Source organism: Vipera berus, assembly GCF_964194415.1.
Source record: "Vipera berus genome assembly, chromosome: 3".
Taxonomy (NCBI): domain Eukaryota; kingdom Metazoa; phylum Chordata; class Lepidosauria; order Squamata; family Viperidae; genus Vipera; species Vipera berus.
In genome coordinates this window covers 204,662,195-204,734,283 of record NC_138204.1, presented here as the reverse complement: position 1 = coordinate 204,734,283, position 72,089 = coordinate 204,662,195, and the positions used below count along the sequence as shown (strand labels likewise).

Here is a 72,089-nt window from a genome sequence, read left to right as displayed (position 1 = left end):
CGTTTCCAACTCTAGGGGCCAGTGCTCATCTCCTTTTCAAAGCTGAAGAGCCAGCGCTTGTCCGAGGATGACTCTGTGGTCATGTAGCCGGCATGACTAGACGCCAAAGGCGCATGGAAGGCTGTTACCTTCCCACCGTAGTGGTCCCTATTTTTCTACTTGCATTTTTACGTGCTTTCGAACTGCTAGGTTGGCAGAAGCTGGGACAAGTAACAGGCACTCACTCTGTTTATGCGGCACCCAGGATTCGACTTGCCAAACTGCCGACCATATGATCAACAAGCTCAGCGTCCTAACCCACTGAGCCACCGCGTCCCTATCAGATTAGAACATGTTAAACTTGAGTGTAGGTTTTTGCTTCAAATAGTCCCTCAATCATGGTTGCTCAGAGGTGAAGGAGAATCTGTTAATAATAATTTAATAATCACTAATTATCAATGGGAGCCAGCTTGGTGTAGTGGTTAAGTTGCTGGCCTAGAAACCAGGAGACTGTGAGTTCTAATCTTGCCATAGGGATGAAAGCCAACTGACCTGGGCCAGTTACTAGGAGAAGGTGAGTTCTAGTTCCCCTTAGGGGAGTTAGTTGGCTGGGTGACTTTAAGCCAATAATCAGGAGACTGTGAGTTCTAGCCCCACCTTAGGCATGAAAGCTGGTTGGATGACTTTGGGCCAATCACTCTGTCTCAGTCCAATTCACCTCACAGAGTCTAAAAATAACTCAAGGTGATGATATCTTTCCACCTCCTATTTTCCCCACAACAGCCTTGTAAGTTAAGTTGGGCTCAAAAAAAGTGACCAGTCCAAAGTCATCCAGCTGGCTTTCATGCCTAAGGCAGGATTGTAACTCACAGTCACCTGGTAATTGGCCCAAAGTCACTCAGCCAGCTTTCATATCTAAGGTAGAACTAGAACTCGCTGTCTCTTGATTCCTAGGCCAGCAATTGGTGATTTTACCACCACTGAACCACACTTAAAATTCACTGTTAGCAATAAATCTTCACCTTCAGCCCTTAAATGATTTTTGAATAGGTCTACAAATACTGACTGTCAATACTAGCAAAAGTAGAGAGCTGAGTATACGAATTCATCAGAAAGTTACATTAAGATATGAATAAAAATGAGTAGGTCTCCAGATGTTGGTGCAGAGCTTCCATCGATTGTTGCCAAAGTAGCCTGCAAAGAGGGATGGTGAGAGTTGAAATTCTCAGCTATTTGAAAGACTCCTTTTGTTGAGCTGTTAAAAATTCTGTTTGCAACCAGAGACTGCGCTTAAATGATACACAAAGCCTCGGGCCTCCAAATACCAGCAGTTCCTCTGACACATTTGAATTGGGTCAATATTTGGAAGTCAGTCTTTGCTGTACATAACTTACCATGGCCAGATGGATTGAAATTATTAGCAGCCAAACTGGAGAAATGTATGCCAGATCAAACTTTATACTTGCATATAAACAAGCTCTTTGTTTTGCTGGTAGCAGGAGGAAAACTAAGGTTAGATCTGTATACTGATCTTCACTGAATTCAGTGTGATTCAAAAAAAAAGAAAGAAATTCAGCCAGGAGTAAAAATTACACGTACTATTATTTTGCTTGGGTTTAAATCCTACTGAACTCAGCAGGATTCACTTGTAGATGAAATATAGAGGCCAAGCTTCAAGAGTGAGTTCATGTTTGTTTTTATTTCACAGGGATATTCACTGTGGGATTTGAGAGTATAAAATGAAATCCCAGAGCTATATGTGTCCCCTCCAACCTGTGTTTTGTAGCTTCCAAGCTTTCTAAATATCAACAGCACAGATTCCCCCATCACTGGAAAATGTTCACAAACTGTAATGCACACTCTAAAATACATTTATTGTCCATAAATGTTCAAAACCCTGGTCCCACATAGCCGTGGCATGTTCCACTCAGTCTGTTCCTTCTCCCTATCCACTTAAGATATCTTTTAATATGACCACTGGCCAGCAACAGTTAAGTATGAATGCCTAAAGGCTTCCATAACTGATGCAGTAGAATATATCAACACAATAACAATTGCATTTATTTATTTTATTTTTATTTTTATAAATAACTCAAGGCAGTGAACATACCTAATATTTCTTCCTCCTCTTGTTTTCCAAAGAACACAATTCTGTGAGGTGAGTCGGGCTTAGAGAGAGTGATTGGCCCAAAGTCATGCAGCTGGCTCTCATGCTGAAAGCAGAACTAGAACTCGCAGTCTCCTGGTCATCAGCCCAAAGTCACCCAGCCAGCTTTCATGCTGAAGGCAAGACTCTCCATTTCCTGGTGATTGGCTCAAAGTCAACCAGCCAGCTTTCGTGCCTAAGGTCGGACTAGAACTCACCATCTCCTGGTGACTGGCTTAATGTCACCTAGCCAACTTTCATGCTAAAGGCGGCACTAGAATTCACAGTCTCTTGGTTTCAAAGCCAGCATCTTTACCACTAGAAGAACCTCTGTTTTTATGTCAGAAACAGGTGTTAGAGAGAGACTGGGATCATTTGGAGATGAATACTGAGATTTTATGTTATAAATACATCAGGAGGTGTATTTAGAAGAACATGAATTATGGAAGCATGGCAAATTGCTCAGATTTCCTGATGAGATCTTCTGGCCTCACTTGAAAGCCAATTTTAGACTGGGCTTATTTGGGCTTTGTGATGTTTCCACCCTCTGAAGATAGATGTAGGTCTACTAAGATAAGTGTCCTTCTGATGCCTTACCATTGAAACTCCTTCTCCCAATTAATTTAACAAGCCCCTTGGATAACACCAAGTTAGAAGATTTTTAAAGCAGTTTCTTTAACTCATAAATGAATTCTCTGCCTATTATGCTTTTAGTGCTTCTTAGGTTTATGAAGTGCTGTTTATACACAGAGAGAGAGAGAGAGAGAGAGAGAGAGAGAGAGAGAGAGAGAGAGAGAGAGAGAGAGAGAGAGAGATATTTTACATTGCTTTAGTGTTTACAGGCTTGCTGATTCATTTATTATTGTCTCTTGCTTTGGATATTTTTGTCAAATGGATGTTCAGAAAGCAATTTAAAATAAATACACAATAATTCTGCTGAAACTTCCCCATTTCCTATCAAACATTTTTCTCCACACTTTTCTATGTGTAAGTTATTCTGTTTTTCTACTGCGATAACAATGGAATGACCTAGCATCTATCAGCTGGGGACGTGGTACAAAATTGTACATGGAATGAAATAAAATGGAATGTGAGTTCTCCCAGAACATTAATTTTGCTGACGCTCCTGGCAAACAGGGAGCAGAAAAGATGAGGATATCCTTTCGATCATCAAAGAATGTTGTATTTTATTTTATTTTTAGAAAGGATGGGGGGAAAAATCTAACATCTGCTCAGCTCGTCAGTCGACATCAATCTGTACTGGAAACACCAGAGGAAGGACATACCTACTTTATCATTCTTACTCTGGATCTAATGGGAAGAGTTTGCTTTACACGTGATAATAAACTCCCCAGCAGATGGCTTGTCTGGAAGTGATATTATGGCTCAATCCAAAATGCAAATCAGCCCTGAGAGGAAGCTGGTCTGACGTTTCTCACTAGGACTTTTAGACTGTCCTTTAAAAAGGAAGTTAGAAGCGTGCTCTGAAGATGGTTCAAGGGGACTTTCCTTTTTGTCCAGGGATAAATTGTTTCATTGGGAAAAGATGAAGCCTGGGAGATGACTCTTCATACTATCTGGCTTATTCAAATTAGTTTTATAAGTATCTTGCTAATTCAACCTGCATTTAAACTGAACATGTCATAATGGGTCTTCTATTTGAGGCTTTCACAAATACAGGATGTGATCCCCACCCATTTGAAGTCTTCCCATCTCTAGAAGTAATAGTGAAATGGAGCTAGCACCAATAAATGGGTTTCCTCTGGCATTAGTATATATTCTTTTCTGCAGATTTCAGATGCTCATCAAGTTACAATGAGCACATAATTACAGTAGTAGGAATAAGAGATGGAAGGGTCCTTTGAGGTCTTCTAATCCAACCTCTACAGGGACGCAGTGGCTCAGTGGGTTAGGACGCTGAGCTTGTCGATCAGAAAGTCGGCAGTTTGGCGGGTTGAATCCCGAGTGCCGCGTAACAGAGTGAGTGCCTGTTACTCGTCCCAGCTTCTGCCCACCTAGCAGTTCGAAAGCACGTAAAAATGCAAGTAGAAAAATAGGGACCACTACGGTGGGAAGGTAACAGCGTTCCGTGCGCCTTTGGTGTCTAGTCATGCTGGCCACATGACCATGGAGACGTCCTCGGACAAGCGCTGGCTCTTCGGCTATGAAGCGGAGATGAGCACCGGCCCCTAGAGTCGGAAACGACTAGTACGCATGTGCGGGGGAACCTTTACCTTTACCTTTAATCCAACCTCTTGCTCAACAGGAGACCCCGTACTATTTCAGACAAATGGTTGTCCAATCTTTTCTTAAAAACCTCCAGTGATGAAGCACCCACGACCTCTGGAGTCAAGTTGTTCCTCTGATCAATTGTTCTAACTGTCAAGAAATTTCTCCTTATTTTTAGGTTGGTTCTCTCCTGGATTAGTTTCAACCCAGAAAGATTCATCACCTCAGGAGAAATCCAGATTCAAAATCACTCAATGTGAACCTCCTTAAGCATCTTCTCAGTAAGGCACCATTCCTCAGCTACATCCAAATTCCAGGCTTATTGTAAGAGTAATTAGGGATACAGGTAGTCCTTGACTTACAACCATAATGAAGCCTAGAATTACATTATAAGTTCTGCCGGTCATTAACCAGGTCATCATGTGACCATGGCCAATTTTATGATCTTTTTGCAGTGGTTGTTTTAGCAGAGTCATAAAAAAACACCACAGTTGTAAAATGAAACTGCAGTTATTAAGAAAACATTGTAGTTGCTAAACTAATAAATTTTCTGCAACGGGCGTTCTTTGCTGGAAACCAAAAGTAAGGAACAGTTTCTGGCCAAAAAATAAATAAATCATTAATTGAAGTCACATGACCACAAGCTGCAAATGGCTGAGCACCCAAAATGCAATCACATGATCATGGGGAGGTTGGCTGCCAGAACTTTGAATCCAGGTCATAAATAGCCCTAAGGAAGTCTGTCATAATGGTCACTAAGCAAACAGTCATAAATGCTTTTGATACCATCGACCATGGTATCTTGCTGCGACGTCTTGGGGGGTTGGGAGTGGGAGGCACCGTTTTACGGTGGTTCTCCTCCTACCTCTCAGGCTGTTCGCAGACGGTGTTGGCAGGAGGGCAGAGGTGGCAGGAGGGCAGAGGCCCCTTAGTTGTGGGGTGCCCCAGGGGTTGGTCCTCTCTCCCCTCCTGTTCAACATCTATATGAAGCCACTGGGCGAGATCATCCATGGGTTCAGGGTGAGGTATCATCAATATGCTGATGATACCCAGCTTTTTATCTCCACCCCAAACCAACCCAGTGATGCCCTCGACGTGATGTCCCGCTGCCTGGAAGTGGTACGAATCTGGATGGGGAAGAACAGGCTCCAGCTCAACCCGGCCAAGACTGAGTGGCTTTACGTACCGGCATCTTGTTTAGTCCAACAGGTTCCATCTTTGGTTATGGGAGGAGAGGTGTTACCTCCCGTTGATAGGGCGCGCAACTTAGGCGTCCTCCTGGATACACGACAAAGTTTTGAAAAGCATATAGGAGTTGTGGCCAGGGGGGCATTTGCCCAGGTTTGCCTGGTGCACCTGGTGCACTCATGCACTCGTTACCTCCTGTATAGATTACTGCAATGCTCTCTACATGGGGCTGCCCTTGAAGACCACCCAGAGGCTCCAGCTGGGGCAGAATGTGGCCGCGCGGGTTGTGATGGGAGCAACCCAATACTCCCATATTACACCCCTCCTGCGTGAGCTGCATTGGCTACCGGTTGCCCTCCGGGTGAGATTTAAGGTGCTGGTACTTACCTTTAAAGCCCTACATGGCTTAGGCCCGGGATATTTGCAGGACCATTTGCTGCCAGGAACGACTTCCCATCACCCGGTGCGCTCACACAGGGAGGGCCTCCTCAGGGTGCCATCGGCTAGACAATGTCGGCTGGTGACCCCCAGGGGGAGGGCCTTCTCTGTGGGAGCGCCGGCCCTGTGGAATCAACTTCCCCTTGAGCTCCGGATGGCCCCGGACCTCTGGTCCTTTCGTCATGGCCTTAAAACATTTCTTTTCCATCAGGCTGACCTGGACTGACAATAGGGATTTTTAAAAATGTTTTTAATATTTTATCAATATTTTATTATTAATTTAATTTTTTTTTAACATTTGTATTATTGTCTTTTATTGTTGTTAGCCGCCCTGAGTCCTTTGGGAGATAGGGCGGCATATAAGTCCCAAAAATAAATAAATAAATAAATAAATAAATAAATAAATAAATAAATAAATAAATAAATAAATAAATAAATAAATAAATAAATAATAAAAAAGAAAAAATAAAAAATAAAAAAATAAAAAAATCAGGGTCTATCTGTAATCATGTAATCCCTTGAGTCCTGAAAGACAGTGGATAGAAATATAATCGATTTTATTTAAAATGGGAGCTTCTGCTTTCTCACATTTTAGAATATTCCTCAGTGACTTTATGACTCAGGCATATCTGAAAAACAAGACAACAAATCAGGAAAATATAGTTTTATAAAAAATAAAATTGGGAAGAAACATTTTATGATTAAAAACAAAACTGATTTCTATCACCCAGTGATTTGGCCCAATTTACTTTCTTCTTCTGTTGAATAACTCTTCATATTTGCAACAAAGGTAACAAAACCAAAACAATTATCATTCAATTTGCCTTCATTCATGAATTATCATTCATTTTATCTCTTTGATGTCCCAATCAAGCTTTATTCTAGTTTACTATTCAAAAAGCTGGAGAATTGAATGGAAACAAAGTTCACAACAAAGAGGCTTCAGGAAGGAACATAGCATATTTGTCACTATTTAATTCTGTCTATCCTGCTCTAGAAATATAACTCACCCAGTTATTTTTCATTCCAAATGACCACATAGATGTTGTCCATAGAGGCTTATCATCACTGCAACTGAATCTATCTGCTTTGTTCTTGGTTGTCCTCTTCTCTTTCTTTCCACCTTTCCCATCATTAGACCTGTCAGGCCTAAACCCAAAGATGACACTCTGAAAACCAATGAAGTCCAATTCTTTATTTGCTTACGCCTAATAGACTACCAGGCGCAAAGACGCAGGAGCACATATTAAGCTCCAGTTAAGCTAACTTATTGTTCACTCCTGTACACAAGAATCTAGTCAACTAACAGAGAGCACCAAACTGACACTAGATAAGAGTCAACAGAATTCAAGAGAGATTGGATTTAGACCATTTATGGGAACCTAATGACTCTAGGCTAATTACTCTCTTGACTCCACCCCCAGGCTCTGCTAATCCTTTCCTACATAGAGAGAATCTTGCCAGACTAAAGCTATAATCTTCTAATATAATAGATATATCTTGAGAGACACTAGGTGGGCTACCCTGAACTTTTTTGCTCCCTTCCCCATCCACTTCAGATTGTACATTTCTTGTCTTGGACCCCTCCCTGGAATGTCTGCCTCCTCCCTGGGAAACCACAGTCTCTTGCCAAGATTCCCCCAGCCATTCCTTCTCCAGTGCACCTTCCACCACAAGAGCTTGCTCTAGGTCTTCACTAATGAGTCCAAAGTAGAATAATTTGAGTGCACAGTTTATCCTCGACTTACCACCACAATTGACCCCAACATTCATGTTGCCAAGTGAAACAGTTGTTGTTAAGTGAGTTTTGCCCCATTATATGAGCTTTCTTGCCACAGTTATTAAGTGAATCGCTGCAGCTGTTAAGTTAGTAACTACGGCTGTCAAGTGAATCTGGCTTCCCCCATTGACTTTGCTTGTCAGAAGGTTGCAAAAGGGGATCACATGACCCCGGGACACTGCAACTGCCATAAATAGGAGCCAGCCGCCAAGCACCTGAATTTTGATCGCACGACCATGGGGATGCTGCAGTGGTTGTAAGTGTGAAAAATGGTCATAAGTCACTTTTTTCAAAGTTGTTCGAGTGGTAACTAAACGAATGATTGTGAGGACTACCTATAGTCATTTGTGCCTCACCTAGAATCTGCTTTTGACTCACCAGTTCATAGTACAATCATTTTAGAGGGTGTAATGTATTGGACCTTTTACTTGAACTGTTTTCATGTGTCTTTGAATGCTGCTTAAGATTGCTTAATTAGGGTGCTTGTGTAACGGTCGCTGGGTGCCCAGACTTGCAGTCTCCAGGACGATCATTGGTTGGCTCTGGGGCAGGAATAGGTTCCTTCAAACCTATTGGCTGCCGCCTAGTGGACAACTGTATATGTAGCTGCGTAGAAACCTCTGTTCTCAGTTCTGTTCCTGTTACTACAATAAAGCAATGTTCCTGTTTGAACCCTCTCGTCTCACTTCCTGCTTCCAAGAAACCCACTACACAACAGAGGGGCCTATTGGTTTCAACAGACTACTCAATGCAGGAATCTAAATTCAATCCACGCCTGACAGTTCCAGGACCAGCCTTTGCTTCGACTCATCCAGGGAATGGATAGCCAGCACATCTTTGAGTCAATGGTTCCACCATGAGCTCTCCTTTCCCTCAGGAAGATGTTGCTAACATTCAAATAAAATCTGCTTGCTTGCTAGTTTAAATCCGTTATTTCATACCCTGAATAGATAAATGACAGACTTCGGCCTTCCTCCGTGTGAAATCTTCCATCAGTATTTGAAAAATCTTCCTCTTTGAAGATTAAACATTCCCAGACCTTCCATTTTTCTTAACAGACTAGCTCCCTGGCCAAACCTGTTTCTGAATTAGAGGGAAATTGTGGGTCACATTAGTGGCAATTAAGATAAATAAGCTTCTTTTGATCCATTTTTTTTAAAAAAAAAACTTATCAATTCAGCAGAAAAACAAAATAAAACCCAAAATAAAACATCTGGCACTGACCTTCATATTTTATAATTCTCAGGACCAATATGCAGTTTGGACAGATCCTTTTTTCTGGACTTGCTCAGTTAGCTTTAGCAGCACAGCTGTCTTGTGGTAAGAAATGTAGTTAGTGAGGCTTTTCTGCACCTTAACTCTGTGTCACAAAACCTCCGTCTGCTTTATTTCTGCATGCCAAATAACTGCTAAGGGCATAAGAGTAATGGCACGTTTTTTCAGGCACAGTCCACTATTTAGGACGAGAAAGGGGCTTGTAACTCAGAAAGTGAGCATTTGCCTTGCATGGACAAACACAAAGACTAATGTTTAAGAATTTGCACATAGCAGGTGATGGGAAAAATACAGCTTGGAGATCACAGAGGGTGACTTCTGTTCTCTGTTACCAGTGCTAGTGATTAACTGAGCAGATTCTTATTTTATGTCAGGTAGCTAGCTATCTTGGAGCCTTTTTTTCGAATTAAAAGTTTTAAGCAGACCAACAGAAAAAGATGAAATGTTATTAGCAGCCTCTTGAGCTGGCCTGTAAATGAAAGAGAGAAGAGATTACCATCACCTACACACTAATGCACACACACACACACACACACACACACATCTGCAGACCTACATATATAAGAAGCTCTGTTGTTTATTGTTCTCTGTGAACACCTCAACACCTTTGATGATAATGATGATGTTATCCATTCAGTCGTGCCCGACTCTTGGTGATTCTATGGGCCAGGTCTCTCCACATCTTCCGATCTTGCACAACTTCTTTGAGTTGTTCTATGCTCTGGCTTTGATGGTGTCCAGCTTTGATGGTGTCCAGCCATCATGTTCTTTGGTGGCCTGGTTTCCTTCCACCTTCCAAATATAATTGCTTTCTCCAGTGAATTCCCCCACGTGACATGGCCAAAGAAAGTGACATGCAGTTTCCTGATTTTGCCTTCTTGTGACATGTTAAATTAATACTGACTGTGGTGTGTCCAAAGATTCCTGATCAGAGCAATCTGAGCATGAGATGTCTTGGCATGGGTTGGGCAAACATGTGTAGATATTGTAGTTGTTTCACTGATGGCTTTAAAGTCACACAGATTGTGCTTATGTTATGTTTCTGCAGTGCCCCTTATTTTATAAGCTTCAGGGCCCTTTTGGATGAGGCCACACCGGTTAGAGTGGTTTTGTGCCAGAGTTTCTTTTAGGGAAAGTACGACAGTGTTCATATTTCCTTTCTCAATATGGCAGGAAATCAGGTTACAACTTTTCATTAATTGTGTTACTGATAAACAAAATATCAATGTTGGAAGGGACTTTGGAAGTCTTTCAGTCCAACCCCCTGCTCAACAGGAGACTCGATACCATTTCAAATAAATGGCTGTCCAATTTCTTCTTTAAAACTTGCAGTGAAAAAGCACCCACAACTTCTGGAGGAAAGCTGTTCCACTGAGTAATTGTTCCCATTGTCAAAAAAAATCTCCTTAGTTCTAGGTTGGATCTCTCTGTAATGTATTGGGCTTTGTCTTGCTAAAGGAATATCACATGGGTTAATTGCTGGAAGGTTGCTCAAGCAGGGAAGCTGGCTAACGGCTCCCAGCTCCTCAGACAACTCGTCTCCAGTGCCGCCATTGGCTGCCTCTAGGACGGCAATAGTTTGCTTTAAACCTATTGGCCGCCGCCTAGAGGCCAGGGTATAAATTGCTGCAACCGCAGCCCTGTTTCTCAGTTCAGTTCCTGCAAGCAATAAACAATGATCTTTGCTGAACTCACTCGTCTCGTCTCGTCATTGAAGTAACGAACCCAGTATCTAACACTCTAATTGATAAGTTTCCATCCATTGCTTCTTGTCCTGCTTTCAGGTGCTTTGGAGAATAGGTTGATTCCATCTTCTTTGTAGCCACCCCCTTAGATATTGAAACACTGCTATCATGTCACCCTTAGTCCTTCTTTTCATTAGACCAGACATACCCAAATCCTGCAACCGTTCTTCATATGTTTTAGCCTCCAGTTCTTTAATCCTCTTTGTTTCTTTTCTCTTAACTCTTTCTAGAGTCTGAACATTTTTTTCTATTGTGATGCCCAAAACTGGGTACTGTATTCTATGTTTGGTCTTACCAAGGCAGTAAAGCAATATTAATACTTAATGTGAACTTGATTCTATCCCTAGTATGAAACCTAGGACTGTGTTGGCTTTGCATTTACGGGGATTTTGAAAAGCCAATAAAATAGGGATTGGGGATTGTTGTGAACGCATAGGCCATTTTGGTATGAAAAGAACAATCAAAGAACCAAAGTATGAAGTCAAGAGTAAATAAAACACACTTTTGCAGCCTAGCAAAAGAGGCACTTCATTTTAGAACCTTGCATTAGAAACCAGTGCTCATTTTGTCTTCATGGAAACCTGGCTTGGGTAAAGAATAAAATGAATCGTATTTAGATTAATCCATAGCAGCATTTAGCTGCCCTTAACTCATCTCAAAAATGCTAACCAGGTTTCAACCAGGTTAATATTGAATGGGAAAATACCAGCAAATCCTAAGGCTGCAAGCTAAATGGGGAGGTTGAAAAACCACCTTGAATAAAACGGTGACCCTGTTGCTGGGCAAAACTGATGGGTTTATGTAGTCACTGGGGGTCAAGCTGGCTTGTTCATGTGTTCACTGTTTAGGAAGGCTGTTTTAACAGCTGATTCACAAATTAATTGGCAAATGTATTACAACAGCTTCTTGGTGCCCATTATCCAAACAGTTCTATGCCCCTGTGGGGCTACCAGAAAAATTATGCTACTTTCCAAGTTTGGGTTTCTGCATAGGGCAGGCTTGGTTGCTCCCTGAGGTTGCTACCTTATTGGAGCAATGTACAAAAGAGGGGAAAAGAAGTGGTTCATATCTGCAAGGAGCTGTGAATTTAGTCCTAATTAGACTAAATCATAAACTGTGATCTCCAGCTCCACTAACTTGTTTTGTGTATTTGAAGTCACACCTCTCCAAATTGTATGCTACATCCAAATGCATAGAGGTAGCCCTCACTTAATGACTGGTTGCTTAGCAACCATTCAAAGTTACGATGGAGCTCCTCACCACCACCAAAAGCTACTTACAGCCTATTTCTGGAGTACCAATGGCTGCACACACATCCCCATGGTCATATGACATTTTGCCCCTTGGCAACCAAGTCATGTTTATGGCTGGTTGCAGCACACCATGGCTGCATGACCACAATATACGGGGGGGGGAGGTGGGGAGGGTGCCAGTTTCCTGTCTTTGGAGGCCAATTTCTAGCAAAAAAAATCCATAGGAATACATGTATTTGTATAATGACTGTCACAAAATTGTTCTAAAATCTGATCCAGTCATATGGGTGTCTTGACTTATGACCATCATCAATTACAGCAGAAATACCAGGCTATATTGCGATCACAAGTTGAGGACTACCTGAATAATAATATTAAAATGCATATTTTTTCCAGACAAAATTTGTTTTAATTTGCCTCCGTTGAAAGAAATGGACTTTTGAAACACTTGTCTTGCAAGGGACTGTGCTCAAAATATAAATGAAAAAATATACCTAAATATGGATTTGTGAGTTCTTTGAAATATGGACATTAACAGAGAAAAGCAATATAAAACATTTATGAATGGGCACATGAAAAACTAAGGACCAGAATTAGCACTATCCATTTATCCCACTTTAGGATAAGAAGAAGGAAAATGAATTAAGTATCAAGCTCAAATATTTATTAACAGTTTCTAAGATTTAGATATATTCCATCTATTTCTAATGCAGGTCTAATAAGAATGACTTATCAGGCACAAGAGTCAGATTTAATCTTTTCATGAGAGTGCTAGCTGTATAAATATCATTATTACTTATTGATTTATTCATCATTCATCTTGTGACACAGCAAGATTTGAAACTCTAAAATTTTGCAGAAGAAAAGGAAGATCCCTCTGAAATTATAATCATAATAGTAAAGTTGGAAGGGACCTTGGAGGTCATCTAGTCCAACCCCCTGCTCAGGCAGGAAACCCTATACCATTTCAGACAAATGGCTGTCCAGTCTCTTCTTAAAAACTTCCAGTGTTGGAGGATTCACAGCTTCTGGAGGCAGGTTGTTCCACTGGTTAATTGTTCTCATTGTCAGGAAATTTCTTCTTAATTCTAGGTTGCTTCTCTCCTTGATTAGTTTCCATCCGTTGCTTCTTCTCCTGCCTTCAGGTGCTTTGGAGAATAGCTTGACTCCCTCTTCTTTGTGGCAGCCCCTGAGATATTGGAACACTGCTATCATGTCCCCCCTTGTCCTTCTCTTCATTAAACGAGACATACCCAATTCCAGCAACCATTCCTTATATGTTTTAGCCTCCAGTCCTCTAATCATCTTTGTTGCTCTTCTCTGTAAGCTGCTTTCTGTTAGAAACAGAAGCTAAGAAATCTAGAAATAGGTAGTTTATGTGCATGCCAGAATAAAGAGAAGAATATTGTATAGACTAATGTAGATTACTGTAGCTTAGATTATAACAGAATGCATTTTCCACCTCCTAAAGTCTGTCAACAGGAAGAGGAAAACCCTCATCTCTAAAATGCTTTGTTTTAACAGAATAACAGAATTGGAAGGGATCTTAGAGGTCTTCTAATCCAACCCCCTGCTCAAGCAGGAGACCTTACAACCTCTCAGACAAATGGCTCTCCAATGTATTCTTAAAAGCCTCCAGTGATGGAGCACCCAGAACTTCTGGAGGCAAGTTGTTGCACCAATTAATTGTCCTAACTGTCAGGGAATTTCTCCTTAGTTCTAGATTGCTTCTCTCCTTGATTAGTTTCCATCCGTTGCTTCTGGTCCTGACTTCTGGTGCTTTGGAGAACAGCTTGATTCTCCTTTGTGGCAGCCCCTGAGATATTGAAACACTGCTATCATATCACCCCTAGTCCTTCTCTTCATTAAATTAGACATACCCAATTCCTACAACCGTTCTTCGTATGTTTTCGCCTCCAGTTCCCTAATTATCTTCTCTAAGCTTTACCCTCAAGGATTCTAGCACTTGCTGTCAGAATCCATTTATATCACATTTCATAATTGTATAGGTAGAACAACGTGCTATTTCTGGGGATTCTGCCATCTCTCCGAGGGGGGGGGAGAAGATGGTTACTAAAGCGATTTTCAAACAACAGGGAATGTTTTAACTGGGGAAGGGAGGGGGACAGACAGGTCTGGATTGTATCTTCATTTACAACTGAAAAGGAAAGCAATAACCATAAAACCAAGGAGAGTTCCCTTTCCCATGGAAGGACCTGACACCTAGCAACTGACGACAGCCTGACCAAATGGATGAGGGGGGGGGGGCTGAAATGGGAATGGTTTATATAGGATTGAAATGTAACTTTTGTCAGATTCCATCTTGTATTCCCACAATCGATTCCATCCTAGTAAACATTTTCCTTTTGGACTAAACTTGCATCCAAGACTTCTTATTTCCTAAGATGTGGATTGAGGTGGGTCCTGACAGTAGACGGAATCTGCTTTAAGAGTCAACCTGGAAGGGAAAACCTTACCGGGGGATTTTGCAACAAATACAATGTCTGGCGATGAAGCAAGAGAGGAGGGAAGCCCCATGGAGGGGGAGTCTTCCCCCCAAATGGAATCCCAGAGACAATGGGAAGCTGAAGCAGCATATTCCCCCGGGGAAGAAGCGGTGGAGCAGTACGACCGAAAACCCCGGTGGTCGATGGGCGTTGGAAGGAAAAGTGAGTGGGAAAAGGCTTTGGGAGAAACGACCTTGAGGCGTAGTAACCACCAACCGGAATGGAGGCAAGAGATGGAGAGTTCCCTGCACACCAGCGAGGAGGAGCGGATCCTGGAAAAGGCCATTGATCTGATGAAAGCAACCCTGAGTTCACTGAGGGAGGAGAGAGCTGAAAATCGCAACCGAGGCAGCGCCTGGGGACGCAACTGGAAAGGTAACGGAGGGGATCCAACACCTGAAACCCCGGGGCCATCCAATGGAACAGGAATTGCTGCCTCAGCAGTACCCACCCCCCCAGAACCACAGATGGGGACCAGGATGAGGAGCGATACTGGCCACGGCGCAGACAACGCTCCAGCCAAAGACTCCCGCCCCTGGAAGTCAAATTCAAGGGGGAGCCATCACGACTGGGATTTTTCCTAACCCAAGTCCTCAGCTACATGGAAGAGTACGGACGGGACATCCCCAGTGACAAAACACGCATCCGAATTGTGCAATCTGCCCTGGACGGGACGGCTGCAGACTGGGTGGTGAACTTGCATGACTCCAACGCCCCAGAACTCAACGACTTCAACCGATTCATGTCATCTTTGAGGCGACGGTTCGAGGATCCTTTGGCTGACCGTAAGGCCCGGGAGAGAATCAAAACGGTGAGGCAGGGCAGGCGAGCAGTGGCTGATTATACCCAGGAATTCCGAGCCATTGCCAGCAAGCTGAACTGGCCAGAAGACATCCTCCTTAGCCACTTCAAAGACGGTCTGAACTACGACCTGTATGATGCTTGCCTGCCTCGAGGAGACCCACCCCACCTCGACGACTGGTACATCCTGGCGGAGGAAGTGGAAATAGACCTACTGAAGAGATACCGCAGAGGAAAACCATGGGGCCGCCTGCCACCTGAGCAAACACGTGAGGGGGAAAAACCACCAGCCACAGCCAAAAAATCAACAAGTTGCTTCAACTGCGGAAGAGAGGGCCACCGTGCTGCAGAATGTCGTTCAAAAGCCCCCCCACAAAAACCAGAGGCATCATCCTCCAAGAAGCCGGGGAATCCCCAAGGCAACACAAAAGAATCTTCCATGAAGGGGACAGAGGCTGTAGAGTCCACAATTCCTGCCAGGAACTGGGACTGGACTCCGGCCTGCACCGCAGGGACGGTGGACAACTTGGAAGACAGCTCAGAGGGAGAACCATTGGTAAGTGGACCCCTTCCACCCATACTTAAGACAGTGACTATATTAGCTTCCCCTATGCCTGAAGCAGCCAAAATAAAAGCTCTGATAGACTCTGGGTGCATCCGCTGCCTTATCAGCCCAACGCTGGTGGAGAGATTGAGCATCCCAGTGAGGAGGCTAAAACAACCAATCTCTTTTAGTCAATTAGATGGGACAATAGCAGGGGGAGGACCAGCCACCCTAGCCACTTTACCAATCCACCTATCACTGGGGCCCCATGAGGAGGACATAACGTTTATAGTGGCCCCAGGCATGGAATGCCCAATGATCCTAGGACTGGAATGGCTGAAGAAATGGAACCCCGGGATAAACTGGAGGACAGCAGAACTCAATTTCCCAAAGGGGGGGCAGAAGAACTTAGACTCCAAAAGCACCCCCCAACCCAGAGGGAGGAGACAGCAGCAGTGGGGAAAGAGAAGGGATTACCAGAGATACCGGAGGAATACAGGGACCTGGCTGAGGTTTTCAGTGAGGAAAGAGCAGATGAGCTTCCCCCCCACCGCCCCACAGACTGCACCATAGAATTCAAACCTGGGGCAAAACTCCCAAGACCCAGGATGTATGCCATGAGCCCAAGGGAAATGGCAGAAATGGAGAGATTCATAAAGAAAAACTTAGAAAGAGGATTTATTGAGCCTGCCAAACCCAAAGTGGCCGCCCCGGTTCTGTTCAGAGAGAAGAAGGATGGGTCCTTTCGTTTGGTTGTGGACTATAGAAATTTGAACACAATTAGTGAATGTAATCTGTACCCCCTTCCCCTAATGAAGGATATGTTATCCCACCTATCGAAAGGAAAGATTTTTACCAAACTAGACCTGAGGGAAGCATACTACCGTATTAGGATTAAGGAAGGAGACAAATGGAAGACTGCATTCAACTGCCCAATGGGGTGCTATCAATTCAAAGTATTGCCATTCGGACTGCAAGGGGCCCCCGCAGTCTTTATGCAATTAATTAATGACGTGCTGAGAGAGCACCTATATAAGGGGGTCCTGGTTTACCTCGATGACATCCTTATCTTCACAGAAACCAAAGAGGAACATATCAAACTAGTCAGAGCAGTCCTGAAGAAGTTGCGAGCTGCCCACTTATATGCTAAATTATCGAAGTGTGAATTCCATCAGGAAAAAATCGACTACCTGGGATATCGCATATCTCCAGAGGGCATCGAAATGGACCCTGAGAAGGTCAGGGCAGTACTAGAGTGGGCACCCACCCGCACATGGAAGCAATTGCAAAGTTTCCTGGGGTTTGCAAACTTCTACCGCCAATTCATCCCCGCATTTGGCCAAATAGCCATGCCCCTCACAAATTTGTTGAAAACGAAGGGGGGGTCACCCGTGAAACCCAGCCAGCCTCTGAAATGGTCAATGGAATGTCAAGCAGCATTTGAGAGGCTAAAGAGACTTTTTTCTGCTGAACCTGTCCTAAAACACCCAGATCCCGACAAACCTTTTGTAATACAGGCAGATGCGAGTGATGTAGCGGTAGGAGCCGTACTATTACAAGAAAATGATGGGGGGACATTGCAACCATGTGCATACACATCCAGAAAACTCACAGAAACAGAACAACGCTGGCCAATATGGGAAAAAGAGGCATTCTCGTTGAGGTGGGCATTACTAACATGGCGCCAATTTTTAGAAGGAAATAAAATACCTTTCCAGGTCTGGACAGACCACAAAAATTTGGAAGCACTAAAAACGCCCAGGAAGCTCACTCCTAAGCAAGCCCGCTGGTCCCAACATTTTCACCGATTCAATTTCACTCTCAAACACTTACCGGGGGGAAAGAACTTCCTGGCAGATGCATTATCCCGCATGCCCCAATATAACAGCACAAGAGTTACTGACTTTAAACCACTTGTACCGGAACAACAACTGGCAGCACCAGTCACCACCAGGGCACAAGAAAAAATGAAGCCGAAGGTAGATAGCCAAACTGGAATAGAATTCAGGAAATCTTTGGAAAGTGATGAATGGTTCCAGAAAAATAAACATGTGTGCACAATTAAAGATGGACTGCCGTGGGTGGGGGAGAAGCTATATATACCTGCCACACAGAGAATCAATTTCATGCAACTGTGCCATGATACAAAATCAGCAGGACACTTTGGCTTTGTAAAAACCTTACACTTAACTAAAAGGCAATTTTGGTGGCCATCTATGAAAAAGGACATAGAAAGCTATGTGGGTAGCTGTCAAATTTGCGCGATGGCCAAAAGACTGCAAGGGAAACCGCCAGGTCTGTTACAACCGGTGGCAAACCCCTCAGCCCCATGGAAAGAAATAGCCATGGATTTTATCGTAGAACTGCCAGAAAGTAATGGAAACACCGTAGTCTGGACTGTCACAGATCTGTTCTCTAAGCAAGTACATTTCATACCTTGCCAAAAAATCCCGACTGCAAAAGCATTAGCAAAACTTTTTGTACAGCATATTTACAGATTGCACGGGGTACCACAACGCATCATATCTGACAGAGGGGTGCAATTTACGTCGGCATTTTGGAAAGAATTTTTATCCCTCTTAGGAACCACCCAAGGACTGTCATCCAGTCACCATCCTCAGACAGACGGAGCTTCGGAAAGACTTAATAATATACTTGAACAATATCTGAGATGCTATATTAATTTTCAGCAGTCCGACTGGACGGACCTACTGCCTTTTGCAGAAGTAGCATATAATAATGCAGTCCACTCAAGCACAAGTTACACTCCTTTTCAAGTAGCTACAGGCCAGAGTTTCAACCCAATACCAGAACTAACCCCAAAAGAACCGGTTATCCCTGATCTGAAGGAATGGATTGCTCAATTACAAAATACATGGCCAATCGTTAGGAAAGCGTTGGAAGATGCCAGAAAAGCATACAAGACACAGGCAGACAAAAAAAGAACCGATCCCACACCATTTAGGGTAGGAGAGATGGTATATTTATCCACAAAATACCTGAAATCACTCCAACCCTGTAAAAAACTAGGACCAAAATATATTGGACCCTTTCCAATTAAAAGAATCATAAACCCAGTAACAGTTGAATTAGAACTACCCAAAAATCTTAGACGAATACACCCAACCTTCCACTGCAGTCTATTAAAGAGAGAACAACAATCACCACTACGAGAAAAAATCCCACCACCACCACCCCCCATCATGGTGGAAGGAGAACAACATTTTGAAGTGAAAGAAATCTTAGATTCCAGAAAACACCATGGAACGATACAATATTTAGTGGCATGGAAACACCTCCCCTCCTCAGAAAATGAGTGGGTTAACAAACTCCATGTTAAAGCACCTAAGTTGCTTAAGAAGTTTCATACAGAATATCCAAACAAACCAGGCTAACATTTATATGTTTTCTTTCCCCACAGATGGACTCATCTTTTTTCTGAAAGGAGAGCCGAATGTCAGAATCCATTTATATCACATTTCATAATTGTATAGGTAGAACAACGTGCTATTTCTGGGGATTCTGCCATCTCTCCGAGGGGGGGGGGAGAAGATGGTTACTAAAGCGATTTTCAAACAACAGGGAATGTTTTAACTGGGGAAGGGAGGGGGACAGACAGGTCTGGATTGTATCTTCATTTACAACTGAAAAGGAAAGCAATAACCATAAAACCAAGGAGAGTTCCCTTTCCCATGGAAGGACCTGACACCTAGCAACTGACGACAGCCTGACCAAATGGATGGGGGGGGGCTGAAATGGGAATGGTTTATATAGGATTGAAATGTAACTTTTGTCAGATTCCGTCTTGTATTCCCACAATCGATTCCATCCTAGTAAACATTTTCCTTTTGGACTAAACTTGCATCCAAGACTTCTTATTTCCTAAGATGTGGATTGAGGTGGGTCCTGACACTTGCTTTCTAACAACCTGGGTACATTCTGACTTCATGATCATAGGTAATCCTCAATTTATTACCATAACTGAGCCCAGAATTAGAGTTGTAAATCATGCACACTAATGGGATTAAGCTTCAAAAGTGTAGATATAGATTAGATCAGTGTTTCTCAACTTGGGCCACTCTAAGATGTGTTGACTTCAGCTCCCAGAATTTATGCTGACTGGGGAGAATTTATGTGGACTTGAAGTCCACATGTCTTAGAGTTGTCAAGCTTGAGAAACACTGGATTAGACTTTAGGAAGAACTTTTTTTAAAAAAAATGTATTAGTTTGTTAAAATATAAAGTACAAAGAAAAATGTACTTAAGAAGAGACTGGACAGCCATTTGTCTGAAATGGTATAGGGTTTCCTGCTTTAGCAGGGGGTTGGACTAGATGACCTCCAAGGTCCCTTCCAACTTATTATTATTATTATTAAATGAAAGTAAAGGGAAAGTAGGGGAGGAAAGGGGGAAGAGGAAAAGGTGTAGGGAAAGAAAGGAAAAAGAAAGATAAGCATTGATTTCCAGCTCTTTTTAGCACCGTAGAATAAGGAAATAACATACAGCCTCATCTTTTTGCTTTTACATAATAATATATACTATAATAATATATACCAACCTATCTAATCAGCAAAACCCAAAGTCAAAGTCTCTTTCTTTAGCATCTTGCAGTAATTTATATCTAATTCTTGGGGTTGTTTTTTTCCTCTTGCCTTATGAACTTAAAAATTTCCATTTGTCATTGTTTAAATGGAGTGATAGTTATAAGTGCTGATAAAATCTGAAATACAAATAAAATCTTTGGTAAAATTCATTAGGAAAAAGTTCTTGACAGTAGGAGTAGTCAGTCAGTGAACTAAGTTACCTCATGGAGTGTTTTTTCCCCTTCCTTGGATGTTTTCAATGGATAATCATCAGTTGTAGTTGTTATTATCATTATTATTATCATTATTATCATCATCATCATCATCTGTGGTAATAGAGTGACTCCTACAGTGTGCAATGGATGGATTTGTTAACCTATTCCAGGGCTAGGCAACCTTGGCTCTTTTATGACTCATGGACTTCAACTCCCAGAATTTCTCAGCCAGCAGAGCTGGCTCAGGAATTCTGGGAGTTGAAGTCCACGAATCATAAAAGAGCCAAGATTGCCTACCTCTGACCTATTCTGTACCTTCCAACTCTATGATCTTATAATTCTTTTTTGATCCCTATTTTATTATTACTTGGCTTTAATCAAGCCATGGATATTTGACTTGAATTATATTCTGTGTAAACTGACACAGTTACCTGGAATTTTAGGCTTTGTTATTTGCATTTGAAAAGGGGATATCAGTGCTTTGAATGTGGCAGTCTGAGCCTCTGTCTTTAATTTCAGGAAAATATGTCCTTTTCGTCTTAGCCAAGACTGTTTCTTTTTAGCACTAAACAATAGAGAGAGGATTATTCTGAAAGTCTTTGAATACAGCTTGCTCATTTTAAGAATGATACAAAGGAATAATTTTAAGTCATAAATTTGCCACTTGTGGGAAGTTGTCTAGAATCAATGTTTTCCATTGTTCAGGTTTTGCATGTAATCAATGTCTTTTATTGTTTAATTGCTTGTCAGTATACCAAATGTATCTATCATTTGTCTCCATACCCTAAAAACAAGACTTGACACACACACCCCTACACACTCACTTAATAAATCCTTTTTGCTTTGCCTGAATTACTTGTTAATTTGTATTTTCTGATGGACAGAAGCCTCTTTGTAAAGACAGAACATAGAATCATAGAGCTGGAAGGGACCTTAGAGGTCTTCTAGTCCAGCCCCCTGAAAGCAGGAGACCTTATACCAGGGGTGTCAAACTGCTGGCCCACGGGCCGGAGCGTCACGGAGAAACCGCGCCCATCCCATTTTCGGCAATGGGAAAAAGTTCCGATACGTCGCGCAACGTCACGTGACGTCGCGAGTTTGACATGCCTGCCTTATACCATCCCAGTCAAATGGTTGTCCTGTCTACTCTTGAAAACCTCCACTGATGGAGCACACAAAAGTCCAGGAGGCAAGCTATTCCATTGATTAATTCTTCTCACTTTAATTAATTATTAATTGTTCTCAAAGTGACTTTCTCAAATGGAAGGAGCAGGTTCTCATCAGCAACACACCAGACTTGGGGTTTTGAGGCAACAACACTGATGCCCATCAAAATCAAGCATCCAAGTTGTCATGGAGATGGAAAGAACCTAGTCTCTAAGTTTGAGAAAGAAACATCCAATAAATGTGCAGCTGCACCCCTCCTGCGTGAGCTGCATTGGCTACCGGTTGCCCTCCGGGTGAGATTTAAGGTGCTGGTACTTACCTTTAAAGCCCTACATGGCTTAGGCCCGGGATACTTGCAGGACCATCTGCTGCCAGGAACGAATTCCCATCGCCCAGTACGCTCACACAGAGAAGGCCTCCTCAGGGTACCGTCGGCCAATGTCGGCTTGCGACCCCCAGGGGGAGGGCCTTCTCTGTGGGAGCACCAGCCCTATGGAACCAGCTCCCCCCTGAGCTTCGGATGGCCCAAGATCTCGAGTCCTTTCGCCGCGGCCTCAAAACACTCCTTTTCCACCTGGCTGACCTGGACTGACAGGGATTTTAATTATGTTTACAATTTTAACTCTATTCTTTAATTTATTTTAATTTATTTCAATTTTTATTTTTTATTTACTGTACAAAGACCTTTAAGTTTTGTTGTTGTTAGCCGCCCTGAGTCCCCCGGGAGATAGGGCGGGATATAAGTCCCATAAATAAATAAATAAATAAATAAATAAATAAATAAATAAATAAATAAATAAATAAATAAATAAATAAATAAATAAATAAATCCTTCCCCCCATATGAACCAGGCAAAGCAAAAGGCACTTTACTAAAGAAAGATAAAGTCTTCTGAAATGGGTACAGAAACAAATGATACATATATTCGATATATGTGATGTGTCAGAAAGCAACCAATCAAACAATAAATGACATTGATTGGACCTGAGAAAAAACAGACAGCCTTAAAATAAGTTGCCTCTCTTTTTTCCCATTCGGGCTTGTTTCTTTAACGTTTGAAATCCTCAAAGACTTCATAATACAGCCAGATTGCTTGATGGATGGTCCATGAAAGGGCTAGTTTTGGCACATCAAAGGAAATGGCTTTGGCTCAAAGGAAAAACATGGCTTCCTAAACTTCAAACTGAGGCACAGATACCATGCTAAAATGCTAATGTCACCTTTATTAAAATGTTAATAATATAGCCTAAAACTCCAGATAACAAAATCACTTTCATTGTGGCAGAATATAAGATGGGTGGATGGATGGATGGGTGAATGGGTGGGTGGGTGGGTGGATAGGCTCTCTAGATACGTAGATAGGTGGCAGGATACAAGATAGATGGAGGGATTTAATTTAATTTAATAATTTAATTTGTATACCGCCCTTCTCCCGAAGGACTCAGGGCGGTGAACAAGGCAATACATAATAAAAAACAGGATACAAAAATTAAAAAGTGATTAAACAACTATGCCCATAGTAATTAATACATATTAAAAGTTAAAATAAATAAATAAATAAATAAATAAATAAATAAATAAATAAATAAATAAATAAATAAATAAATAAATCCTTCCCCCCATATGAACCAGGCAAAGCAAAAGGCACTTTACTAAAGAAAGATAAAGTCTTCTGAAATGGGTACAGAAACAAATGATACATATATTCGATATATGTGATGTGTCAGAAAGCAACCAATCAAACAATAAATGACATTGATTGGACCTGAGAAAAAACAGACAGCCTTAAAATAAGTTGCCTCTCTTTTTTCCCATTCGGGCTTGTTTCTTTAACGTTTGAAATCCTCAAAGACTTCATAATACAGCCAGATTGCTTGATGGATGGTCCATGAAAGGGCTAGTTTTGGCACATCAAAGGAAATGGCTTTGGCTCAAAGGAAAAACATGGCTTCCTAAACTTCAAACTGAGGCACAGATACCATGCTAAAATGCTAATGTCACCTTTATTAAAATGTTAATAATATAGCCTAAAACTCCAGATAACAAAATCACTTTCATTGTGGCAGAATATAAGATGGGTGGATGGATGGATGGGTGAATGGGTGGGTGGGTGGGTGGATAGGCTCTCTAGATACGTAGATAGGTGGCAGGATACAAGATAGATGGAGGGATTTAATTTAATTTAATAATTTAATTTGTATACCGCCCTTCTCCCGAAGGACTCAGGGCGGTGAACAAGGCAATACATAATAAAAAACAGGATACAAAAATTAAAAAGTGATTAAACAACTATGCCCATAGTAATTAATACATATTAAAAGTTAAAACTAATTTATAAAAAACCCAACCCCATCCCATCAGACCAGGCCAGCTTGTTCAAAAAAGAAGGTTTTGAGATCGCGCCGGAAGGAGCGAAAGTCGGGGGCCATCCGGAGCTCGACCGGCAAGCGGTTCCATAGGTCTGGCGCGCCCACAGAGAACGCTCTCCCCCTGGGGGCCACCAGGCGACATTCTCTGACCGGTGGCACCCTGAGGAGGCCCTCTCTGTGGGAGCGCACTGGACGGAGGGAAGTTGACGCCGGCCGCAGGTGTTGCCGTAGGTAATCCGGACCTGGATTACCGGATGAGTATGTAGATAGGTTATCTAGATAAGAAGATAAAATAAGTGGACCACCTCATTCTTATTAGGATTAGGGTTAGCCTTCCACCAGGACTGGAAGGCAGGGCATGTTACAAGTCCCATCAGTTAGGGACTGTCATCTGGTAGGACCATGAAAAAGGACCTTTTCAATGGTGGCCTCTTATGGAACATCATTCTTCCTGAGATACGGTTGACCCCCAATCTGTGGTTTTCTGAAAGGCTCTACAAACACCTTTTTTGTCAGGAAACCAGGAATGGAAGGAAATGAAGCTGATGAAGTGGATGATTAGATTGTATTGTTGCTGCCATGGGGGATGAGGTAGAGGGTTTTTAAAATGGTTTTATTATATGGTGGATCTTTTAAAGTTTTTAAATGTTGTAAGCCTATCGGAGTCACCTGTGTGTGAATTGCATAGCTGTATAAATTTGTTTAATAAATAAATCAGGTGTCTCTCTGTCTGTCTCTGCGTGTGCGCGCACCTGCGTATCTTTGCCATAACTGAATTAGTGCAGTCATGAGTCTTTCCCCCCAAATTCTCTCCAATCAAACTGAATGACAAGCAGCACAAGATATAAGCAAGATGATGTTTTCCACACAATACTACAGGCAGATTCCACCTTGATCCTGCACAGGTATTGCTAATGAATTATGTATCCCCTGAATAAGCTAGTCAGATAAGCTGAGGAGGATCAACCAGAGAGAACAGCCTCCAGGCCAGACTTGACCATTTCTAAACTTGTTCAATTGCCTACAAAATCTGCCTGCCCCCTTAAGAACATCCACTGGCAGTTGGGACAGTTGGAACTAAGAGTGAAAGAAACCATTCTCAATCTTCTCTTCCCTTTGATCTCCCTACTATGCAAGTCTAGAGAAAGGATTGAGGCCCTGTCTCTGAGACAGAGGTTAGCAGTTCAGGCAGGCATGAAACCTGTGGGATCTGGGCCTTGTTTTTTAACTATAAATCACATCCACAGCCCAGATGCAGAAGAGTGTTGCAAAGGGGTAACTACATGGTTAGGATTAGGAAGCAAGAACGGCTGTGAATGTAAACTCAAAGAAGAGAATATTTGAAGCTCGGGGTTAATGTCTGGGCTTGATGTCTGGAGATTCTCAATCACCCAGCTCATGGTTATCCCAAAGATACTTTTTCAAAAGGCAGGCTGACTTTCTTGGTTCCCCCCCCCCCAAAAAAAAACAACGTTTCACTTCTCATCCAGGAAAAACTGGATGAAGCTTCTTGGATGAGAACCAAAATGTTTTCAAGAAAAGAAAAAAAAACCCAAGAAAGTCCAACTGTCTTTTGGAAAAACACCTTTGGGATTGTCTGAGCTTGGTTGTTTTCTTGCAAGCCTTTGATTGCCCAACTTGTTAACATCACTCTAGCACTGATAATGTTACCTAGTTGGGTAATCAAATGTCTGCAAGAAAATAAACAACCTCAGAGAGCACCAAGGACCACACAATGTAAGCTCAGTCAGAGAAGCCACTGTTGTATCGCACAATAGAAAAGCCACATATTTGTGGCATCCCCTCGTCCCCTATTTTCTTCATTTCAGCAGCTTCAGAAGAAAGGGGGAAAACTTTTCTGTCTTGCTGGTGTTAAGTAACTGTGAGTCAAAATCAATCTTTATTGATCTGCTGCAGTTCAGCTAGCAGTGTATTAGCTGGTCCTGGTTTATTTTCCTCCCATTACAGGAGGAACAGCATTTGGGGGCTTTGGAATTGAATAAAGAGATTAGGCTTGAAGACATGGAAAGGGCAGGAAGAAATGTGTTTTGAGTGTTTTGGATTCTGAAGTCCGTGAATTATAAATATTCAAATCTATAATTTTCTCATTGGTATTTTCACTCAAATGTGTTTCGGTTGTTTTGGATTCTGAAGTCCGTAAATTATAAATATTCAAATCTATAATTTTCTCGTTGGTATTTTCACTCAAATGTGTTTTGAGTGTTTTGGATTCTGAAGTCCGTAAATTATAAATATTCAAATCTATAATTTTCTCTTTGGTCTCAGAATTATAGTTTAAGTCTAAAGTAGAAATTCCAAACATTGATTGAATGCCTGAAAAACTCCAGATTTGCCATAGATTTCAGGCTTCCATCGTAGGACGTGAGTCTGAATTTTCCATTTTTAGCAAAATTGTTTGATCAGCTAAAGATGACATTTCAGAAGATAGGTTAGTGCAAAACTAGGAGAAATAGGTGACTAGTTCTTGCAAGGATTTATTCCTGGCTTGAGGTAAAGAGTTGTTTAAATCCCCATTCTCATCAATTCCCAGACAGAGGAACGTGATGAATTCTTTGGCTGGTTCCTAAGCCTTCTTGGGAGGCTGACAGAATGGATTCCCTGAGAGACAGCGATGAAGAAGATGGGTTAGAAAAACCACTTCAGTCTCATGAAACCTATTTATGTCAAGGTAAGTTTGAGGATCATCAAGAACAGCCTTCTCTGACAGCATACTAGCCAAAGATTATGGCAGGTGGTCCCGCATATCTGGAGCCCTCTACTTTGGGTGAGGCTGTTCCTTATCCTGAATAACTTCAAATCCCACGAGGAATGGTTTAAAAAAAACAAAAAAAAAACCTTAGGCCGATTGAATGTGCATGAGTGAAAATTAAGGGAAGACACAATTATTATTTTCCAATATTAGAAAGGCATGCAAGAGACCAACTTGAACAAATGACTTGGGATGATGAGGAAGAACATTAATAAAACAGAGAGAAATGTAAGTACTTCTCAACAAAGGAATGGACTTTGTTGAGACATGATGCTCTAGAAAAATTGAGTACAAGTGATCCTGGGTATTACAGTGGGCCCCTTTCTTGATGATTTAATCTGGAGCAAGACAGGACCAAACTGCAGGAGCTATGAGAGATTTGGGGCTTTCTACTTTTGTGTGTGTGTGTGTGTGCATCCACACACATGTGCTTATTTGTTTTGCTAGGTTTGAAACAGCTATACCAGTCCCAACAACTTTGTGATGTCACTTTGGGGGTTGAAGGAAGGAGATTTCCTTGCCACAGGTAAGTCCTACAGACTGAGGCATCTCTAGCTATGCAGACATTGCTGAACTACAACCCATTAAAAAAAGGTGGTCCTTCCAATCTACAGTACTTTTAATTGAGTAAAATTATTAATCTATCATGGCTAAAAGGACGGAAGGAAGGAAGGAAGGAAGGAAGGAAGGAAGGAAGGAAGGAAGGAAGGAAGGAAGGAAGGAAGGAAGGAAGGAAGGAAGGAAGGAAGGAAGGAATAGTTTATCTGGCCAAGTGTGATTAAACACACAAGGAATTTGTCTCTGGTGCAAAAGTTCTCAGTGTACATACAAAACAACAGAATCATCATCATCATCACATCATCACCATCACCTCAATAAGATGGATGAGTAAAGAAGATAATAAGAAAGATAAATAATAATACTCCAGCCATACTACATGGATAAATGCGCAAACAGCACTGTGAGAATTAGATGTTCAGCAGAGTGACAGCATGAGGGGGGAAAACATCCTTGTGTCTAGTTGTTTTGGCATGCAATGCTCTGTAGTGCCATCCTAAGGGGAGCAGTTGAAACAGTTGATGTCCAGGATATGAGGGGTCTGCAAATATCTCATCTTATTAATGTGGAATTATCTCAGAGCAATGTTTCTTAACCATGGCATTTTGAAAAGGTATGTACTTCATCTCCCAGATTTCCCTTTCCTCAAATGAATATAAATGCCCAAAGACAGGGGTCTTCAAACTTGACCCTTTTATGACTTGTGGACTTCAACTCCCAGAATTCCTCAGCCAGCATGTCTGGCTGAGGAATTCTGGGAGTTGAAGTCCACAAGTCATAAAAGGGCCATGTTTGAAAACCCCTGCCCAAAGTCATCCTATGTTTAATCATTTTGGGTTGTTTTTTTCCCGTGCAGGATGCTGCTGGCATCTGTTAGCCCTTATTTTCGAGATCTCTTCACCAGTGGCAGCTGCGAGTCTCAGAATGGAGAGATCTTACTTGAGGACATGACGGCCTCCACACTCCACTGCTTGCTGGATTATCTCTACACAGAAGAATTGTCCCTCTCAGCTGAGACTGCTCAGGATCTTTTCATCGCAGCTAGCAAGCTTCAAATCCTCCCATTGAAAGAAACAGTTGGAAGGTAACATTTACAAAATAACAGAGATGGAAGGGACCTTGGAGGTCTTCTAGTCAAATCCCCTGCTCAAGCAGAACATCCTACACCACTTCAGACAAGTGGCTGTCCAGTCTCTTCTTAAAAGCCTCCAATGAAGGACCACCAAAAATTCTGAAGTTCCACCGGTTAACTCAGGGGTTTTCAAACTTGGCAACTTTAAGACTTGTGGACTTCAACTCCCAGAATTCCTCAGCCAGGCCTGGCTGAGGAATTCTGGGAGTTGAAGTCCACAAGTCTTAAAGTTGCCAAGTTTGAAGACCCCTGGGTTAATTGTTCTCACTGTTAGGAAGTTTCTCCTTAGTTCTTTAGTCAAGATCCACCTAAAATTGGAAGTCATTCTTTTTCCAAGCATAATTCTCATGGTCTCTTTAGCAAGACATCCTAAGAAGAAAGGAATGGGGTTCATTCTGACAACTGAGCTAATTCCTACCTATCACACTATATCCTCTGCTTTTCACTGATCACAAAGGACTTTGCAACATCTTTAGAAAACTATCCAGCTTGTTAGTCTAGCAGCCCAAAACCCACTCTGAATTAGCAGGTCCTCGATACACAGTGGCTCAGTGGGTTAGGATGCTAAGCTTGTCAATCAGATGATCGGCAGTTTGGCGGGTCAAATCCCAAGTGCTGCGTAACAGAGTGAGCGCCTGTTACTTGTCCCAGCTTCTGCCAACCTAGCAGTTCTAAAGCACATAAAAATGCAAGTAGAAAAATAGGGACCACTACAATGGGAAGGTAACAGCGTTCCATGCACCTTTGGCATCTAGTCATGCCGGGCACATGACCACGGAGACATCCTCGGACAAGCGCTGACTCTTTGGCTTTGAAACGGAGATGAGCACCGGCCCCTAGAGTTGGAAACGACTAGCACGCATATGTGGGGGAACCTTTACCTTTACCATACTGTCAGATTCCCAATACAGTTAGTTCTTGGTTTACAGTCATTTGTTTAGTGACTGAAGTTACAACAACACTGGAAAAAGTGATATAACCATTTTTCACACTTATGACTGTTGCAGCATCCCCAGGGTCACATGATCAAAATTCGTATGCATGACAACTGACTCATATTTATGATGCTTGCAATGTCCTGGGGTCATGTGATCATCTTTTTGAGTCCTTCTGACAAACCAAGTCAACAGGGAAGCCAGGTTCATTTAACAACCGTGTTACTAAACTTAACAACTTAATAACTGTGGCAAGAAAGGTCGTAGAGTGGGGCAAAAGTCACTTAGCTGTCTTGGTTAGCAACAGAAATTTTGTGGTCATAACACAAGGACTACCTTGTATAGCAAAAACTGAACTTCCAAAGTTTCACCTACTATAAGCACCGTATTGCCAACTACATCAAAGTCAAATCACTAAGGATGAAGGTGTCTTGCCTCCCTAAAGTCAGGGCTGCAAAACCTTTTAGGAGTTATATTTGCACAATATGGTTATTGTTGTTGTTATTTGCAAAGTCGTGTCCAACCCATCACGACCCCATGGACAATGTTCCTCCAGGCCTTCCTGTCCTCCACCATCTTCTGAAGTTTATTTAAGCTCACGCCTACCACTTCAGTGACTCCATCCAGCCACCTCATTCTCTCTCGTCCCCTTCTTCTCTTGCCCTCAATCTTTCCCAGCATTAGGCTCTTCTCCACTGAGTCCTTCCTTCTCATTGGGTGAGCAAAGTATTTGAGTTTCAACTTCAGGATCTGGCCTTCTAAAGAGCAGTCAGGGTTGATCTCCTCTAGGACTGACCGGTTTGATCGCCTTGCAGTCCAAGCACAATATGGTAGTCTAAGCTAAAATGGGGGTCTTTTGTATTTCAGTATGTTGTGGGGAAACAACCATTGCCTTAGCATGTGAGCCAGTCCATAATACAGAGCCATCATAAAGTTGGCTTATTCAGGCATAGCAAGTCGTGTGGAGCCCAGTGTGTTTAGATTAACCTGAGGTGAGAAAATTAGTGTGTTGTCTGAAACCAACGACTTTTTCTTCAAGGCATACTGTGTTCCCAAAAGGGCACAGTGCCAAGATACTGACATGAGAGAACTGGGACAAAAACTAAACTTGATTTATACTTAACATTTACATCTAAATGTAAATGAAACACAATGCAATTTACTTTTTATTCAAATTAAAACCATTAAATGGCATTAATAGGAGTATCCCCCATGCCTTTTATAATTTTCGCTTTCTGCCTCATTAAAACATATAATTGGATGGCAACTTTGCAAAGAGTTCTGGGGGTCAAACCGTAACCTTTCTAGGATTTCATGCAGCTCTGGAGAAGTCATTGGCTGAACTTTGCAATATTCTTGGAAACACATCATTATAGACAGCCCAAAAGCATAACGCTCCTTGTGACTGTTTCATACATGAATCTCCCACTGTGCCAAGGAAAGTGCCATTGCTTAATCAAAGTTGCTTTCTTTTCAAAGGAGGGAGTCTGGTTATTTACAAGTTTGCAAACTGAATGTTGAGGAAGATGCTTAGCAACCCTTGGCTTCCTCAAACGTCTGGAGAGAAAAATCCAGCATATGACTTATCCTGTATCTTCTACCCTTCAGCAACTTTTGCTCTCTCAATCCAAAACTATCAGCAAGGTCTCAGCCCAAGGCAAGGACAACAAACCCTATCAAGTTAGAAAGTGGCATGAATTCCATGGGGGAGAAGATTGGTATAAAAGATATCTAAGGATGAAAAAAGGGATTTCAGAGCTGCATTGTCACTTCATCCCAAGCTAACAATGATTCATAGAAGAGAATATTGGTAGCTCAGGGTTGAACTGTGAAGTCCTTTGGTGTTCTTCAAACATGTTTGTTTTCTTGCAGACACTTCATTACCCAACTAGATAACATCATCAGTGCTTGAACGAAGAGAGGTTTTTCTCTCTATTTATATGCAAGTGGCTTGCCCTGTCAGCGTTGGTGGGAATGTTCTTGGTGGCTCCTTAATTGGCCTGTTATTTGCTGAATTGGATAATAAAGCATCTGTAAGAAAAAAAGGGACGCGGTGGCTCAGTGGGTTAAGACACTGAGCTTGTCGATCAGAAGGTCGGCAGTTTGGTGGGTCGAATCCTGAGTGCCGCATAGCAGAGTAAGCACCTGTTACTCGTCCCAGCTTCTGCCCACCTAGCAGTTCGAAAGCACGTAAAAATGCAAGTAGAAAAATAGGGACCACTGCGGTGGGAAGGTAACAGCGTTCCGTGCTCCTTTGGCGTCTAGTCATGCTGGCCACATGACCACGGAGACGTCCTCGGACAAGCGCTGGCTCTTCGGCTTTGAAACGGAGATGAGCACCGGCCCCTAGAGTTGGAAACGACTAGCACGCATGTGCGGGGGAACCTTTACCTTTACCTAAGAAAACAAGCAAGCTCAGAGATGACCTAACAATCAAGGATCCCACAACACATGACTGGATTTAATAATCTCTTCAAATCAAATCACCATCCTGAATCATAGAATCATTTTAGGGTATGCAATGAAGTTTGGTGCTTCTGAGTGGATCTAACAATTCTGATAAAATGTATTTGACTCAAGAATTTCTGTACAATTCCTGAAACTTTATATCAGTCCCTAATATAAACCGTTGAGTTGCATTCCATTAACAGCCAGGATTTGTACAGACCTTTTGGATCGAAAATTTGAATCGGATCTTGGGTAATTTGTACACTCCCAATAATATCTGGATCCCAAAAATAGAAAGCAATTAGTTTTCACCTAAAGATAAAACAGATGAATGCATTAGTAAAAATGTTTGACTCTACGTTTATCTTCGCTTTTCTCTCAGGTTTCTTGAGATGAATATTTCCATGGGTAATTGCCTCAACCTGTACGGCTTGGCCTTTGAGTTCAATCACCCACCCTTACTTCAAGCAGCTCTAAGCTACATTGAACAACATTTTGGAACCCTCACAAAGCAAGATGCTTTCCTGAATCTGGATTCTGCTGCTTTGATCAATCTCATCTGCTCAGACCACTTGGAAATAACCTCTGAACTGGTCATCTATCAGGCTGTGCGCAGCTGGGTGGAAGCTGCAACCTCCCTACGTCTCCCACTGTTTAAGAAGCTTCTTGGACATGTCCGCTTTCCACTGCTCACTCATGATGAGCTGGTTGACGTCCAGGCAGATATGGCAGAATATTATCGCCATGTGCGCCTCAGGTGGAAGGAGCTGGATGGGGCAGGGAGATTGCAAGAGAGTGGTGGGCTCAGAAAAGGCATGTATGACAACTATTTTGTCTGTGTAGAGGTCAATGAAAACAGGTTCCAGGATGGAGACAACCCAGAATCTTATTTGCATTGTTTTGATCCTCATGCAGAGAAGTGGGAGAAGTTACCACCAGTAAAATATCTGAGCTACTCTGGATGTGCTTCCGTGGGATGCAAACTTTATCTGTCTGGTGGCCAGAAAGACAATTGTACTTTTGTTGATACTCTCTATGAATACAGTTCCTTGACTAGTCAATGGATGCAGCTTCCATCTATGAGCACAACCCGGGCTGTGCATCCCTTCCTAACCTGCAACAAGAAACTCTATGCTCTTGGAGGCTGCAGTGATCTGGGTCCTCTTTCTTCTGCTGAAGCCTTTTGCGTGGAGGAGAATATTTGGACTTCCATTGCTAACCTTCCCCTTGCTTTGATGTACCCTGCTTCGGCAGTGCTCAAGAATAAGCTCTACCTAATAGGAGGGAAAGCTTCCTGGAGCTACCGGGGTCTTCTTATCTATGACACAAATGCCAATTGGTGGACCGAGGTTCCCATGGAGTTTGCCTGTTATGGTGCAGCTGCTGTCTCAGTTGGAAATGGGATATATGTTTTGGGTGGATACTCAGAGGAGAGGGGCAATGTTCTAGGCCACACTGGGATGGCCAGCGAAGAGGTTCCTTCCTGTACCAAAGGTAGCTTTTACCTGTGTGAGAATGGCAGAGTCAACTGGGAAGTCAACATACCAGAATTGCCCATTGCCTTGGCATTTGCTTGCGCATTGGAATTCCAAGGTAAGATTTACCTGTTAGCGGGCAAAGATGAGAACAATTCCTATAACACAAGCTACAGCTGGGTACCCGAGGACACAAGTTGGACCCAGTGCCCAGAAGAAATCCCTGTCACCAATGAAGTGAGAATATTCAACTGCGCAACCTTGAAGATGCCCAAAAAGCCAATCCGAATTCTTCTGCTTGCAACAACAGCCAGATCTACTGTAACCGGGGTGGACGATGCCAAGAAAGGACACCTTGGTTCTTACAGCAGTGACAGCTGTGGGCTGAATTGCTGTTGGGGTTGAAATTAATGCAAAATGCCTCTCCCTATCTCCTCTATTTCTCTGGCTTTTAGCAACAGGCTCACACAAAAGAAGACAGCCTCTTCCACATGTAGGACTTCTCTGCTCTCAGGGCTGATGGATATTACCCTTGAAACAATGAGTCTGCTTGGGATGGATATTTCATAAAATCAATACCATTAGCACTCCATTTGTCCTTTCCAACATGAAATGGTTACATCTTTGTTAGGCTTGTATTAAAAAAGCCCTGGCTCTCTTTTAGTTCTTTTGCTATTTTCTCCATCCTCAGAGATCAGTTGGAAAATTATTTCATTCATTCATTCATCCATCCATCCATTTATTTATTACTTTTTACTTTGACCATTCTCTGAATAATTCCATTTTCCTTATGTGTGGCTCTCAGCCAGACAGTTCAGAAGGCAGAAGTTGCCCTTTGACCTTCAGATGATATATCAGGCTGAAAATATCTAATCCTGGTTTTCTAATTACAACCATGAAAGTTATTGGTTGGGTTCAAACATTCTGTTAACGCAGAGTTTGTTTTAATTGGAGTCTGTTGAATAAGCCACAATGGCTGGGTCCGCATGTCTTCCAACTCATTAACTGTGATTTATAGCCACTATGGGTGAGTGCTAAGCCATAATCATGTTAAGCCACACAGGCAAGGAAGCTTATAGCTGAATTCAAGACATAGAAACAATGTTCCTTTCTTTCTTAATCTTGGTTAAGAGACACTATGGTGTCCAGGTTAATTGTTGGCAATCTTAGCCAGTCCCTGTCACTTAAATGTCAAGATGAGAGTATACCACATAGAGAAGTTAATTTATTCCTTATTCACTTTGATAAAAGGGAACTTACTTCCAAAAATTCTTTCAGAGAAGAACAGACTCTCAGTGGAAATCTTATGGGTGAATTGTGGTGGTCTTGAAATTACAATAGCCAACAAATGTCTGTGAATATCCTGTCTTCCATATTGCCAAGAACAAAGCCACCATATCTGGATTGCAAATCCCAAAATCGCAAAAATTCTGTTCCTAAGTGAGGCATTTGTTAGATGAATTTTGCCTCATTTCACAATCTCTTTTGCCTCAGTTGTTAAGTGAATCACTGCAGTTATTAAGTTAGTAACACAGTTATTAACTGAATCTGGCTTCCCCACTGACTTTCCTTGTGAGGAAGTCACAAAAGGTGATCTTCTGGTGCTTTGGAGCAGGGGTCCCCAACCCCCGGTCCATGGACTGGTACCAGGCTGTGGCATGCCAGCAACCAGTGTGTACAAACAAGCAAAGCCCCCTCTGTGGGATGCAGGCAGCACACAAAACCACGCCCTCTCCGGTCCATGGAAAAACCTTTCTTCATGGAACTGGTCCCTGGTGCCCAAAAGGTTGGGGACCTATGCTTTGGAGAATTGGTTGACCTCCTCTCCTTTGGGGCAGCCCCTGAGATATTGGAACACTGCTATCATGTCACCCCTCATCCTTTTCTTTGTTAAACTAGACATATCCAATTCATGCCATCGTTCCTCATACGTTTTAGCCTTCAGCCCCCTAATCATCTTTGTTGCTCTTCTCCACACCCTTTCCAGACTCTCAACATCTTTTTTATATTGTGCTGATAGTCTCCATATTAGGATTATAATCTCCTCAAGGCTCCCAGTTTATGGATTTTGGAGAATTTCTTTCCGCCTTCATTTCAAAGTGCAATGTCCTGGACTCTGTTCTTCCAAACTAACTATGATCTATTGATCTACTTCCCCACATTTTGTGATATAGTTATTAGCTTTAAAGGCAGGCAAGACATGAGAGACAAATTGATCTAGTGGTTAAGATGCTGGAGGAGGAGGAAAGAAACCCAATTCTGGAAATAAGTTGGGTGACTTTGGTCCAGTTATTCTCTCAATCCTAGGAAGAAGAGCAGGGCAAACCATGTCTGAAAATCCTACCAAGAAAACTGCAAGGGTTTTTCCAGGCGTTTGCTAGGACTCAAGATTGATTCAAGTCATTTATTGAAAAGTGGACTGTGACAACCAGAGAACATGTATGAAATTGTCTACTCCTTAACCAAGGTCTCTAGGCAGTTTACACTCAAATGCCCTAAAAGCTGCAATTTGAATAAAAGTATGTATGGTAAAATCAAATAAAGCCCCCAAAGTAAACACCACATACTGTAAACTAGGCAGCAGCAAAGCAGTTCTTCGACATCTGATACATTAGAAAATGCAATTAAAAGACAATTAAAAATCCTTAGGCACCAATCTTCACTTGTTGGTGCTAAGGTGAGCTCCAGTCAAATCTCTGTGAGGAAGAAACCCCGTATATCTCCCTTAAGGTAGAATATAAGCATCATTCCCCACAAACATTTTCTATGACTAATAAGGTCTCTGTTGTGTAGTGAGTACTTTGGAGGCAGTAAGCGAGCCGAGAAGTTGCAAACAGGAACATTGCTTTATTGAGGCAAACAGGAACAGAACTGAATCAGAGGCTTCTGCACAGCTACTTATACGGTTGGCCACTAGGTGGCGGCCAATAGGTTTAAAGGAACCCATTCCCGCCCCAAATCATCCAATGATCTTCTTGGAGACTGCATGTCTGGCTAGCCAGCAACCGTTACACAGACACCTCAATTGAGCAACCTTAAGCAGCATTCAAAAGATTTGTGAAAGCAGTTCAAGTAAAATCCCAATACATTACACTCTCCTCCACAGTATTATCCAGAGAGAAGTATAGCTATAGTTAGGGTAAATTTTGCAGATTTTCCAACTTAATAAATCTGGGTTACAACTTCCTGTATCCTTTTTATAAATATGAAAGACACCAAGCTGGAGTAGGCAATATTTCCCTGCTTCCTAATTCCTCTTTCTTTAAAGAAAAATAAATTCAAGATACACCAGCATTGTTCTATTTGAACCTATTTTATAAAACACAAAGCAGTTTAGATACTGGGACTAATAGTCCAGGCTTCCAAAACAATTAAAAGAAATCAATTTCACATTTATTTCCACAAAGCACAGATGGAGTTTAATAGAGGATTGTAAAATATCTTTTAATTGGCTCTACAGTCTCATTTTTAGAAGAAGATAGCAAGAAATCCCAAGAAATACTCTTTGTAAATAAAAAAAAAGCCAAACAACCTGCCAGTGTATATAAAGTAAGTTTAGCCGGTAGAAGAATTTTGATTTAACCGTGGTTGAGAGAAGCTGGCAAAAATGCCAGAGACACACAAATATAATTCTTTCATTTTATTGCTATTTGGACTTATATTCCAATGGAAACAGGAATATGGAGATTAAACCAGCTGCCTGCGGAGTTTAGGACTGCCCCCGACCTTCGATCATTCCGCCGAGACCTGAAGACCTGGCTCTTCGAGCTTTCCGGCTCAGGCTGAATTTTAATTGGGGTTTTAACTGGGGTTTTACATGTTGCAGGGACTTAGTTTAATCTTTTTTAAATTGGTCTTAATTTTGTATTAATGTTTTAAAAATTATACCCTGTAAACCGCCCTGAGTCCTTCGGGAAAGGGCGGTATATAAATTCAATAAATAAATAAATAAATAAATAAATAAATAAATAAATAAATAAATAAATAAATAAATAAATAAATAAATAAATCTGAATTTATGAAATAAATAGGGAATTAGACCATCAACAATGAAACTCTGATATAAATTATTAAGACTGCTAATTAGACATAACTTCTCCTGTATAAATTCATATCATTGTAACTGGTTACAAAGGTCATGAATACCTAACCAATTTAGATGAACTGAACATAAAAAGTTACAGTTGTATTATAAGTATTACAGCTGTAAAAAAAAAATAATTGGATTCAAAATGAACTTTGACTCATGAAGGAGTAGCTTAACAGAGGCCAACGATTTAAGAAAAAAAAGTAGCTTAACAGAGGTCAAAGATTTAAATGTGTTTTTCAAGAAACACATTTAACATGTTTGGAGAAGCTGAAGGCCACAAGGTGGACCAGGCCATGTCACAGATATATGTGGAGTTTGATATTTTTTTGGAAAAAAAAGGTTTGAAAATTGAGTTTCTAAAAAGCGATATGTCAATTTTAGTACTGCACTACCCTTTCCCCTTGTTTCACATCGCAAAACAGAAATAGTGCCATCGTGTTTATTCATGTATCATGAGAGGTCAACCCATGATTTGTGCCAACCTCAACTTTCAGTGATTCCTTAGTCTATCCTGAAATATAAAGTTCATAGAACAGAGGAGTTGAAAGGTCTGTTTTAAGGCAACTAGTCCAAACGTTGCTCAAGGCAAGAAGTCAGTAAATCAACCCTGATAAGTAAATCAATCATCCAATCCTATTTAAAAATTCCTTAGCCATCTCATAAAGTTTCAGATACAGGTAAAGTAAAGGTATCCAGTCATGTCCAACTCTAGAGGGTGATGCTCATCTCCCTTTCTTAGCCAAGGGAGCCAGCATTGTCTGAAGACATTTCCCTGATGATGTAGCCAGCACGATTATATGCTGAAGTCACAGAACACTGTTACCTTCCCAACACAATGGTACCCATTAATCTACTTGCATTTTCAAGCTTTCTGTTGTGAGTCCTCGCCTGCCAGCAGATCCGGCAGCCGAATCAGATGAATCGGATGAGGGGAAAAGGGTTGCCTGGGGTCACATTGGAGTCTTTGGAAGGCTCTGAGGAGCACAAAGACTCAGAGCTAGAGGTGACACCAGGCCCATCTACTCACACTCAGGCAGAGAGACAACTGGGTTGGGGGCCTGAACTGAGTGAAGACAAGGAGCAGCTGGATCCTGTTCCAGATGCATGGATGCGCAGAGAGGAAAGGCATGCAGGACAACACAAGGCAGTGGGGCGGCTCTCCAGGAAAAGAAAAAGACTCTAAGAAGCCACACCTTGGCTGGAGAGGCATGGGAGGGGTTGGTTGCTGAAGGCAACCGTTCATGCTATGGCTTTGTGCTTCTGTCGTTGGATTTCTTGCCTCAGGATTCTTGGATATTTAACCAGGTTTGTCAGATTTCTGTGTGTTTGAGTGATTTAAATGAGCATTCCAGCTGAGAACTCAGAGACTGAATCTTGTTCGTTTCAACAGCTAAAGGACTAATTGGGGTTTTCCTCTATAAAAGCTGTGTCAAAATAAAAGGGGTTTATCTTATCAAGTCCTGTCTTGTTCCACGCAAAGGGGTTTTTCCTCACAAGTAAGCGGTTGAGCAGTATTCATGGAGGCTGGGACTTTCAAACTGCTAGGTTGACAGGAGGTGATACAGGTACAACCCCATCTATCCAACTAGAAATATTTGGAGCAAAGGACTAGCACTATTTAAAATTCATGTATTCATAGAATCATTGAATCTATGAATAGGACTCGTGAATATGTGCAAGAATCTACTTAAACATCTCAAACAGGCTATATTTAAATGTCCGGGATGCTGGAGTCACTATTGTCCAAAGCACCGCTTCCATTACATACCAGGTCATCCCACCAAGAATTTCTACCTAATTTTATGTCTAAATTGTCATTCTTTTACTTTAATCATTTTGGTCCTTAAAGTTGCAAGCTTTGAGAGTGCTTTTGTATCAACACTATCTTCCTTTCCCCATCCCTTCCCAGCAAGCAGGTAAGTGCCTGCTGCTTGCAGGAGTGGGGGGGAGCAAGGGATTGCACAAGTGGCTGGGAAACTGTCATGTAACATTGAAAATGGGGGTCATATGACCGTAGCAGCAGCCTGGTAGCACTGAAGCAGAGACAACTTCCCCAAATTTTATTCTCTTAAGAGTAATGGGTCCCAGCTTTCCATACGTTAACCCATTTGAGGTACCTTTGTTGACAGAGTTTTGCCCTATGATGCACTGTTTCACCCAGATAAAAGCTACAGATGTGAGAGTTTTAGGAGTGTGTAGATTCTAAACTTGGGTTATACTTTCTTTTAGGTGGGCCTGGTTGACAATTTTCTAGTTACTATAGCTTGTTTTGGGGGCATGATGGCTCAGTGGTTAAAGATACTGAGCTTGTCAACTGAAAAGCTGACAGCCGAGATTCGAGACCCAAGCATTGTGAGAAGGGGGAGCTCCCATTACTTGCCCCAGCTCCTGTCAAGCTAGCACAGGGGCCTTCAAACTTGGCCTTTTTATGACTTGTGGACTTCAACTCCTAGAATTCCTCAGCCAGTGTGCCTGACTGAGGAATTCTGGAAGTTGAAGTCCACAAGTCATAAAAGGGCCAAGTTTGAAGCCCCCTGACCTAGCAGCTTGAAAGCATGCACGGGCAAGCAGATAAATAGGTATCACTTTAGTGGTAAGGTAACAACATTCTGTGCATCTCAGCATATAGTCATGCCAGCCACGTGATCACGGAAATGTCTTTGGACAAACTGGCTCCCTCAGCAAAGAAACAGAGATGAGCACTGCTCCCTAGAGTTGGACAGAACTGGACAGGGGAAATCTTTACTTTTAACTTTATAGTTTCTTTCGTTGCATTTGTCACAAGCCCACTGAATAAGCTTTAAAAAGAGGAACATCAGCCAACAAAAGAAACATAACCGTCTGTGCATATTTTTAAGAGACAGGGGATATTTGTGAATGTGTACAACATGTCCTTCTTTGAGTAGGAAAGGCTGGCCACAGGTAGCAAATGAGCTTATTGTTTGTTTAGGAAGGCTGCCCCCCCAAAAGATCGTAACTGAAGCAAATAACAATCACACAGTTATGAAGGAAAAGTTACTTCTGCCTCTGAATGCATGGTTGATTGCAAAGTAGCTATAGTGTCCTTTAAAATTTTGTTGCACCTGGACATTTTGTAAAGTTAATTGTCTCTCTGCTACTGAGTAGACTATCTGTCTCTGATTGCACAGGGGCAGTTTTTCCCAAATTAAAGGGACATGATTAAAACAAAAAACAAAAAAACCCCAATTGCCATTCTGTTTGAAACAAGAGGCTCCTCTTTTACTTCTGTAAGTACTCTCCAGAGGAAAGAGTTGTTCTCCATCGTTTCTTGAGGAAGAACACCATGTAAGTGAGTTACCAACCGGTTACAATTTTGCATCTCATCATAATGATTTGAACCTGGCATCCTTCCCCAGCATAAAAGGGAGGGGGGAATAGAAGGTGAGCAATACCACCACCCTCCAAAAATGAGAAAGAATGTTTTTGCAAAATTATTCTCAGGTTAAGTATGAGGAGATGGACAGTTAAGAAATTGGATGGATGGATGGATGGATGGATGGATGGATGGATGGATGGATGGATGAATGAATGAATGAATGAATGAATGAATGAATGAATGAATGAACGAACAACCAAGCAAGCAAGCAAGCTGTAAACCACACATTTTCTGAGTAATGTGGACTCAACTCTCACTACTTGTCAGAATCAGTTACCCTGAATGCACTACATGTTATTTGCATGCCAAAGTGGTGAAAACATTAACTTCATTTTTTTCCCCATCTGGTAAAGTGAGGAAAAGGAGCCAAAATCAAAGTCACATGACCAGCTCAGAGTAGAGATTTTAATTTGGCATCATTCTCTGTCTCTCTCTCTCTCTCTCTCTCTCTCTCTCTCTCTCTCTCTCTCTCTCTCTCTCTCTGTGTGTGTGTGTGTGTGTATGTGTGTGTGTGTGTCTCCTGATCGCATGCTGGCATTCTCTTTCTTCTCACTGAACGTGTGCTTCTTCTAAATCAGACATGTCAAAGACAAGGCCCGGGGGCCAGATCCGGCCCGTGAAGTGGTTTCATGCGGCCCGCAAAGCCATCCTGGAAACAGTGAGGGAACGGCCCCCACTGCCTTGGCCCTGGCCCAGAGACCCTCCTTCTGCCAGAGACCCTCAGATCTGTCCCACTCCTGCCCGGGCCCCCATAGGCACCCTTGATGCGAACGATGTAGAGCTGGCCACGCCCACCCAGTAGGCCATACACACTCTAGCCACGCCCACCCAGTAGGCCACGCCCACCCAGGCCACACCCACCCAGCCCCCTGAGGGCAACCGCAATGCTGATGCGGCCCTCAATGAAATTGTGTTTGACACCCCTGTTCTAAATAATCCTTAATCTTGCTTCCCTGTGTCCAGCTTTTACTGCATGTCAGCAAGTTTCTCCTTGGAGAATTAGCTGAGCGACAGATCCCAATATATTCTTCTCCATCCCTTTTTCTGGTTCCACGTGCCTTGAAGCCTGTTTCCCAATCTGGTGTTCTCTTCCCCTGTCAAATACCTTGCAAGACCCTCTAGCATTTCTTAATAAACATTTTCTTGGATACATCTAGTTTGAAACCTTCCTTTGCCTCAAAACAAAAGTCTGTAGACCAGTACAGTTATGTGTTTAATTGTTCAATCCCTCCTATATTCATTTAGTGACCATTCAAAGTTACAATAGTGCTGGAAAAAATGTTGTTTGCACCTGGTATATTTTGTAAAGTTAATGGTCTCTCTGCTACAACCACACTTACAGCATCCCCATGGTCACATGATCAAAATTCCAGCACTTGAGAATCAGCACGTATCTACGATGGCCATTTGTGACTTTCCCAGCTGGCTTCTATCAAGCAAATTTCACTGGAGGAAACCAAATTCATTTGACTGCATGATTCACTTAACAACTGCAGTGATTCTCTTAACAACCATGGCAGAAAACTCATTACATTGGGCCTGACTCATTTAACAACTGTCTTGCTTAGCAATGGAAATTCTGGTCCCAACTGTAATCATAAGTCAAGGAATACCAGTATACATATAAACTGCAAGTACCTTGTTGTTAGCACTTTTGTGAGACAGTTAATGTGGCTAAGATACTAAAGAAAGAATGGAGCGACAACATTTTCAAAGGCAATCCCGGGCATCAACACATTGCAATGATGTAAGAATCCACTTTCAACTCTATTATTTTCCAGCGTAATGGCCATATAATGGGCACTGCCTACAGTAAGAGAGTGTAAATCTATCCTAGAGTTTTCAAGAGATCGCTTGGAGTGGGCTCATGATAAGTACATTGAGCACAATAATGCAGTTCAGTCACTTATTTGCGGAGAAAGCCATATAAGCTTGTGACAATTCAGCCTCCTCTCCTCATATAGTGACAAGAACAACTTCTAGTTGTTTCAAAGGCCACAACAGTCCTTCATTCAGGGATGGTGCAAGCTTGTGCTTTGGCTCAACTCAGTCCACCCCATAAGGAGGTAAGGGGATAAAGAAAGACGACAGGTCCTAAATAACCCCGAGTTTGATTTATTTAATAGGTATCAAGCTGCAAAAACCAAGAAAGACACACTGAGGTTCTTCTGAACAGTTTCCTTTATTGTTCCTCACCTATAGACAGAATCTTGCCGAACTAAAGCAAAGTATCACCATCATTAAAGAGATACTCTAAGACAGTGATGGCGAACCTTTTAGAAACTTGAGTGCCCAAACTGCAACCCAAAACTCACTTATGTATCATCGGGTTCTGGGTGGGTGTGGCCCATTGGGTGGGTGTGGCCCATTGCATGGGCGTGGCTGCGGTGGTAACGGCAGACTGGGTGGGACTAAAAAGTTCAATCAATCAATTCCAACTTTGCAAGATCTTTTTTTTTCCATAAGAAGTTGAAATTGATTGATTGATTGAAACTTTTTTTTTCACACAGCAGCAGAGGCCTAAAGTGAAAAGGTTTTATAAAACCCAGCTGAAGGCCTAGGACTGGGGCAATGGCGCATGTGCCCACAGAGAGGGCTCTGCGTGCCACCTGTGGCACGTGTGCCATAGGTTCACCACCACGGCTCTAAAAATTCCTAGGAAGGAGCTGCCTTAACTCACTTCCTCCCAATTAAACTATCTAAATTTCACTGCCTCTTGGTCCTCTGGAATGCAGCCCCTCCCTCCCTGGAATCCAGACTACATTCCACCACAAAAGGCTAACCAATTATATAGGGTAACCCAAAACAATTTCTGCAAGCCCAAATTATACAGGTAGTCCTCGATTTACAACAATTCATTTAGTAGCCATTCAAAGTTACAAGGGCACTGGAAAAGTAACCATTTTTCATACTTACAACTAGCACCCCCATGGTCAGTTGGCAACTGACATGTATTCATGAAAGTTGCAGTGTCCCAGGGTCATGTGATCCCCTTTGGTGATCTTCTGGCATGCAAAGTCAATGGGGAAGCCAGATTCGCTTAACAACTGTGTTGCTAACTTAACAACTGCAATGATTCACTTAACAAATGTGGCAAGAAAGATCATAAAATGTGGCAAAACCTACTTAGCAAATTTCTCACTTGGCAACATAAATTTTGGGCTTAACTGTGGTCATAAATCAAGGACTATCTATACTTGGATGCCAAGATTATGGATTTCCCACCACAGACTGATCCACTTAAAGCTCCTTCCCTTCTTTAAAGAGACATGGCTGGGTGGACAAAAGATGCTAGACGTGATCTTTGCAAACCATGGTTTAGGGCAGAGTGAACCTGCCTGCTGCAGCTGGTCTATCAAACCATACTTTAAATGTCATGAATTAGCATGACTGATGAGGTCAATAGCGACTTTGAGAGATGTGGGAAAACTCCTAATAAGTCAATTTTGAAAACCCTCAACAATCCTAAAACAAAGAGTCGCCTGGATCTGTGTGTTTTGTTTTTGTTTTTTAACCTTGCTATCCTTGCTATGTGATTATTTTAAATTCTAACAATGAGGGTCCCGCCGTGCAGCCTTTTGAACAATAGGTTTACTGGCATTCCCTGTAGAACTTGGACGGAGATGCCCGCTGGTCGGCAAAGCACCTTAATTGAAAGCAGTGAGTTAAAGAGCTTTTAACTCACCACAAAATTGAACCTTCCTTTCACTTTAACTCTTTGCTCATCTGTCTGATAGGTTTTCATGTGACGGCATCAGTAAGAGATTATTTCACTGTGTGGGGATTTAATCAAATGAATACCAGAAGATTGCTCCTGGCTTTCATTTATTATTCTGTTAAGGATTTCACCATGGCAACCAATTAAAAATTATGCCCAGCCAAATGAAGACAGTGACACTTGCTGCTGTGTCCCAGAGACCCAGAGGCCAAATCTTTCAGAAAAAGTGGTACCAAATAATACTTTCTCCACCTTTCCCCGTTTGCTTTTTAAATTTCACTCATCCTGCAGGTGCACGGAGTGTAACAATGTTTTAACCTTTTTTTTTTTAATCCCAAGCCTGGTTTTGATTCATTGATTCAAGAGTTTCCTTGCTGTGCTCAATATTTTTTATTTTATTGCTGTTGTTTAGCATGATTTAATTCTCTACGAAGACCAATTTTTTAAAAAATCACCCAGTGAATATGTTCATTAAATATTCGCACAAACACGCTATCAAGGTGCTTAAAATATGCATACTCTGACTTTCATTTGATCTGAAATGTACTTTGGCCTGTTCCTTTTTCCAAAATATTTTGACCCTGTAGACTTAAAAGATGATCTCCAAGGAAGTACAAGGGGATAACGGGATATCTTTGCTTGCTTGCTTCTTTATGTATTTATTTGTTTTATAAAAGCTTTCCATTTCAACAAGCAACTCCGGGTGGCACACAGAATTAAAATAAATAAAGAAAAAAAAGAACAATTAAAAACATGACAAAAATGTAAATGCATAGCAGCTGATAAACCCAAATCGCTAATATTACCAAGAAATAGGTCCTTGATACACTTGGAGGCCCAGGCATGGGTGCAGAACCAATTTTTAGGTCATTGCAAAAGGCCAGCAAAGTATGGACCATCCACATCACCAGAGGATGATACAGAAGGAGATGCGATAGCAGAGAAGATACAACTTCTAGGACTGCCAACCTCGATTTTGCCAAGAATTAAGATTGTTCTCCTTTCCACTAAAGACATAAAAGAAATCCACCATGGATTGTAGCAGAGAGAAATAGTAGAACGCATCTTGGCACAACTGGGAGTCAGTAATGCTCTTCCCAAAAGCACCCATCATAAAATGCAACTGAACATAATTCGTGTCCCATGCAAAGACTTCATGATATGACTTCATGATGTGCCACGTAGAATGATGTCATTTTCCACTCCCCTCTGTCATCATTCCCTGATCAAAACTAAAAACGAAGAGTTCTCAATTCTCATTCTTAGAATATCCTCCTGCAGTGAAAAGCATAAAAGATAATTACAGGCCTGGAGACTAAAACATAGGCAGAACGGTTGCAGGAAATGGATATGGCTAGTCTAGAGAAAAGAATGACTAGGGGGTGACATGATAGCAATATCCCCATATTTGAGGGGCCGCCACAGGGAAGAGGGGGGTCAACTTATTTTCCAAAGTACCAGAGGACAGGACAAGAAACAGTGGGTGGAAACTAATCAAGGAGAGAAGCAATCTGGAATTAAGGAGAAATTTCCTAACAGTGAGAACAACTAACCAGTGGAATGGCATGCTTTCAGAAGTTGTGGGTGCTTCATCACTGGAGGTTTTTAAGAAGAGACTGGACAGCTACTTGTCTGAAATGGTATAGGGTCTCTTGCTTGAACAGGAGGTTGGACTAGAAGACCTCCAAAGTCCCTTTCAGCAACTGTCACCTGCCAGGATTCCTACTGTGTGCATAACACTGTAGACTCCCTGGCCTTGTATGCCATACACAAAATAAATAAATATGCTTAAGTGTGGTGTGCAAATGCAGCTCCTATAGGGATGGATCACTGGTAATGTTTGCATCATATACTTAATTTGGTACATGAGTTATTCTGTTTTGTAGATTTGTATAATGTTTGGGTAAGGCTCTTACAACTGACTAATGAAAACCCAGGTGAGATTAAAGGTAATTAAGGTGAGCATGTTCTACCAAAGTAATTGTCATATTCTTTGGTTAAGTATTTGTGCAAACTTAACAACAACAACAACAACAACAGTGAAATAGGACACAGTGTTCTGGAGAAAAACATTAACCATGGTTAAATTATAGTGCCACAAAAACACATATGGCATTGTTCATTCAACTCAAGTTGCATCAAAGAGATGGAGCCTATTCTCAAATGATCTTCCACATGCTGACTTATGGTAAAGCTTATTAGCATAATCTGAATTGGTTACACCAGGGGCCTTCAAACTTGGCCCTTTTATGACTTGTGGACTTCAACTCCCAGAATTCCTCAGTCAGGCACACTGGCTGAGGAATTCTGGGAGTTGAAGTCCACAAGTCATAAAAGGGCCAAGTTTGAAGGCCCCTGTGGTAGCTTGACAGGGGAGGTAGGATCCTGAAGAACAACAAAGAAATTGCATTGATTGGATTGTCTTGGCGATAAGAGACATCTTGGCAAATGCAACCTGCACTACTTTCTAATCCAAGTGGCAGCTCGATTGAGTTTTTTTGGATTTCCAAAAGAGGCCTCAGCGTTCAAGTGTAATTGTTAAGGAAGGGGGGAAAAGGTTAAATTTTGCCTACGGGAAAGCTAAATCCTCCTTATTGGCAGGTTGTTTCCGATCCTCTTAAGATGAGTGGAGAGTTAACGCTACACAGCTATTAATGGAAAACATTCGGGATTTTGAAGAAACAGTTAAAGGACAAAAGCAGATTTCTACCTATTGATTAGCTATACTTTTCTGCAGAGCAAGAACAGAGAAAGAGTTGGTTTCTATTGAATAATTCGTAGTTTTAAATGGACAGGTTAAACAAGAAAGTAAAAGTTGAAAATGCCATATGATTCTTAACTCGACACATTCTGGTTCTCCAGAGACAAAACTATTAACAATGCTGGAGAACAAAAACTTCCTGGTCATCTTTCTGTTGCAGCTGATGGAAAATAATCATGCCTTGTTAATTTGTGGGATTTACCACCATCAGATGGGTGATGGGCACTGATTTAGACATTTTTCATCCATCTTGGAAGTTGGCATCAACAATGGCTACTTGTCTCAGGAGCAGACCATTAAGATGACCTCCAAGGATCTACAATACAAGGAATCTAGTATCCTATTCCTGCCTGTATGAATGGATCTGGTTGGCCAATGTGTGATGCAGAGGACTGGATGAATTGGTCTTTCATCTAATCTATCAGGGCCCTCATAATTAATTAATTAATTAATTAATTAATTAATTAATGCACTACCCAACTCCAGGCACCTCTCCTTACATTATGATCTGCTGAGCTTCATAGCAGAGTGATATTTACTAACGGATGCAATTTTGCTGCTTGCTAGCCAATGCTTGGGCAGATTTGCTCCAGTTTTCCACCTAATCTTTGGGGTCCCTCAAAGTCTCGCTGATTCAATCCAATGGCAAATAAACCATTTCAACAATGCATAATACAGAATAAGAGACTGGAAGGGATTTTGGAAGTCTTCTAGTCCAATCCTTTGCCTCAGCAGGAAACCCTATATCAGTCCAGAAAATGGCTAGCCAATATTTTCTTTAAAATGTCCAGGGATGGAGTATCCACAACTTTTGGAAGCAAACTATTCCACTGATTAATTATTTTTACTGTCAAGGAATTTCTCCTTAGTTCTATGCTGGTTCTCTCCCTGATTGGTTTTCATCCATTGCTTCTGGTCCTGCCTTCAGGTACGTTGGAGAATAGGTTGACCCTCTCTTATCTGTGCACTTCTTCTTTTTCTCTGTGCATTTTTTTGTAGGTGAAGAAAAATGAAAGAGGTATGCATTAAACTTTGCAGGTCAAAACTTGAGTATCCCTCATACAGGGTCCAGTTTGTAATCTTCAGCTCCCAGAATTCTTGAGCCCACTTGGGCTTTGCTAAGAATTCTGGGGGTGGAATTCTGCACATGGGATTGTCAGAATAATAGCTCCTTAGATTCCGTGGCTTGGAGGGAATTCTTCACGGTAAGAAAGATGATTGAGTTATTATGACCAATATAGCAACTAACTTGGTTGTAAATCTACACACTGAATTCATAGTACTGAGAAGGCAGGACTTGAATTCCAGAAATATTTTCTGTCAAAAACAACCTCAGAAAATATTGCAATTGCAAGCTTCCCTGATACATGATAAGGACAGCGAGAGAGTCTGCATTTCCAGCTCACCATCTTTTATGTAACAGCAGTTTATCTTGAAGCAGTATTGTTTAAATCATGTCTCATTCTCAAACAGTTCTTTGTCCTAGGCAAAATAGAGAAAACTAGGTTTTTAATTTTTCACCCAGACTTTAACAATTTACACAAGCCAAGGACATTGCCAAAGTCCACACTTAACTCCTAGAACTGGTTGTCACCGGCTGTCAAGCTGCCAGAAATTTGAAGCCATTTCTGGGGGACAATTCTTCCTTCTCAAAATATAATTACATTAAAGGTAAAGGTAAAGGTTCCCCCGCACATGCGTGCTAGTCATTTCCGACTCTAGGGGCCGGTGCTCATCTCCGTTTCATAGCCGAAGAGCCAGCGTTTGTCCGAGGACGTCTCCGTGGTCATGTGGCCAGCATGACTAGACGCCAAAGGCGCACGGAACGCTGTTACCTTCCCACCGTAGTGGTCCCTATTTTTCTACTTGCATTTTTACGTGCTTTCGAACTGCTAGGTGGGCAGAAGCTGGGACGAGTAACAGGCACTCACTCTGTTACGCGGCACTCGGGATTCGACCCGCCAAACTGCCGACCTTCTGATCGACAAGCTCAGCGTCCTAACCCACATTACTTACAGTCATTGCAGCAACTCTGCAGTTGTGTGATCAAAATTTGTGCTCTGGACAACCAGCATGTATTTACAACAGTTGCAGCATCCCAGGGTCACTGATTGCCATTTATAACCTTCCCAGAAGGCTCCCAACGAGCAACATCAATGGAGGAAGCCAGATTTGCTTAATGACCGTGCAATTCACTTTACAACAGGGGTCTTCAAACTTGGCCCTTTTATGACTTGTGGACTTCAACACCCAGAATTCCTCAGCCAGGCACACTGGCTGAGGAATTCTGGGAGTTGAAGTCCACAATGTCTGGGCATTCAGAGACCCATTTGGCTTTCCATTGGGAATTGATGTTAGAGTTGTTGTGGAGATGTTGTGCAAGTGCCAGTGGGGCTTCATGGATTTGCGTCTTCTGGCTCAGGGGTCTCCAATCTTTTTGTTTTGGCAGCCCAGTGGGAGAGGGAGGGGCAGGGGCCTTACGCACGCATGCACAAATGTGAATGTGGCCACATGTGCGCACGCACGTACAAACAGGCTGCAAGCATGCACACCACACAAATGGGGCTGCGAGCATGCATGCGAGGCTCTCAACGGTGGTGCCTATGTGAGGCTTGTGGTGCCATTACCTCCAAACTCACAGCAATGCTACCCCCAACGTGAGGATCGTGCCACAGCCCACAGTGATGCTATCCCTGGTGCAAGGCTTGCATCACCACCCTCACACAGCGCTTATGCCGTGGCCCGCAGCAATGTTGCCCCCAGCGCGAGGATCCCGCTGCCATGCAAGGATCACACTATGGCCCACCTGCTGCTTGCACAGCTGCGGCCATCTGCGCATTACTAGCAGTGCTGCCACTGCCCACACACTTGCAGCAATGGTGGCACGAGGGGGGGTTGAGCATGCACATACGTTCGTGCACTGCCCAGCTACTCATGTGGCCCGGCAGCCAAGAGGCCGCAGCCCGGTAGTGGGCCACGGCCCATAGGTTGGGAACCTCTGTTCTGGCTGATAAATGAGGAAGATCACTGTGCACCCATTGTCGGCGGAGGTCTCAATTTTCCTTCAGTGTTTCTGTCCGTAAATGTGGAAGAGAATTTTAAAAATCCATTTATCTCTGGGTGTTCTGAAAAGGAGCTCTTTGTCAAAGCTGAATCTGTGCTCTAGATAATGTTAAATTACAACTCCTGTTTGCCTAGGATAAGTAGCAAAGGATTCTGGGATCTGTAGTTCAACCTATTCAGAGAATACAAGGTTCTGTGGTCCTGATGTTTATATACTGTCCCCCATATGGAAGCAACTCTTCCTTAAACAATCTCCAGACATTGCAGAGAGTTAAAAGCAATACGGTTTATTAAAATTGCTGAAAAGCAGTGGTGCCTCAGGGACTGATTCTTCATCCGTTTTCAGCAAAAAAAAATGTTCAGAGTTCTTCACGCTAATGAAATAGTAACTAGCATGGCAAGCGCAGAACAATCTTTTAATTTTTAAAATGAATGTGAGCCTTATTAAAAATAGAAACCCATTCATTTGTTATTAAGCTCCACTCCCTGCATGAAAAATATAGCAAACTAGTTATTGTTGAAATAGATATAGCATAGCCGGCAGCTGTTATTATTGCCTCTGCAATATAGCTTTCAGCATTCTAGTATAAATTTGGAGTTAAACCTATGAATCCATAGGCAGCTTTCCATAATCTTTTGAATGCATTTTGAGAAAAAAAAAGAGAGAGAGAGAGATTTATGAACAGCCTTCATTTAATGACTGCCTTGTTTAGTGACTGTTCATAGTTAGGACAGTGATGAAAAAGTACTTTTACAATCAATCCTCAATTTATCTGTGCGCCTTTGACGTCTAGTCATGCCGGCCACATGACCAGGGAGACGTCCTCGGACAAGTGCTGGCTCTTTGGCTTTGAAACAGAGATGAGTACCGGCCCCTAGAGTTGGAAACGACTAGCGCGCATGTGCGGGGGAACCTTTACCTTTACCTTTATCAAGTGCAAAAAACAAGTCCACACGTGAAGGTTTACATTAACTGATTTATTGCTAAAAACCTATGCTGTAGGAGAAGGAGTGGCAAAGGAGTCAAAAGAGGAATCAGCCTAGAATCTCTACATAGCCACTGCCGGAATAAGTCCAATCTGTCTTGAATACCATTGAACCTCATCTAATGCCAAGATAGAATTGTTAGTTGAGTAGACTCTTGTGCATACATGTGATCAGTAATAAATTAGTTTAACAGGAACTCCAGGTGGGTCCTGATCTTTTGTGCCTGACATTAGTGCAAAAATCTTCTCAGGTAACCGTCAGAACCTGGTTAGAGTTAGATAAGGGTCAACAGCATTTGAGGGGGTGGGGGGTGGACTTAGTTTGCTTATGGCTACATAAGGAGTCTAAACTTTTAATTCTTCCTCTAGCTCTGCCAGTCCTTCTCCTACGTCAGGGATGTCAAACTCACTGTATCACATGACGTGTCATGACGTCTCATGACTTTTTTCCCCTTACTTAGAGCTGGGGTGGGTGCGGCTTCCATGTGACGCATCCGGCCCATGGGCCGGCAGTTTGCCCCCCTATCCTACACCTCACAGGTATATAAAACAAAGCTGAAATAAAATTGTAAAATTGTGAGATTTCAATTAGCAACTGCTGGAACAGTTAGTTCCAGTCCTAACTATGATGGTTTAATAAAGACTCCCTGTAAGTGTTTTCAATATAATATAAATATAATATAAATGAAATTTCAAATGTATATCTTTTTGAGTTAAGAAATATTGTAAAATGCATTCTAGCAGGTTCCAGATTAGACAAATTTCATTCAGGAATCCTGCATGTAAAGGAATTCTGCATGGTTTCCTCCAGTGATGGGATTCAAATATGTGAACAACCAGTTCTCTGCGTGGATGCCGCTTCCAGAAGTCCATTCTGGACCTGGGCAACAAAAAAATTCGCTCCCGGTTTTGCCAAAGTGGTGGGAACTGGCTGAATCCCACCACTGGTTTTCTCCAGTTCCTTTGCATGGATCACGCTATACGTGACACATTTTCTGTCCTGAATCCCTCTTACAATCTCATATATTTTTGTACTAAAACATTTTGAGCAATAAACAAATTGCAAATACAGAAGTGCTTAGAAACACAAATAGGAAAAATGTGATTGAGTACAGGTAGTCCTTGACTTACAACAATTCATTTAGTGACCATTCAAGGCTACAAAAGCACTGAAAAAAGTTACTTATGACCATTTTCACACTTACGGCCATTGCAGCATCCTCGTCGTCTGCCACAATAAATGTTCCTTTTTTTAAAAAAAAAAGTTTTCAAGTCTTTTATTTATATGTTTGCAATGACACCCGCAATAAGATTTTTTTATTCATAGAAATCTTATTCAGAGGTAAGTCCTGTTTATATATTTCCTAAACCGTTTTCATCTAAGATCAGGTAACCTGATTGATAAGCAATTAACATTTTTACAATTAACATTTTCACGCTTATTTCCCTCTCAACCCAATATCTAAATTAAACATTTTCATCCTGGTGAGTCCAATATTCAGTCCTGCTTTATCAATAAAAGAAGGCTCTGAGAGCATGTTTCCCCAAGCAAGAATAACAAATCTCAGGAGGTATTTTGAATAGTCTGAATAAGCGTGGATTCATGTGAATTTTACACTGATTTTTGCAATAATAGGCAGACTGTTTGGATAAGGTTGATTTTCAAAATGTCCCTTTTCTCCTGCAAGGAGATCTGCCTTGCAGCTGAATAGTGAGAAATCCCCAGATGTGTTCTGGTTCCAAAGTGTTTACCCAATGAGCCCAAACATTTGGAGAAGTTACTGCAATAGCTTGGATCTCCTACTCCATCTTCCAGCAATCCTGAGGACATCCAGGAATTATCAGCCTGGTGGTAAGCAGATAGCTTAAGGCGAAGAACTGAGCACTGCTGAGGATTAAGATGGGATGCTGCTGGAAAGATCAGGCTGCTTGGATTCAACATCTGAATGTCACTACTGCGGTCCTACAGCTGCCTTCTATCACTTCTTAAACAGCAACCAAGGATTACCACAATAGCATTAGAAGTCTGGCTGAAACCCTTTTTAAGCATAGACGTGAGTTTCTAAACTGGCTTCTGAGGCCTCCATAATACGTGAAATTCTTTCTGTTGTCATTTGATAACCATGCTCTAAAGTCCTGGCACCTAAAGAAACATGCAGAAAGATGCATTGCAAGTTTTAAAACAAAAGCAAGATTTAGGCACCCAAAAAGATGATTGTAACCCAAGGAAAGGATTGTGTGATTCATTTTCACTCTATGGCCATGTTCTCTGCCTATATTGCTCTTGTAGGATAGATTTCTCCCTAAAGCTCCTTCATAACGGGCATCAGACACACTCTTTGAAGCACAAATTATTTAGAGTCAGTAATGGAGGCAGCTGAAGCAAAAATCTAAACGGGGAGAGTTGCCATTGCTATGCAAATTTAGATTGTGTACCTGATTGGGATACAGCAGCAAAATATTTAATGAAGTCAGCCCTGCAAAGACCATAGTTTATGGAGCTACTCATTCAGCTGTGTTGTTTGAACAAGTTGTTGTTGATGTATTATTTTACCAGGTGTTTGCCACCTTGCTTTCCCACAGTCTCCTTTATGCCTAATTTTTCTACGTTTGTGCTGGCTATTTATTTTAGCTGGGAAAGTAGATTTGGGTGGTGTAATTAGATTGCTTAAACACCCTATTTTCTACTAGATTCCATCAGGAAAGCAAGCTGTGGTCCTCCTCACCACACATGGCCTTGTTCTATTTTCATGTTGTCCTTAATATAATTTCAAAAATCCTTATGAAGAAATTACTTCGGTTTTGCGTAGTGATGGAGATGCTGGCCTATAAATCAGGAGACTGTGGGTTCTAGTTCTGCCTTAGGCACTGAAAGGTGGCTGGGTGATTTTGAGCCAATCACCAAGAAACTTTGAGTTCTAATCCTGCCTTAGGCATGAAAACGGGCTGGTGACAATCCCTCTCTCTCTGCCCAACTCACCTCATTGGGTTTTTGTTGTGGGGAAAATAGAAGGAAGAAGGAATATCATGTGTGTTTGTTGCCCTGCGTTACTTATAAAGTAATAAAGGTGAGATAAAAATCTAATAAATAAAACCTCTTGCAACAACCACTACTCCTTTCCTCAGCGATAGCTTCGGAGAAGTGGGGGGGTGAATCTAAATAAAGAAAAAAGGCTAAAAGAAAAAAAATGGATATTCCAACCCACTACTTCTGCCTATGAAACATTTTGACCGCACTCATCCTTGGCTTTTGACATGGCGCCTGACAGAACAGCCCTCCCCAGAAAAATATATTCTCTTCCTCTGGTGTGTCCAATTGATTTGAACTGCTAAAATGGAATTAGCTCGGACAAGTTATTGCAGCCCCGAGGAACCGGTAATCAGTGCTGACTCTGAATTTTGGGCTGGAGTTGGCGGTGTGGTATGAGTTTGTGTCATGTCGCAAGAATTTAAAAATAAATTAAAATCTCCAAACTTTCATGAGCTCCCATGATGTGAAAACACAGGGATGTGAGAAGTGAGCAGACTCATGAGGCCTCAACTATGAGAATTGGCATCTGGTGCGTCACAACATGTGGGCGCCATCTAGTAGGTGCTATGAGTAGCACATTATTGATATCCCAGTTTGGAGCATCTCAGGGCCAAGAGATGATAGATAGATAGATAGATAGATAGATAGATAGATAGATAGATAGATAGATAGATAGATAGATAGATAGATAGATAGATAATAGATAGATAGATAACCTTTATTGTCATTTTTTTACTGTGGGCACAATGACACACATTAAAAATGAAATTTAGTTGCTTGCTCTCAAAGTGTACACATACATAGCACACATTTAAACATACTATATACCAGGGCTTTTCAACCTTTTCACCCATTGTACCACTTTTAGGATATGGCAACATCCGAGTACCACCAGTCGCCTAGCAAGGTGTCAAAAACTTGACCAAAAAAAAAAAGGAAAAAAGTGATAAAGTACAGGTAGTCCTTGATTTACAACAGTTCACTTAGTGACTGTTTGGAGTTACAATGGCACTAAAAAAGTGCCCCCCCCCAAGCCACAGCCGAGCAAGACACCTGCCTGCCTTCCCGGCAGCACTCTTCCTCTTGTCTGAGGTTTTCATTGTTATGAGCATTTCTGTTGAGGATTGGCAGTGGGGGTGGGGTGGGGGGTGTTTGGTTTTTATCCTCCCCCCCCCCCATCTGCTGGGTGGTTGCAACAGGTTTTGGTCACTTCACATGACCCTGGGACACTGTGACCGTCATAAATATGAATCAGTTGCCAAGCATCCGAATGTAAATCACAAGACCCTGGAGATGCTGCAACATTCCAGCTGATCGGCGCTTCTTCTGGGCTCAGCAGAAGCACCAGGATCAGCGCCGAGCTCCAGCTGGAGCCTGGCGCTGATCCTGGCGCTTCCGCTGAGCCCTGACAGCCTTGCAGCTCCAGCCGTCTCTTGCTCAGGCTTGTGCGGTGCTACCACGGGTTCAGCTCATTCCCCTCCCCCGCTACCACTTTTCTAGGATGGTTGCGTACCACCTGCCAGGTGCCAATGTACCACAGGTGGTACCCGTACCACTGGTTGAAAAGCCCTGCTATGTACAACATATTATAGACCTACACCCTTACATATAAGTAACGTATAAATATTAATCACTGTCCATCTTGAATACATAACAGAAGGAGGAAGCTTTAGTGTTCACAAGGTTAATACTGTATGGAACAAAGCTGTGACTGAATCCGAATGTTCTGCTTCGGATACCACGAAGCCCCCTCCTCCCAAAAGGTAACAAGGAAAACAGGTCGTGAAGAGGATGAGCAGTGTCCCAGACAATCCTGTGGACCCTGCTCAAGCAACGCTTCTGTGCCATGTCCTGGATGGAAGGGAGGGAACTGCCAATAATCTTTTCTGCCATCCTCACCACTCTCTGCACCGCCTTCCTGTCTGAAGCAGTGATGCTTCCGATTACACAGACTTTTAAGCAGATTTCTGAGCGGGGGGTTTTAACGAAAGATTAGAGGACAATGCAGAATCTTTGAAACTATGATGAGAAGTTCCAGACCAAATTTATTAGTGAATTCATTAAGACAAAGTCTTTTAAAACAATTGGAATCCTCATGCGTTTTGCAGCCCTGCTGTTTATGAGGTAAGTTACTAAGAAGCTTCTCTCTTACCTGCTGGTTCTTTACGACTAATATTCTTCTGATTACTTTCCTAGTCTCCCCCTAATCTCTCATATCCCGCCATCCTGGATGACCTCCTGTATTGTAATAGAGATAATAAATGTGGACGAGGATTCTCTCAGAGAGTGAGGGAAGAAATTGCACTTAGGTGCAGATGTGGTATTATTATTTTTTTTGCCACAAAAGCACTGATACAAAAGCAATCCAATTTGCCAGCACCACTCCAAACCAGGAAAATGCATTATCCCTCTCAGAGAATCTCCAATGAAATGTATAACTTGTATTTATGGCAGTCAAGAGCTGTGGAAGTATGCCAGGCTCTCTAACTAAGAAGTCTTGTCTGATCAGAAGTAAAGGATGCCATCCAGATAAAACTATAGCTCAATTCAGTATATCTAACCCCAGGTTGCTTATTCCTTAAACAACAGTTGGAACATCAGCCTTTTACCAAGATAGTCCTTGATGTATGAACACAATTGGGACCAGAACTTCTGTTGCTAAGTAAGACAGTTGTTAAGTGAGTCATATCCAATTTTACAACCATTTTTTAAATATATTTTATTCATTTTTTAACAGAAAAACCTTGATATTTGATAAACAGCGTGTTGTCTGGGCTTATCTTTACAAAGTCATCACTAACAGTCACTTTCTGTATTCCAAATTCCACATAATAGCTTTGCTTGATTTTCTCTTCTTCCAATAATATTCTCTTTGCAACCTTAAATTAATACAATTCTTATTAATTTGATAGGAAACAATTAAATATAAATATTTTTTTTCTAAAATTTGTACCAATAATAATCACATCAATATCATGCTTACGATACGATACGATACGATACAATAATCTTTATTGTCATTGTCCCATACAGAACAACAAAATTGAAAATTGCTTCTTCTCTAGCTGGTCATCTGGGTTGCCTCGTCACGAATCCCATTGACAATTCTTACTTCAATTTATTTTCCCTACAATGTTCAAAACATTCTTACTGGTTAAAATTTTCCCACAGTTAATTACCTTAAAGTATTTAAATCTATTTTCATGTCTTAAAAAGTAAGTAAGGAAAAAAAACACAAAAGAAAACATAGGGGGAAAAAAGATGAGAAAGAGAAAAAGGGGGGAAAGGGGGAAGGGAGAGAAAAATAAGAAAAGAATATACTACTTAAAATACAGATCCCATGGTTGTTATGCAAATGACTGCAGTTGCTAAGTGAATCAAGCTGCTTAGTGGAGACAAGCTGGGAAGATCTTAAAGGGTGGTCATATGATCTTGGGATGCTGCAACTGTTGTAAGTACATGCCAGTTGCCGAGACCCCCAATTTTGATCACATGACCACAGGGATAGAGCAATAGTTGTAAGTGCGAGGACCGGCTGTAAATCACTTTTTCCAGAGCCATTGTAACTTTGAATGGTCACTAAATGAATGGTTGTAAGTCAAGAACTACCTGTACAGATGTGTGGACTTCAACTCTCAGAATTCCCGAACCAGCACTGAAGTGAAGTCCACACTTATGAAAGCAGGCAAGACTAAGGAACACTGATCTATACTAATTGGGGCTCTCAAGGGTTCAGATGTAATGTCTTCCTATCCTATTTGATAATGATGGGAACTCAATTTGAGTCATTTAAGTGGGAAACAAGTACTCTACTTTTCAACTCTAGTCCTCATGGACTCAACGCTGTCCTCAATTTAATGGAGCCCCAAATTTCTGTTGATAAGTGAGATCGTTGTTAAGTGAATTTTGCCCCATTTTACGACCTTTCTTGCCACACTTGTTAAGTGAATCACTGCAGTTGTTAAGCTAGCAACATGGTTGCTAAGTGAGTCTGGCTTCCCCATTGACTTGGCAGGAGGTCAGAACATTGCAAAAGGGGATCACGTGACCTTGGGACAGTGCGAGTGTCATAAATATGAACCACTTGCCAAACAGCTGAATTTTGATCATGTGACCATGGGGATGCCTCAACGGTTGTAAGTGTGAAAAACAGTCATAAGTCACTTTTTTCATTGCCGTTGTAACTTCAAACGCTCATTAAATGAACTATTGTAAGTCGAGGGCTACCTGCTGATACCATATTTATATGCAAGGCAGATTAGTCCACATTTGCAATGATCTCCTTTCTACCATCACCCTTCCCCATAAAATAACAAACTTATCTCCTCCTGCAACTGTATCTACAATGAATTTAGGACCTCCCCATTCTGAAAGTAAATTACTTAGAGCTAAGTAGATTCCATAAAGTTCCCTTGGAAAGAAAGTGACAAATGGATTCCTGGGAACAGCAAATTGAAAAAAAACATTGCTTTAAATAAAACTGCGTTCCTTTCCTTTTGCAACACCTCAAAGCATAAGCAAAAGAAAGAAAGAAAAAAAAACTCAACCAGAATGTTACACTTGGGTGTTCTAAAGGCATTGAACATTGTTTAACACCAACCACACCATACATAATTTTGGAAGTAAAATTACTTAAGCCGGGGATATAAACAATGGTGCAAATTGCATTTCTAACTGTTTCAACTCTACCCACAATATAATTGGAAGTAGTAATTTATTACTCAGTGTAATAATTGGATGTAATTAACCACTGAAAGTAAATTAGAAAGAGTGAGCCCTTTCTCCTGATAACAATCCGCTCTCCCTGATGTGAGGGTGAATATTTAGCAGTGTATAATTGTTTTACAATTTGACTTGCCAGTTCCGTAGCCTTCTTCCACTACACAAGAAACAGTCTCAACAGTTCTCCTCAGGCAGGTGTCACAGAACGAAAGAAGACCCTACTGAAATATCAGGGCAGGGTTGCAATTAGCAGTCAATAGGAGCAATCAAATATGCAGCAAAGCGAGATTCTTCCCCCAAACTAGTGGCCTTCAATTAGTCCCTCTGCAGGCTCCCAGCGTTTTGAAGGAGGCTGGGATCCATTGTCACTATTTGATTCAAGATTCCGTCATATAGCAGAGCTAAGAAAGAAAGAAAAGAAACTCATAGCTGGTACGTGGTGTGAGGCAGGAAGAAGGCTCCAGAGAACAATATTTCCATGTCTTGTTCCATAAGGGGAACCTTTCTTTAATGAAAACAGGGGAACAGAGTACCTGGAGATCGTGTGTGGGAAGGTGAAAAGCCCAAGATTGAATTACGATGGAGTGGTAGGTGGGAAGGTCCTTTGGAGATGGGAATAAGAGCCACAGGCTGTAATCCTGCATGTAGAACAAGAGTCCCAAACCCGGGCCATGACCCAGTACCGGGCCATGGTCTATTCGGAACCAGGCCGCGCAAGCGAGTGCAGCTCAATTACGTGAATGGCGGGCAAGTAGAGATTTGTGCAAGAACTGCTTGCACAAGTCAAGCTGTGCACGCTCGGGTCGTGGGAAGTGAAGCTGTGCAAATGGATCTGTGTGCATGCGCACACGCGCGCTTGCACATGGAAGCATCCCCCCACGACACCACTGCCAATGATCTGCAAAGCCAGAAAAGTGGGGGACTGCTGATATTGAAGATGTCTTGGTACCTAGAAGGAGGTACCTAGAAGTTTTCTGGGAAATGGGTGGGGGGGGGGAAGCGAAATACTTTCAGACTTGCAAGATTCTGTTAATGTAAAGTTAAAGTTAGTTGTAAGGTCCTACTTCAACTAACCATCCAAGCAAGCAGAACTCTTGAAAAAGGTATTGTCTCAAAAGGATACTTTTATTAGGGGTCAGTGACAGTAGGGAAGTCAAGGCAAGATCTGAGGAAAATCCCGCGCAAATGGTATAGTTAAGCAAGCAATACTCCTCCTCCCACCAGAGTCATAATGTCCATTTGAAATTCAGCCAATCCACAGGTGGCATGATGTGTGGGTAACTGGCACAGTTGGCGCGCATCTCAAGGTCTTCTCCAGTTTCGTTTCTCTGCAGCCGTCTCCCTGATAAAGGGAGACACATTCCTGCCTCAAGGGGATGGAGGTAGGAGGGGAATATAGAAAGCAAAAATTATCCCAAGGTAATGCAAGCTCCCTCTCCACCAATAGAATGGCAGCCCCCAAAAGCAGAATATATGGCCAAGGAAAGAGATGAGGGTTTGGGGGTCCTGACACACAGATGGGCTTGTCTGGACTACTTCAGAGGGCCAACAGATGAGCAGATTCAAGCAATTACTTTTTCTCAAAAATGGTGAGCATGTCATCTTTTCCTGCTCATTTTAGCACACTCTTAATAAAGTGTAGCATATTTTATCCCCGTTTGTGAATGTGTGTGTGTGTGTGTTGCATGCACGCGCATGCATCTGTGTGCTTTAAAATTAGGAGCAAGTCCCTGCAGTTTTCTTGGCAGGATTTCAGCAGATTTTCTTCTTCCTAGGGTTGAGGAACTGGCCCACGGTCACCCAGTTGACTTTGTACCTAGGATTCAGGCACAGACTCCTAATTTCTAGCCTGATGCCCTAACCATTACACCCAAGCGGCTCTCTTTATCCCTTTTTACTCTGTCTTAATTATTTTGATCTTAGTCTTCTCAATCCTGCTGCTTGTAGCTAATCCTTCTTCAGAAGTAATTAGCAGAAATGCATCAGCTGTAAGCAGCATCTCATCAGATGATGAAAGAAAACCAAGTCCCTCGCAAATTGCTTGTCTTTAGGAGGGATCTTTGTTTTTCCCCAAATGTATTTATGTATCATAGTAATATGGCTGCTGTTCAGAAATCTGGGCAATGTATAAATTTACCTTCTACCCAGAATGGATCAGGCACCAGGAGTTCCAAAACCTGTTTGCCCAAGAGGAACAACCTGATCCGAGGATTAGTTGTTTAACTGTCTTGAAAAAGGATTATTGCAAAGAGCCACCTTTTAAACATTTAAACAAAAAGTCTACTCAGAAAAATATATCATAACAGTGAGTGGGCCTACAGGCAGGGCCATGATACAGACGTAGGCAGGATAAGGAAGTTTAGACTACAAAAAAAATATTAAAATCAACTGAGCCAATGACAGCAGACTCAAAATCTCTCACACACAATTTGAATACTCAGGAAAACAAAAATTGAAGGTATACAACTCATACAGAACTCAGAATAACAGAGTTGGAAGGGACCTTGCAGGTCTTCTAGTCCAACTCCTTGCTCAAGCAGGAAACGCTATACCAGGGGTAGGCAACCTCGGCTCTTTTATGACTCATGGACTTCAACTCCCAGAATTCCTGAGTCAGCATAGCTGACTCAGGAATTCTGGGAGTTGAAGTCCATGAGTCATAAAAGAGCCGAGGTTGCCTACCCCTGCCCTATACCATTTCAGATAAATATCTTCTTAAAAACCTCTGGTAATGGAGTACCCGCAACTTCTGTAGGCAAGCCATTCCCTTGATTGTTCTCACTGTCAGGAAATTTTTCCTTAGTTCCAGGTTGCTTCTCTCCTTGATTAGTTTTCATCCATTGCTTCTTGTCCTGTCTTCAGGAGCCTTAAAGAATAGGTTGATCCCCTCGTCTTTGTGGCAGCCCTTCAAATATTAAAAGGTAAAGGTAAAGGTTCCCCCGCACATGCGTGCTAGTCGTTTCCGACTCTAGGGGCCGGTGCTCATCTCCATTTCAAAGCCGAATGTAGTGTATGCTCTCAAAGCATACACAGAATGTCAGCACAGCAGGGGGCTGAACAGCTCCAGGCTATAACCGCTTTTGGCGGGAAAGCCTGAATAGAGCAAGTCGTTGACAGCCCCAGGGCATGGTCAGCTCTGGCGGGAAGCCAGGGTTTAAATCCATTGGCCACCTGCACTGGCGGGAAGCCCAGGTTTGAATCTATTGGTCGCGATTCACTTGGGCAGGTATAAAGAGACGCCAGGTAACCCCTTTTGCTCCAGCTTCATTACGGGACCCAATAAAGAAGTACTACCCAGCTCAAGTGTCCGTCTCTCTGTGCGACCACGCGACATTGCACCGAAGATCCAGCATTTGTCCGAGGACGTCTCCGTGGTCATGTGGCCGGCATGACTAGACGCCAAAGGCGCACGGAACGCTGTTACCTTACCACCGTAGTGGGCCCTATTTTTCTACTTGCATTTTTATGTGCTTTCGAACTGCTAGGTTGGCAGAAGCTGGGACGAGTAACAGGCGCTCACTCTGCTACGCGGCACTTGGGATTCGACCCGCCAAACTGCTGATCTTCTGATCAACAAGCTCAGCATCCTAACCCACTGAGCCACCGCGTCCCTTATCTTCAAATATAGGAGCACTGCTATTGTGTTACCTTCTTTTCATTAAATTAGTCATACCCAATTCCTGCAACCATTTTTATATGTTTTAGTCTCCAGTTCCCTAATCATCTTTGTTGCAAAGATAGTTCAATTCAGCAAAGTCCTAGCTGAATTACATTTACCACATCACCTTTGGGGAACCTGAACAAATGTCATGCACAAGTCATGCTTCTGATGGACTCAAGATATGTAGTGCAAGGATAAAAGCTACACAGGGTTAAATAAATATCTTGGATCTTTGCAGAAAAGTGATGCTCCACTTATGATTCCCTTATCTCTAAATGGCTTTAAGGCTGTGGCAAAGCATTGAAAGGGTGAATTGCTTTGATTGTGCTCCAAGCAAAACATCCTTCCAAGAGGTTTCAAAAATCATATATTGCATGCTTCTAAAGAGCAACAGAAAACTGTCACGTTGCCTCATATGTAGCTGGAAGATGCTCTTGTGTGTTTACTCTATACTGTATTTGTGCTAAAACCTTTTCTGGAAATTATCAGTAATTTTTTTAATACTCCTCTTTTCCCTAATGCAACTGACAAACTTGACCTGGCATAATCAAAATCTACAGTTCTCTTCCTGTTTCCTCTTTATGAGTACCTGATTAGAAATTTGACTTGCAAATAGCTGGGCTTCTTTCTAAGTGTTGATCACTTTCTTTATTAATCTGGTGAAACCTGTCAGGAGAAAGGACATGACTTCATTCCTTGATTTTCAAGGTAGACGTGAGTCATGTCTTTGCAGAAGCATGACTGTCAGTGTCTCAGAAAATTAGGCCCAGTTTATTTTTCTTCAGATGAATGATGGAAATTGTCTTTTCCTGTTTCCTGGGCCAGTGTTCAGTGTTCAGTAGATCTTCAAACTCTCAGGTGTTTAGGAAACGAACTCATGAAAATGGTGATCTCCAGTACTCGAGTTGACAAAGTCAATCACTCTCCTACCATCTATTGTCCTCACAAATGAGAGATCCCCTTCAGCCATTGTCAGAAATGATAGGTATTAATTTATCATCCAAATTAAGATGGGAAGGAATTAAGGGGTGGTTGATAAGTTCAGTAAGTGAAATAACCCTGCTTCCTTTTTATGTTGGGTATATCTAGTTTAATGAAAAGAATGACTAGGGGTGACATGATAGTAATCTTCCAATATTTGAGGGGCTGTCACAGACAAGAGTGGGTCAAGCTATTCTCCAAAGCACCTGAAGGCAGGACAAGAAGCAACGGATGGAAACTAAGCAAGGAGAGAAGCAACCTAGAACTAAGGGGAAACTTCCTGACAGTTAGAACAATTAACCAGTGGAACAACCTGCCTCCACAAGCGGTGAAATTTTTAAGAAGAGACTGGACAGCCATTTGTCTGAAATGGTATAGGGTTTGTTGTTTGAACAAGGGGTTGGACTAGAAGACCTCCAAAGTCCCTTCCAACTCTGTTATTCTGTTATTCTATATTTAGTATTTATTTAGAAATCAAATTTTCCAGCTTTCTGATTCACAGCAATTTAAGACAGAGTATAAAATAAAAACAGCCCAATGGGATAAAAGAAGTTGTGCTACTGTGTGATTTTTACCAAATTTATTAATATGCTTGGCATGTTATCTCTGAGTTATCAACATGCCAAGCATATTAATAAATTTCATAAAATCCCTACAGTAGAACATGTTTACTAATCCAGTTTTTCAAGATTCTTCTACAGTCAAGGCTGAAAGTAGCTGAATCTTTGGGGAGAAACCTTTCTGAAAATTTATATAAATTTATATTGAATATATAAAGAATGGTTACAAAGAATGGTTGCAGGAATTGGGTATGTCTAGTCTAGTGAAAAGGACTAGGGGTGACATGATAGCAGTCTTCTAATATCTAAGGGGCTGCCACAAAGAAGAGGGAGTCAAGCTATTCTCCAAAGCATCAGAAGGCAGGACAAGAAGCAACGGATGGAAACTAATCAAGGAGAGAAGCAACCTAGAACTAAGGAGAAACTTCCTGACAGTGAGAACAATTATTCAGTGGAATAACTTGCCTCCAGAAGTTATGGGGGCTCCATTAATGGAGGTTTTTAAGAAGGGATTAGACAATCATTTGTTTGAAATGGTGTAGGGCCTTCTGCCTGAGCAGGGTGTTGGACTAGAAGACCTCCAAGGTCCACTTCCAACTCTGTTACTCTGTTATACTCTTATATCTTATAGCACCACATTCTTAGTCTCATTTCCCATTTCAATGTCCCAAATTTTGTTCTTGCTTCTTTTTTCTTTTATTGGGGCTTCAAGTCAAACAATTAGCAGAAGAGGAATCATTGCCTAGAGGCTGACATGTTTATTTGTCGATAGATTTTTTTATTTCTCTCTTTGAACTGAATGTTATGCTAGATTCTTAAGGAATTGGATTTAATCAATCTGTAGCCCATTTTAAGTTCTAATTTACATATCCTCCACTATCTGCCTAAAAATCCTTGCCCACCAGTGTGATGCTGTTAATTTATTGAACTTCGTCCATATTTTATTATTCATCTGAGTTATGCTTTTTAAGAAATTCTTGCCGCATACCCATTGGGAAAATTAATTATAAAAATAGTGCATTTTTCACAGCCTCATGGATATAATTCTGAGAAGAATCAATGAATGTAAGTTGTCATTTCTGAGATGCATATCCAGAAGGAATTAAAGCCTGCACAGCATTAATGGTTCATAACTGAAGCCTTATTTTGTGATTGATTCAAATAAGCTTTCATAGACAGAAATTTATGATATAATTAGGGCTTCCAGTCCTTGGCACACAGGATTGCAATTTTAATGCAAATTGAGTATTTATTAAATGGGAAGATGTAGCTATAATATTGCACTGTCTCAAATCAACAACAATCCTGCTATTTTTGCAAATTATATTATTTCTGTATCCTGATGATACGCTATAGTGAACATATTAAAAATAAGCGTGCTTTCTTATCCCTCACTGCAATGTCTTGCCAAAGTTTACTAATATTTTTTTCTAGGAGGCCTTAATGAACCAGGCTCAGATAGTTCGCTGTCTGAAATGACAGAAATTGCCAGCTGTCATGCCACGTACAGAAATTGATCAGATGGACACATTCTCATGTTTTCATCAAATATACTGATGGAGCACAGATAACTTCTGAAGCCAAGCCATTCCACTGGTTAATGGTTCTCACTGTCAGAAAATTTCTCCTTAGTTCCAGGTTGTTTCTCTCCTTGATTAGTTTCCATCCATTGTTTCTTGTCTTGCCTTCAGGTACTTTGGAGAATAGGTTGACCCCCCCCCTTCTGATCACCTCAATCCTTCTTTTCACTAGACTAGACAAACCCAATTCCTGCAACTGTTCTTCATATGTTTTAGCCTCCAGCCCCCAAGTAATCATTGTTCTCTTTCCTGCACTCTTTCCAGAGTTTCAACATCTTTTTTATAACATGGTGACCAAAACCGGATGCAGTATGCTAAGTTGGTCTTATTAAGGCTTTAATAAAAAGGTACCAATATTTCATGTGATCTTGATTCTGTCCTTCTGTTAATGCAGCCTAGGATTGCATTGGCTTTACTGGAGCTGCCAAAAAAAGCCACCCTATTCCCATATCTGATGGCAGAACCTAGCTGACTTTGGCTAAAGATTAGCTTGATTATACTCACTTACTTCTTAGCCAGAAGACTGGACTAAGGTATCAGGTGATGGAAACAACACATCATTTCCATTTGTTGCCACGAAAATGGTGTGAATCATTGTTCACGAACAAATCAGGAACTGTGATGAGCCCTAGGCAGACTCTTGCTATGTTCCATGAAAGAATACATCTTCCATCTCTTTTTATTAAGACAATAAAGGGCTCTCTCTTGTAGCAAAGCTTTGCACGGTATGATAAAGAGATGCTTGTGCCTAAATCAGTAATGCAATATTTAGAAACAAACAAAGCAAAACGCTACAGAATTTCTTCCCATCAGAAGCAAAGGGTTCTCGCAGTTCAATAGTGCAGCTTCCAGAATGGAAACTAAATGATGGATCTGATACGATCTTCCCTAATTATCGGTTTATAAGACGGTGACAACTAATGGCTTATCTTTGGCCATCATTTCTCTTGACTACTTAGCAAGTTAATTGAGAGAAGATGATGTCACCCTTGTTCTGTTGGTTAAATGATGTCTTTGGGGATGAAAGGGAATATCCTAAACCCGACGAGCAGGCAAACAAGCCAGATTGTGTTAGAAAATTCACTATGCCAAAGACTAAAATGTTATAATAGGGAGCCTGGGAGCTACACATCTCTGGCTTTTGCTTACCCTTGCTCTCTGGATTTCCATAAATATTCAAAGCTGGAAGTGGAGCAAGAGAGTTAATTGCATCTCACATTACAGTGTGGTAGATGAGCCAGCATGCCTTGTGGCCAATTATCTGTGTTTGCAGTTGCTCACAGTTTTTTTTTTCCCTCCATTCTTCTTCCCAATTTCAGCCTCTGTTTTTTACATTCATCCTAAAAAGAGAGGTAGGGGGCTGCTCGTGACATTATGTTGAATCTTTGTTCCAATGAATCAGGGATGTTTTCCCAGGGATAGAGAACAGCTAACTTGGAACCCACAAGTAAAAAACAATTGGGCCTGTCAACCTTCCCTCATTCCCGGTGTCTACAGCTGCTTCCAAAGAGGACTTTAGAGCTTTTACCACCATTGCTGCTGAAGCCAAGATGTTCCCATCTGAATGATTGCAGGTGGTTCCGCAGTTCAACCAACTTCATATTTTCCACTGCAAAGGCTCATCAAATAGTCTTTCTGCTGTTGCAGAGTGTCTGTTTCCTATTATCATGAACCAAAAGCAAAACCTACTTTTTGTGAGAAACAGGAAAGGGAGCTATAAAATATTGGGAGCCTGAAAGATGACATTTTCATTCAGAGAAATCGGTGATGCCAAGGAATGGATTTCAGTGATATTGTTGGCTTAAAACTCTACATGACATGAGGCTGGGTTATTTGAGGGATTATCTCTTCCCAGTTACATCTATCCATCCCATCAAGTCTGGCAGAAGGAGTACAGTATATGTTGTGGCTCCTGCCTACCAAAGAATGTCTTCTGACAGGACCCAAGAGGAAACTCTTTTCTACTGCTGTACCCACCCTCCGGAACCTCATCCCCTCAGAAATTGATGAGGATGATGAAACCAAGTGTACAGGAACAGATTAGGTGAAAAAAAAGCCAATGCAATCCTAGGTTGCATTAATAAAAAAGATAGAATCAAGATCAGATGAAATACTAGCACTGCTTTATAATTCCTTGATAAGACCACACTTGGAATACAGCATCCAGTTTTGGTCACTATATTATAAATGGCATTGTTGTTGTTGTTGTTGTTAGTTGCGAAGTTGTGTCCGACCCATCGCGACCCTATGGACAATGTTCCTACAGGCCTTCCTGTCCTCTACCATCTTCTGGAGTCCATCTAGGCTCACGCCTACTGCTTCAGTGACTCCATCCAGCCACCTCATTCTCTGTCGTCCCCTTCTTCTATTGCCCTCAATCTTTCCCAGCATTAGGCTCTTCTCCAGTGAGTCCTTCCTTCTCATTAGGTTGGCCAAAGTATTTGAATAAATGGCATGGGTCCGGGTTATTTACGGGAGTACCTTTTGCCGGTGTTAACTTCCCATCGTCCTGTGCGCTCCCACAGAGAGGGCCTCCTCCGGGTGCTGTCGGTCAGGGAATGTCGACTGGCGGCCCCCAGGGGGAGAGCATTCTCTGTGGGCGCACCTACCCTCTGGAATCAGCTTCCGGTTGAGCTCCGGATGGCTCCCGACCTTCGCTCGTTTCGCCACGACCTGAAGACTTGGCTATTTGAACTTGCCAGCCTGGACTGAGGGACTGGGATTTTAGATCTTAAATTTAAAAAAAAATTAAATTTTAGAATGTGTTTATTGTTTAGGGCTATTTGATTTAATTTCATTTTAATTTTTATACATTATGTGTTGCTTATAGTGTTTTAATTGCCCTGTACACCGCCCTGAATCCCTTCGGAGGGGGGCGGTATATAAATCCAAACAAATAAAATAAATAAATAAAATAAATAAATAAATAAAGATGTTGAGAGTCTGGAAAGAGTGCAGAGAAGAGCAACAAAGATGATTGGAGGGCTGGAGGCTAAAACATATGAAGAACAGTTGTTGGAATTGGGTATGTCTAGTCTAGTGAAGAGAAGGACTAGGGGGTGACATAATAGCAGTGTTCCAATATTTGAGGTGCTGCGACAAAGAAGAGGGAGTCAACCTATTTTCCAAAGCACCCGAAGGCAAGATAAGAAACAATGGATGGAAAGTAATCAAGGAGAGAAGCAACCTAGAACTAAGGAGAAATTTCCTGACAGTTAGAACCATTAATCAGTGGAATGGCTTGCTGTCATAGTTCTTACAGACAGAGACAAATAAAACAGAACTCCGAGGCTTGCAAGTTCTTCAAAGAACATGTTTATTGATACCAAGTATCGGCACCTCAAAAGTGAAACCAAGCCTGAATAGACACGTAACAATCTCCAATACAAAGGTAAGAAATTCCACCCCTAAAGCTATGCAAGCTACTACGTTCCTCAATACAACCTCTTGGTGGGCTTTTCACAAAACACCCAGCCTGCAGTCCTGGGAGCAGCCGATGACCTTGGTTTTCACAGGAGAAAGTCTGTTTAGTTTAGCGGGCTAATGCCTCCTTAAGTAACACCAGCTGCCTGCAATTAGTGCAGGTTCGCATCCCACCAGGCTCAAGGTTGACTCAGCCTTCCATCCTTCCGAGGTAGGTAAAATGAGGACCCAGATAGTTGGGGGCAATTAATCTGACTTTGTAATAATGCCGCTTGGGGTGTGTGTGAAAGCCCTAATAAGCAGGCATATACATAGAATGAAGGCTACTGCTACTGCTACTGCTAAGCTTGTAAGCCGCCCTGAGTCTTCGGAGAAGGGCGGGATATAAATGGAATTAAAAAAAAATAAAAAATAAAAAATAAACCACCCTGCCTCCATGCTGTGTGTCAACTGAAAATGAGTAGTGAGCAGCCACCCTCATTTTCAAAGTTGACACTTGCCTTCAGAAGTTGTGGGTAAGAGACTGGACAACCATTTGTCTGAAATGAGAAATTTGTCTCCTGCTTGAGCAGAGAGTTGGATTAAAAGACCTCCAAGGTCCCTTCCAATTCTGTTATTCGGATGTTATTCATTCAACTTCTTTGAGTGTTCTATGCTCTGGCTGGTGTCGGCTTCGTGGTGTCCAGTTACACTCTTCCCAAGTCCCATTCCATTCTTTTACTGGAAGAAATAAATTTCCCCAAAAGAAAACCTCATTATACCGAATGAGAAATGCTATGGAAAACTGCAGAACAATTTTTGCTATCTACCAATATGAAAAATTTAATGAATCAGCAAGTTGGCTTCGAGTTCAACATATATCTCAATCAGTCCATTGCTCTCAGCCATGTTGCCATTGGTCCATTGATTGATTATATGCCATCTACCACTTCAGTATCTTCTTGGTCAATTCTAGCTGGTTGTTCTATCTGTTATCATTAGTTTGGTCTTTATATTTAATTTTAGTCTCATTTTTTCACCAGGATCCTTGAATTTTATTAGTAGAGCTTGCAAACCCTTTCTATTTTCAGCTATCGGAGTAGAGTCATCAGCATGCTGCAGGTTATTGATTTTTGTTCTTCCAATTTTAAAACTTCAATTTTAAAACTTCTTCCAATACAGCTTCCCTTAATATGTATTCAGCATATAAGTTGAATAAATAAGACCTATCTCACTCCTTTGCCATCCTAAGGCCAGTCAGTTTCCTGTCCGAACTGTGGTTTCTGACCTATGTAGTCCTCGACGTACGACCACAATTGAACCCAAAATTTCTGTTGCTAAGCTAGACATGTAAATGAATTTTGCCCATTTCATGACCTTTCTTGTGACACGTATTAATTAAGTCAATCACTGCAGTTGTTAAATGAGAAACACAGCTTTTAAGTGAATCTGGCTCCCCCATTGACTTTGCTTGTCAGAAGATCACAAAAGCTGATCACATGATCCCAGGACGCTGCAACCCTCATAAGTACGTGCCAGTTGCCAAGCGTCCAAATTCTGATCATGTAACCACGGGATGTGGCAATGGATTGTAAGAGTGAACAACAATCATAAGGCACTTTTTTCAATGCAGTAACTTCAAACAATCGTTAAACTGTTGTAAGTCAAGGATTAACTTTACAGATTTTGCATGAGGACAGTGTGATGTTCCAGGGTTCCTGTTTTTCTGAGCCCATTCCACAACCTGGCTTGACTGACATAATCAAAGACCTTTCTGTTATCAATGAAGCATATACTAATTTCTTTTTTTATATATAGTCTGTGACTTTCTCAATTATCAAGCATGGACAAGCAGTAATGTCTTGCATTCCTTGGCCTTTTCTAAAGCCAGCTTGAACATCTTGTAGCTCTTTTTCCTTGCCGGGGGGGGGGGTTTCTAATCAGCATTAGATGATCCTAAGCACTATTTGCTGACATATGAAATTTTAAAAAAGCATATGATGGTTTGCACACTCTGTTAAGCCTCTGTTAAGTCAAGGGACCTCAAGTGAGGGGTTTCTGTCAGGGAAATCTATTATTGGAATGAGGAACTTGTAATATCCAGAGGACATTTTCTTATTTAGTTAAGAAGGTAAGGGAAGGGAAGACAAGACAAGACAAGATAAGACAAGGGAAGGGAAGGCAAGGCAAGGCAAGAAACAAGATAACCTTTATTGTGATTTTTGCTGTGAGCACATTGGCACACATTGAAACTTTCTCAAAAGGAAGTTTATATCTACCCATACCCATACATAACAGATATATACACATGCTATATATAACCGAAAGAGGAAACTTGGGAGATCACAAAGTTGATACTATATGGAGCAAAACTGTGAGTGAATTGGGATGTTCTGTTTCGGATACCCCAAAGCCTCCTCCCAGAAGGTAACAAGGAAAACAGGTCGTGAAGAGAATGTGTAGCGTCCCAGAGAATCCTGTGGACCTTGCTCGAGCATCGCTTATGTGCAATATCCTGGATGGAAGGGAAGGGACTGCCACTGATCTTTTCGGCCATCCTCACCACTCTCTGCACCGCCTTCCTGTCTGAAGCAGTGATG

The 72,089-nt window shown here is 41.8% G+C and overlaps 1 protein-coding gene across 1 annotated transcript; it reads left to right on the top strand.

Annotated features, from left to right (window-relative positions):
- Positions 1 to 26,829: 26,829 nt before the first annotated feature.
- On the top strand, positions 26,830 to 33,942 carry LOC308665528 (kelch-like protein 26; the record flags this gene model as incomplete). The annotated part of the gene is made up of 4 exons (XM_081323591.1): positions 26,830 to 26,908; positions 27,437 to 27,515; positions 28,404 to 28,631; positions 32,445 to 33,942. The coding sequence occupies 4 exons, from the start codon at positions 26,830 to 26,832 to the stop codon at positions 33,940 to 33,942; spliced, it is 1,884 nt and encodes a 627-aa protein (XP_081179717.1).
- Between the last annotated feature and the right edge of the window lie 38,147 nt (positions 33,943 to 72,089).